The sequence below is a fragment of the Carassius gibelio genome, chromosome A4, assembly GCF_023724105.1.
Source record: "Carassius gibelio isolate Cgi1373 ecotype wild population from Czech Republic chromosome A4, carGib1.2-hapl.c, whole genome shotgun sequence".
Classification (NCBI taxonomy): domain Eukaryota; kingdom Metazoa; phylum Chordata; class Actinopteri; order Cypriniformes; family Cyprinidae; genus Carassius; species Carassius gibelio.
In genome coordinates, this window is record NC_068374.1 from 7,457,159 (window position 1) to 7,514,158 (window position 57,000).

Here is a 57,000-nt window from a genome sequence, read left to right on the forward strand (position 1 = left end):
TGAGCACGGTTTATAAACTGAGGGGACGGATTGATTTGATTTGACGGGTGATGTGCGGGGCTCCGTAATATCCTCATCCCCTGCCTCATTCCTATTTTCGCCCCCAGAAATCTGTCCCAACCACCACTGCATTTAGTTTAATCTTATTTTTTTTTCTTTAATAGCTAACTCCCTCCTCTTTCAGTCTATGCTCCATGCTCTGGCTCCATTCGTTCTTCTTCCTTGTGTTTTCTGATGGACGCTCTATTCCTTTCCATGTTTTTTCACGCTGGTTTCACTGCAAACTGCATGCAGCCAATGGGCATACGAAACGTCATCACGTACACGTAGCATTACAGCACAGTGTTCATGGGAAATGTAGGAAGTGCTGCCAGGGGGATAAATGACCGAGAACAGAGCCTCATGTTATGCATCACCAGCCAAACTGGCTAGTAAGTTTTAATTAACACCCGCCAAAATAAATTTTAACCCACATTTGGCGGGTTGGCGGGTGTTAATTTAGAACCCTGGTTGTTATTAATATGTATGCTACTGTGGAAGAGCAAGGGTTAATTTTAATAAATCAAACAGTCGAAATTTCACCATATAAAAATTAGGCTGTTAAATTTTTTACAGATGTTATTTTGATTAACATTATCTGAGCTGTAAATCATGATCGGTTTAATACTAGACATTGACCTATCCCGCTCGTGGGAGGCCAGAAAATTTAGTGGAGGGGTGTAGCATGAGGAAGAACACATTCTGACCAGGGGCGGTTCTAGACCCTTTTTAGATTTTTTTTTTTTTTGTTTGTTCAATTTGCCCACTGAACATGGATTGAAGCTCTTATTTTCGAACTCTCAAAGTGCAACAAATTAATTAATTTACTTTGAAACAGGTATGTAGAAAACTGTAAACATTTTTAGTGATACAAATTATCATTCCTTGCTGATGTGCAAAAGTCCAAAGATATCTTTATTGCTAAATCCTAGGTTAATTTTTGAATGTAAATTTTACTTTGTTCTCAAATTATTCTGGATTTAATCTAGTCATTGCCCCCCAATCACTAAACTAAAGTGTGCTTCCTAACTGTAACATGTTCTATAAAAAATTTTTACAATCTGATATGCTGTTGATTATAAAATTACAACATACAGGATATAAAATAGAACAAATAATATTGAGATAAAATTAAAACCAACAAGTGTGGCTGCTGGTTCTAAACGGATGTGACGTAGATTCAGCAGATTGTGCAGATGGCCAAATTGGCGCCGTTTAATGTTCCTGCAAAGTCTAGCACGATGTCTACCACTGGCACATACACGTTAAAAAGAGGGTCTCTGGCCGCAGTTCTCAGGGAGGACGATGTTACAGTGGACAACTTGGCCAGGATTTTCAAGGTTTGCTCTCGTAAAAATGATTTAATCCTAGAACGTACAAATAATTTTTTTAGACTAAATTCAGTATAAAAACTCTTCAGATTCTTCCGATTAAGCTTCATTTTACAATTGGTAATGTTTTGTAAGTGTTAAATATACATTTAGCCTGAATGGTAAGTTACATATCGAGCCTAAATATAAAGTTACATTAACAATGCAAAAGCACAACCTGCCTCATGGCCCATGTCAGAAATCAAACCTGCAGTCATATAAACCTGAAACATTAAGGCTGGGCGATTTTTTTTTTATTAATTAGAATTTATTGTTTTGGCAGGTTTTTATAATTAATCAAGAAAATTGAGCGTTTTTCAGTAAAACATTAGCAACCGTTAAGAGACGAATGATGCCGACCGCGCGATGGCGCAGCTGATCAACGCCTCTGGTGTCACGCATTCCTGGAGTGAATAGAACAAATAAAAGATAATTTAACTAAAACTAACTTTTAGTTTTTAAGTTGACTAGTTAAACATTTTAAAAAATATACTAATTTTGGTCAGTCATTCTAAAAAAAAAAAAAAAAAGAACAAAATCAAGATTACTGTACACTGCTCCGGTGTGTGTTCACAGTGTGTGCGCGTGTGTGTGTTCACTTCTCACTGCTGTGTGTGTGCACTTGGATGGGTTAAATGCAGAACACCAATTTTGAGTATGGGTCACCAATCTTGAAAATACGTAACGACTTTTCACTTGCATATTAAGATGCCTTCTTCAAGACACCAGAGTTTCCAGTCCTGGAAAGCTAATGACAATTTATTAGTCCAAAGTATAGCGTAATATTCTTACTCATTTGTATTCTGATCTTGTGCTGTTCTCTTGTCTCCTTTGTCTAGATTACACAGTCAAGTGTTTACTTGACCAATGACATGGGAATTGCAGTTTTCCCAGGTTCATCTGGATTCTTCAGTTGTTTGGACCTCATGAATGGTGGGAGTACCTTCCAGGTGATGGGTGATGATGCATGTGGGACACTCCCTATCCCAGTCCCATTTCACCCAAACCCTGGACAAAGTCGACCTCGTTTCAGCTTTTCCCGATCTGCCACTGCAACAGTTACACGTGCAGTTAGTCCTGCAGTTAGCAACCAAAATGTATCAAAGGTAAGTGTAAAAACGTACTTTTTAGCAGATAAAAAAATTGGTCAGCATTGACAAAATGCTGGTGCAGTGAAATGTAATTTCAAAGTAATGCAGATATAAGGGTTTAAAGTAACCACTTCTGATAGGTACAGTGTGTTTGTGTGTGTTCCCACAGAACCATTTTCCTTGGACAACTTGAGGGTGACAAACTAGTGCAGGACAAGGCATTAGTTATTCCTTTCCAGGAGAGTGAGGCCTGTTTGTCAACAATGAAAACAAAAGTAAAAGAAGCCCTTGCTTTGGGTCCTGAAACAAGCATAGTCTTAACTAATAGTCAAGGAAATTTGCTTATCGATACCCCTGGAATTAAAGGTCTGTGTTGTGGGCTGGAGTATTGGAACAAATTCATTCTGAAGTTTGCCCCAGCTCATCAATGATGGTATCATTCTGAATTCACACAATGTTTTTATTTATTTTTATCCCCACTGCCACAGGGTCTGCGTATTGGAAACAGAGCTCCAGACGTATTTTTGCAATAGCAGAGGATGTATTTGCAGAGATGGGGAGGAGGAAACGTAGGAAACTAGGGTAGGTTCATGAGTGCTCTCATCATTTTTATTTAAATTCATGCAAATAATTGAAAATCTACAGTGGATTTAAAGGGATAGTTTACCCAAAAATTAAAATATGATGTTTACATTCATGGCATCTGGGATGCCCTGGGGGTAAGCAGATAAACATCATATTTTCATTTTTGGGTGAATTATCCCTTTAAAATTGCACTCCATTTACATTCAAATGATTTTAATTGACCCCACCACCATGTTAGCAGTTTTACTAGATTTATCTTTTGTCAAAAGATATGCTGTCTTTTCTATTCAAAACCAACACTGTGTCTGGAAATAAAATGGTTTAAATAATCATAGTTTATTACTATTCTCAGTATTTACTAGGACTAGGTTTGGTGGCTCATATTCAGTAAGCATCACAAGTTCACAACATTGTCCTGTGAAGTTATTGAAAACTTTGAGATTCAGACATTACCTTAACTTTAATGTGATCAAAAACAAACAGCATACAACCTAAAATTAAGCAACGTCGAGGCATAGCAGGGCCATGGAATATAGAATGGCAGTGTATTGTTAAGATGATGACGGAAATGTACTTGCATGTATAGCACAGATATTTGCTCTCTTAAAATGATGGTTCACCCCAAAATGAAAATTGTCATTATTTACTCATCCCTGTGTTATTTTAAACCTGTGAGCGACTTTCATTTGCAAAACACAAAATAAGATATTTTAGTGACATACAAACCCATACAGGTTTGAAATAACAGGTGAGTAAATGAAGACAGAATGTTTTTTTTTGTGTGTGTGAAATATCCCTTTAAAGTACACATTGGTTACAATTAAGACCTCACATTTGAGCCTTGGTTTCTTTAAACTATTCACAGAAAAAATATTTTAAACCATTATTGTCACCTGCTAATTATATATTTTTTTTCTGTAAAAGGCAAACTTCAAGACATGAGGACTCTGGGCTCTGTGACATAAAAGACAAAATCGAGGAGGTCCTTCTAGCATCGGAGTGTTTACCGGTTGTTTCAGCCAAGCTGAGAGAGCTGTGCAAGTGTAGCGAGGGCCTTACTGAACAGCAGAGTGAGGTTCTAAGAACCTCGTTCAAGTGCTGTGTGTGCGGAGGCATGTAATCACTTGGGCATCACACAGACATGTACAATATGTAGATTAAAAGAACAACCATCTTTTTCATGTAACCACTTGCATAAAATATTCCCTTAAAGGGAACCCTGGGTATTAAGACTTGTGTGGCATTATATGAATTCTCTCTTACTGAATTATATAGTAAAAAACCCATGAATGATTTATTATTTAAAAAAAAATCCACATTGTGGATCTGCTGTTTCATTGCACAGATTTCACATGATTCCAGGTGGCGTTAGACTAGATGGAAAATGCTTCTATCCATTGCCACCTGTGAACTATTTCAGTGAGAAGGGTTTGACTGCAGACATTCACATTCTCAGACCTGCAATTCCACAAGTGGTATTACTAACAGTCTTTTTTTCTTTTTTTTTTCTTAATTTATAATTTTTCAAAATTAAATCGCTTAAAATTTTACAACAGTAGCCAGGTGGTAAAGACAAAAAAAAAAAAAAAAAAAAACAAGGGTCCTGCAATTTTCATCACCAAAGTAGAAAATCAACATTTTTAAGTCACCATTATAGCAGTCAGTGTTTACTTTAGTTGGGCTCTTGAACCTTGATATTTATTATTGTTTTTATATAACATATATTTTTTTTTTTACTTAATTATAGCAGCTAGACTTTTGCAAAAGTCATCAGGTGGTGATGATTGTTTTAACATTCATTATTTGTCCTGAGTCACCAACTGAAATCATTCAGTCTAGTCTCATAGTTATATTGTCTTTATTGATTACAATAGCCTTGTGATTCCACCGTGAACAATTCTGTATTTTCTATTAATTTTGGAAGGATTTGTGTTTCATTAAAGTGAAAAAAAAAAAAACACTGTAAATGTCAGAACTTTTGTCCACAGTATTTATATAACCAACAAAGAAAACTCAGTTATTCAGGTCACAATGATTAGGTCAAACATGATCATCACCACTGGATGTTTTTTTGCTCTTTGCTTGTCAGGCTCAAGAGCCCAACTAAGGTAAACACTGACCACTATAATGGTGTTTTTTTTTTTTTTTTTTTTAAATAAATGTTAATCGGAAAAAAATAATACAACATATGTAATTTGCACAATATGTGAAATTATGAATGGAAACGGCTCAAGGGCAACTTTTTTTTTACGATGCACCGGGAAAAAAAAAACTTGTGCAACAATTAAAAAGGCAGTTAGTTGGAAACCGCAAATTAAAGTTTTTTTATATGCATATTCTTTGTCGATAACAAAATATTGCAAAAAACTGGATGGAAACTTGATTATTGTAATTTAGTTTCTTTTTTTTCTTGTCTTCACCGATTGGCTATTGTTGTGAAATGAGAAATTTAATTAAAAAATAATAAATGCAATCAAAGAAAATAAAACAGGCCGCAAGTGACATCACTTGTGGAAGTGTAGGTGTCTAAGAGTTCAAGCCTGAAAATTCAAGTGCATGACTGCAGTTAGACCCTATTGCTTTCAATAGCTGTGGTCAACGGCATCAGAGCTTCAGCATCAGAGCTAACAGGTTTTTAGGAAGTTTTATTTATTCGTAGGCATCTTCCCATTGTTTTGTTGACATTGTATCAGTATTTTATTTTTTCGAGTCATAGTCTGATTAAAAATGGCTACAGGTAATGTCAATCACAGACATCTAGGCACCAGTAGCTCACTAGTGCAACCATTTGTCATCGACACAGTGTTCCAAAAATAATGACATTGAGTGGTTAAAACAATGTGAATTATTATTTCTTTTTTTCCTGTTTTCTACTACATATTTCAGTAAGAGACATCATGTATCACACAAGTCCTAATACCCAGGGTTCCCTTTAATCTATATAATGCAGTCTGCTGGTCATTTGAGCTAAATAAACCCCAAAAGCGTGATTAGGGCACCGATGCAGATTTATTTTGCTGTGTATAAGGTACTTTTCATACTTGAATAAATGAGAGGGTGAGAATATGTGGTATGATATCGGAGGTATTAAAATGCCTGGTGTTTGTTACCTGGATAATCAATCTGATATTTAGCATACAGTCGTGGCCAAAAGTTTTGAGAATTACATAAATATTAGTTTTCAAAATGTTTGCTGCTAAATTGCTTTTAGATCTTTGTTTCAGTTGTTTCTGTGATGTACTGAAATATAATTACAAGCACTTAATACGTTTCAAAGGCTTTTATCGACAATTACATGACATTTATGCAAAGAGTCAGTATTTGCAGTGTTGAACCTTCTTTTTCAGGACCTCTGCAATTTGACTGGGCATGCTCTCAATCAACTTCTGACTGATAGCAACCCATTCTTTCATAATCACTTCTAGGAGTTTGTCAGATTTAGTGGGTTTTTTTTTTTGTCCTCCTGCCTCTTGAGGATTGACCACAAGTTCTCAATGGGATTAAGATCTGGGGAGTTTCCAGGCCATGGACCCAAAATTTAAACATTCTGGTCCCCGAGCCACTTAGTTATCACTTTTGCCTTATGGCACGGTGCTCCATCGTGCTGGAAAATGCATTGTTCTTCACCAAACTGTTGTTGGATTGTTTGAAGAAGTTGCTGTTGGAGTGTGTTATGGTACCATTCTTTATTCATGGCTGTGTTTTTGGGCAAAATTGTGAGTGAGCCCACTCCCTTGGATGAGAAGCAACCCCACACAAGAATGGTGTCAGGATGCTTTACTGTTGGCATGACACAGGACTGATGGTAGCGCTCACCTTTTCTTCTCCGGACAAGCCTTTTTCCAGATGCCCCAAACAATCGGAGGGGGGTCCTTCGGAGAATATGACTTTGCCCCAGTCCTCAGCAGTCCATACACTATACTTTCTGCAGAAGATCAATCTGTCCCTGATGTTTTTTTTTGAGAGAAGTGGCTTCTTTGCTGCCCTTCTTGACACCAGGCCATCTTCCAAATGTCTTGGCCTCACTGTGCGTGCAGATGCGCTCACACCTGCCTGCTGCCATTCCTGAGCAAGCTCTGCACTGGTGGCACTCCGATCCCGCAACTGAATCCTCTTTAGGAGACCATCCTGTCGCTTGCTGGAATTTCTTGGACGCCCTGAAGCCTTCTTTACAAGAATTGAACCTATTTCCTTGAAGTTCTTGATGATCCTATAAATTGTTGATTTAGGTGCAGTCTTAGTAGCCACAATATCCTTGCTTGTGAAGCCATTTTTATCCAACGCAATGATGGCTGCACGCGTTTCTTTGCAGGTCACCATGGTTAACAACGGAAGAACAATGATTTCAAGCATCACCCTCCTTTTAACATGTCAAGTCTGCCATTCTAACCCAATCAGCCTGACATAATGATCTCCAGCCTTGTGCTCGTCAACATTCTCACCTGAGTTAACAAGATAATTACTGAAATGATCTCAGCAGGTCCTTTAATGACAGCAATGAAATGCAGTGGAAAGGTTTTTTGGGGATTAAGTTAATTTTCATGGCAAAGAAGGACTATGCAATTCATCTGATCACTCTTCATAACATTCTGGAGTATATGCAAATTGCTATTATAAAAACTTAAGCAGCAACTTTTCCAATTTCCAATATTTATGTAATTCTCAAAACTTTTGGCCACGACTGTACACTGAGAACATAGAGTGCCCTATCACGGCTGTAGACTGTAATGTTTTTTCTTGATTCTTGGTTCTTAATAAATGTGACTTATAGTCCAGTGCGACTTATATATGTTTTTTTTCCTCATCATAACATTTTTGGATGGATGCGACTTACTCAGGTGTGACTTATAGTCCGAAATATACGGTGTGTATATATATATATATATATATATATATATATATATATATATATATTACAATGTCTGATATCGTGCTTGCAAGTTCAGACACCTCTTTAACCCTCCATTATGGGCTGAAAGTGCTCTACCTAACTTAAAATTGTAAGTTTCCTACTTCAGTGTGTTACACACATAATTTTGTTGTCTTTGGAAAGAAGACCCTTTGGGCTTTACTTTTTATCAACCAGATTTGATAATGCTCAAAAATATAAACATTTATAGAGACTGAAGTGCCTTGAATTTTTTTTTTTTTTTACCACAGTTAAATATTTTTTTATTTTGATATGAAAATACATGAAATTATACCTGGAGCAATCTAGAAAATTAATGGGTTGAAAGTCACATGTCTCATGAGTTAAGATTTCAAATCTGAATAAGATAGCATGAAAAATGAGATATGAGACTATGTCTAGACCCCCCACCCCCCAAATATAAAAATATTTACCGATAGTATTGAAGGCTTCTACAAACTATTTAGTCATTAAACATACCACTGCATAGTTTTTTTTTTTCAATTATAAAACACTAGACAGAAACTTAGACATCATATAAGTGATTTATTTGAGCACTAGAAAAATACAATAAGAATCATTTGAGTAATAATAATAATAATAAAAAGATTTAACTTTATTTGCCAATTACAGAACATCCTGAGATTGCTAGAAATTCAGCATTTACAATGAATTACAATGAAAATAAGGGCTGATGTGCTGATGGCCACTTATACAGATGGTAATAATACAAATGTGCCATAAAGTAAATAATCCACTCTCTCTATTCATATAGACACGTTCACTTTGATAGCCGTTATCATACAGTAATAGCGAGCTGATTTGGGCTGATTTGCACTCAAATAGATGGTAATCATGCAGATACATTCACATTCAACATAAAACACACTCTCACATATATAAAAACTGTTGAAAAATAAAAGAAACAAAGAAAAAGGCAATTGCTATAAGTTCTGCGTCCATCAGCTGACGTCAGAGCGCGTCACGAGGGAGCGCCAAAATTCAAATAAACTATCTTTTGCCTATCTTTCATTCATTCTTTTTTCCAGTGGAATGTCTCATTCTGTTTGTGACACTGTACGCTGCAAAACCATGCCGTTTTTTTTACTACCAAGATGCAGTTTCTGACCATGAGTTATTCCATAACGGACGCAAACAATTCTGTCGCTGAAGAAATGAAATGTAAACAAAGGAATTATGATCCATATTACAATGTTATTGCTTGGTTGGACTAAATGTGCTCCATGAGATGTCGTTCAGTGGACCCTTACCTTTCTAACTAAACTGGGATTTACAGCTGTGGATGTGTTTATGACTCGTTGTAACGACGAATCTGGTATGTACTGCGTTTCCATTGTGCATGTTTTGATGTGTACTGCTTAGACAAATCTAGTCAAATACATTCTTTATAAGCTTTCCATTCAAAAACAGCGATCTGTCATCGATGCTTGAGGCTTAGATCTTTATAGTGATAAATAGTTTGTCAAGATTAAATTTGTTCCATTTCATTTAATCTATTCGTAAACACTGACACCTGCGAGTTGAGGGGCATTGAGGACGCCCGCGTCGGGGTGCAGGTTAACAGTTTAATGTTATTTTTAGTGATCTCCGACTGGTGAAAAGTCGAACATCATTAGTGAATAACTTACTGTATTTACGTTTAGCATTAGCCAGCACTTTTAAATTTGCCAAGATGTCAGGCGCTCTGGCTCCTGGTAAACATTTGACTATGGTGGCTGGTGTCTCTATATTCACGTTCCGTACAATAGAATCACCAATAACTAGAGCACTTTCATCAGGTTTCTCAGTGGGTGCATCACTGAGTGGGAGAACCTGTTTAATGTTTTGATCGGAACAGAAGAGCGGTGTTTTGACCCATGACTATGCTGCCTCACTGTCACCCAGTTGCCCTGATGCAGAGGCTCTGATTCCGGAACCGGACAATGTACAGGACTCCCTGAGCTAGACGCATCCAAAGCCGTATCTAGAGCCCTCACATTCTTACTGTCCTCAATTAAAGTTTGGATGCATGTCTCTAATTCTGAAATCTTCCCTGTAAGCCTTGCTATTTCTCTGCATTTATCACATGTGAATCCCTCGTTGCCAACAGAGAAAGCTAAACTGTACATGCGGCAAGCGATGCAAACAACAATAGCAGGAGAAGCCATTACTTACCGTGAATGAAGAATGATTCTGACTTACCAATGTTTTTTGATAAACTTCTGAAAAATGGCGTGTGAGATAAAAGATATGAGGCAAGAGAAAAGAAAACTGTAGTACATGCGAATAGAAGCGCGAGTGGAAATGTGAATGACAAGCTAACGAATGCTAACGCGGTGTATGCGCAAAGCATTTGCAATTTGCAAGTTTAAAGCTGTAACGGAAACAGGTCAATTTAGCTAAAAGGGAATCATTTAAGATTTTAAAGGGAATTTGAACAGGATCACTTTATTAGATAAATCTAAGACATAAACTAATCTAACACATAAACGCACGCACTCACACAAGTTGCAGGTAGATCGAAAGTTAGGGAAAGATGAGTTTAAGAGAATGGAAATGTGGAATCCCAAGTTTACAGCAATACGTTAAATTGCATAAACATGAACAGCCATCAATCACTTAATTAACCCTCGCATCGAGTTCCTCAATGAGGTTTAAATTATATTAGATACACCAGTACAAATGTCTAAAGGTACATTGCCTGTTTAAAGATGTCCCTTTGTTGTCGTTGAAAGGGGGTTTCCGATGTCGCTGATTGGCTGGAAGTTCTGTAGTCGCTGAAGTGACGTCTTGGGAAGCCCGTGGTTGGGCGTTGGCTGAAGATGCAGAGTTGGTTGGTTGGTTATCTTGCTTGGGACTTGTGGCACAGAATGTTTTAGGACTTCCTGAGGTATTCGGCTCGTGTTTCAACCACAGTCCTGATCGACTCTTTAATTTGTCTGGTTCGAGTCAGATCGGCTACAATGTGAATGGTCAGATTAGTTTGATAGATAATATCGAATATATGGTGGGAATTAAGTTTATATTTGATCACTTTAGACAACAGAGAGTGATAGTAAGATGGAGATTCAACAGAAAAGCGAAGCTACATGGAGCTACAACCACACATGGAGCACTTATACACATGATGACAACTGGATGACAGGGAAAACAGGAACTTGGAGAATACACCGGAGTGATCACTGGAAAGTGGGAGCACAGGTAAGCAGTCTATACTCAATAGAGTGGCCACATGCGCCGTTCATACGGGACACGTCCCGGCCAGGATTTTAATATTGCCTAAAATATCCAGGTTGTGTTACATTCATGAGCTATAGAGAGCAGAGCAGACCACTCCTAATACTTTCGATTCACTCTCTCGAACCTTTTTTTGATTGGTGTGCAGCAACGATTCAAGTCAAACGACAGAACAAACACATGTTGGCACCGCTTTGATCGTTCCTTGTAGTTCTCACCCTCTCACGCGCAGCCCCACAATCAGTCAATTATGAATAATACCTGCATGTTATTGGTCAAACTGCTTTGGATGTCAACTGTCTTAGGTCTTCTTTGTCGCATCTTCCTCTTTATGATGCCCCAAATGTTTTCTAAAATTGGGAGGGGGACTATATAAAATACAATTTCAGTACAAAATGTTATCCAATTATTCAATAGCTGCATGATAACCTTACTAAACATAGTCTTTCACACCACACTGAGAATATGTCCAGATCAGGGATAGGCAACGATGTCCTGCAGAGTTTACCTCAAACCTTGAAAAAACCAACACCTGCCTGTAGCACTTGTAAATTTGGAGACTTTAATTAGCTTGTTCAGGTGTGTTTGATTAGGGTTGGACCTAAAATCTGCAGGACAGTGGTACCCAGAACCAACGTTGCCTATCCCTTGTCTAGAGTGTTGAAATTAATAATCAGTTATCACCTTCAAGATATATCTTCAGTTTACCAGCAATTTCACATCAGAATTTCTCCATTTGTAGCACACTGCTAAACTCTGTTAGCCACATCTCAAATTTGTGTACAAACTTTCTTCAAAATAGTATTTTCTTTGCTATTGTCATCCCATACTGGACTGACTGCGTTTGACTGGGACTCTAGGTTTCCAAACATGGAGACCAGCCGAATTCTCAAGTGTTTCTTGAGGCTTCCTCCTGTTGAGCAAAGTTCTCTTTCCACAGAGATGGCACAGTAAAGGCTTTTCTCAGACGTGAATTTTAACATGATTCTTAAGATGTTTCCTCTCTGTGAAACTCATTTCACACTGATGACATTTAAAACTGTTCTCTCTTGAATGAAACTTAATGTGATTATTAAGGCTTTCTTTATATCTGAAACTCTATCCACACTGACCACATGCGAACGGATTCTCTCTAGTTGTGAATCCTCATGTGATTCTTTAGGTATATGTTATGTGAGAAATTCTTTCCACAGAGTTTGCAGATAAAAGGTTTCTCTCCAGTGTGAATACTCATGTGGACATTAAGGTGAATTTTCTGTGTAAAACACTTTCCACACAATTTCCAGGTGTAAGGTTTCTCTCCAGTGTGAATACTCATGTGGACATTAAGGTGATCTTTCCGTGTAAAACACTTTCCACACAGCTCACAGGTGTAAGGTTTCTCTCCAGTGTGAATTCTCATGTGGACATTAAGGGTATTTTTCTGTGTAAATCTCTTTCCACAGTGAGAGCATATGAATGGTTTCTCTTCACTGTGAATTCTCATGTGAATCTCAAGATCTTCCTTTCGTGTGAAACTCTTCTCACACAGCTCACAGGTGTAAGGTTTCTCACCAGTGTGAATTCTCATGTGGCCATTAAGGGTATTTTTCTGTTTAATTCACTGTGAATGCTTGTGAATCTTAAGCTCTCCAATTCGTGTGAAACTCTTCTCACGCAGCTCACAGGTGTAAGGTTTCTCACCAGTGTGAATTCTCATGTGGCCATTAAGGCTATTTTTATGTGTAAAACACTTTCCACACACTTTGCAAGTGTAAGGTTTCTCTCCAGTGTGAATTCTCTTGTGGACATTAAGGCCATATATCTTTGTAAATCTCTTTCCACACTGAGGGCATATGAATGGTTTCTCTTCACTGTGAATTCTCTTGTGGACATTAAGGTGCTCTTTTCGTGTAAAACACTTTCCACACAGCTCACAGGTGTAAGGTTTCTTTCCCGTGTGAATATTCATGTGGACATTAAGGGTATGTTTCCGTGTAAAACACTTTCCACACAGTTTGCAGGTATAAGGTTTCTCTCCAGTGTGAATACTCATGTGGACATTAAGGTCATTTATCTGTTTAAATCTCTTTCCACACTGAGGGCATATGATTGGTTTCTCTTCACTGTGAATTCTCTTGTGGAGATTAAGGTGCTCTTTCCGTGTAAAACACTTTCCACACATTTTGCAGGTGTAAGGTTTCTCTCCAGTGTGAATTCTCATGTGGACATTAAGGGTATGTTTCCGTGTAAAACACTTTCCACACAGTTTGCAGGTGTAAGGTTTCTCTCCAGTGTGAATTCTCATGTGGACATTAAGGTGATCTTTCCGTGTAAAACACTTTCCACACATTTTGCAAGTGTAAGGTTTCTCTCCAATATGAATTATGTTGGAATTAAGGGTTTTAGTTTGTATTTTCTGAGTCTTTTCAGTCTGTGAACATCTAATTGATTTTTCTTCAGTTTTGAAATCATGATGTTTCTCATTTTGATCTTTCTCTTCCGTTTCATTCAGTCCTTGACTCTCATCTTTCAGTGCCATCAGGTCTGAGGTAAAAAGAGACAAATACTAGTTTAATTACACAAAACAACAGACATCTAAACATTTAGACAAATGCTGTCAATCGATTAAAAAAAATATTAATTGCATATTTTCAGAAAATAAATTATTGTATATATTGTCACAACTTCACATTGAATCTCCAAATTAATGTATAGGCAACGTAAGTCATGTCAAGTCTGCTTTATTGTCAATTCTTCCACATGTACAGTACATACACTGTGGGCAGAAATATTAGGCAAATGAGTATTTTGACCACATCATCCTCTTTATGCATGTTGTCTTACTCCAAGCTGTATAGGCTCGAAAGCCTACTACCAATTAAGCATATTAGGTGATGTGCATCTCAGTAATGAGAAGGGGTGTGGTTTAATGACATCAACACCCTATATCAGGTGTGCATAATTATTAGGCAACTTCCTTTCCTTTGGCAAAATGGGTCAAAAGAAGGACTTGACAGGCTCCGAAAAGTCAAAAATAGTGAGATATCTTGCAGAGGGATGCAGCACTCTTAAAATTGCCAAGCTTCTTAAGAGTGATCATCGAACAATCAAGCGTTTCATTCAAAATAGCCAACAGGGTCGCAAGAAGCATGTGGAAAAACCAAGGCGCAAAATAACTGCCCGTGAACTGAGAAAAGTCAAGCGTACAGCTGCAAAGATGCCACTTGCCACCAGTTTTGCCATATTTCAGAGCTGCAACATCACTGGAGTGCCCAAAAGCACAAGGTGTGCAATACTCAGAGACATGGCCAAGGTAAGAAAGGCTGAAAAACGACCACCACTGAACAAGACACACATGCTGAAACGTCAAGACTGGGCAAAGAAATATCTCAAGACTGATTTTTCTAAGGTTTTATGGACTGATGAAATGAGAGTGAGTCTTGATGGGCCAGATGGATGGGCCCGTGGCTGGATCGGTAAAGGGCAGAGAGCTCCAGTCCGACTCAGACACCAGCAAGGTGGAGGTGGAGGTACTGGTTTGGGCTGCTATCATCAAAGATGAGCTTGTGGGGCCTTTTCGGGTTGAGGATGGAGTCAAGCTCAACTCCCAGTCCTACTGCCAGTTTCTGGAAGACACCTTCAAGCAGTGGTACAGGAAGAAGTCTGCATCCTTCAAGAAAAACATGATTTTCATGCAGGACAATGCTCCATCACACGCGTCCAAGTACTCCACAGCGTGGCTGGCAAGAAAGGGTCTAAAAGAAGAAAAACTAATGACTTGGCCTCCTTGTTCACCTGATCTGAACCCCATAGAGAACCTGTGGTCCATCATGAAATGTGAGATTTACAAGGAGGGAAAACAGTACACCTCTCTGAACAGTGTCTGGGAGGCTGTGGTTGCTGCTGCACGCAATGTTGCACGCAATCAAAACACTGACAGAATCCATGGATGGCAGGCTTTTGAGTGTCCGTGCAAAGAAAGGTGGTTATATTGGTCACTGATTTGTTTTTGTTTTGTTTTTGAATGTCAGAAATGTTTATTTGTGAATGTTGAGATGTTATATTGGTTTCACTGCTGAAAATAAATAATTGAAATGGGTATATATTTGTTTTTTGTTGCCTAATAATTATGCACAGTAATAGTCACCTGCACACACAGATATCCTCCTAAAATAGCTACAACTAAAAACAAACTAAAAACTACTTCCAAAAATATTCAGCTTTGATATTAATGAGTTTTTGGAATCATTGAGAACATGGTTGTTGTTCAATAATAAAATTATTCCTCAAAAATACAACTTGCCTAATAATTCTGCACTCCCTGTACATACAGAGAATTTAAATTGCATTACTATCAGACGCTCGGTGTAAACAGGTAACACTAACAGTAGAACATTAAATACAGATAAAATATAAATTAAAGCTGCAAGAAGCGATGAAAGGGCCCTCGCACCCGGGCTCAGCACCACCCGGTTGCCATAGAACAGCGAACATTGGGCCATATGCTTATAAAATGGTAAATATTTGAGCCACGTTTCCTGTTGCCAACAGTAAATGTAAATGTGTTCAGGCCAGGACTCTTTCCAAACATGCAAAGTTTTGGTCAGATTAGACATTGCATGTTTAAGTTAGTGTAAAAGAAGTAAATTCCTGTTGCCAACAGGTGGCGCTAAGACTAAATAAATATTGGCCTAAAGATCAGTTGAGACCAGGGCCCGTATTCATAAAGAATCTTAATGTAAAAATTAGCTCCTAGTGAAAAAATTCTAAGAAAATTCTTAGAAATGCGGGCGTTTACTCTTAAAATTAAAGAAGAAATCCTAGTAAAGAGAAAAGTAATTCAGAAGGGATCTTAAGGTCAAACTTGTTAGGAGCACAGAAGAGGACTTTTAAGAAGCTTAAGAGTTTCTTTAGCAGAGGAGAAAATGGCAGAAAGAAGAAGAGGCGGAAGAAATGTGTTGCAGACAATGGATGACAGTGAGTTAATAAGACGATATAGATTAGATTGTGTTTGTGACTGATCTTATTAGAGACGTGCTAACATCTCCGACACAGCCCAGAAATGCCATAGCGCCAGAAATTAAAGTAATCACTACATTACAATATTTGGCAACTGGGAAAATGCAACAATTCAATAGTGATGATTTGGGTCTGTCACAACCTTCTGTAAAGCAGCGTGATCACACTTTCAGAGCATCTTATTGTGTCGCAGTTCATTTAGTTTCCACTGGACATTCCCACCTTGCAGGCTCAAAAAACTGCATTTATGAATATAGAAGACTAGTGTTGTCAGGATACCAAAATTATTGTTTCGATACCAATACGTAGTCAAGAATTGCGATTTCGATACTTTTTCGATACTTTTCCTGAAAAGGGAAAATACACTTTCAAATATTATTGATGTGCTTTATTTTAAAACCGGGACAACATTCTAATCATATAACACACTAATAAATGAACATATGAACAGCAGATATATTAAACATTTGAACAAAATATGAAATATAAAAATGTAAAAATAAAATAGAGCAATGACATTCAAGGTAAAGAAAGAATAAATTTAGCACCATTATCTCAGTTATCATAAGAAACAGTAGAGTAATGCATTTATCTTGATTCTGAACTTTGAATAAAAACATGAACAGTGATTATATTAAACAATGTTTCTGAACTCAGAAGATTAAATGTCAAAAGATAAATAATATCAATTTAAGCAATGGCATTCAAGTAAAAAAACAAAAAAGCTAATCAAATGTAGCAGCAATATCTCAGATATTGTAACTTATTCTGTCAGTTGTGCAACCTTTTCTTTCAGAGGAGAAAACTCAGCCAGTGAGCTTTAATGAACATCATCTTTTTCTACCAGTCATGGACCGGCGGCCACAGTATCACTTGTGCTCGCAGATGCAGTCTAGTGATGCGGGTCCCGCTTTTATGAAATTATTTGGCCCGCCCCAAGCCCACAAATAAAGTAACATTTCTTTACCCACCCGGACCCGCGCATCGGGGACATCACGGAAGATACGTTGCTACTAGACTTTCTTGTTCACTGAAGTTCCCATAGACAGTAAAAGTTCCTCCCTCCACAGCAGCGCGCGAGCTCGGCGCTATTAGCAGCACATGCGCAGCTCGTGAACAGCTCTGTGAACTGCTTCATACTGTCAAAGAGTTACTCAAGATGTGACGGAGCATGTGATTTGTTGAATGTAGTGAACGAATCCGCCCTTCACTGAACAAGATCGAGGGACCTTCTCATTCGTGAACGAGCTGAATGATCTGATACATCTCGTTTATGAATGAAATGAGTGAGCCAAGCATGTAAATCTCGATCAGCAATCAGCAGATACAAAGCAAGTTATAGGTGCTGTGCAGATACGCTTTTTTCGTTTTCATATTTAGCATACAGAACATAACTCGGTTTAATCCCAGATTAATGTGAATATTATATATGAACTGTCTGACCAAACAATTAAAATGTCAATTATGCAAGAAAACCTCGTGCTTTGTTCATTTGAACAACTTATCTAAACTATTTAATGTGATTATGCACACATTTTAGTAAAGTCAAATCAGTTTTGTAAAGCAACTAATGCAGACATCTCGCTGTAGTGCTTTTTTGCTGCTTGCGTGAAAAGAAAACACAGACGTCCATAGGGAGGCACTGGAAGCGTGCGTTGCATACACCAACATGAAATACGTCTCTTTCAAATCTGGAACTCAGTCATTCTTTGAAGTATCAATACTAATAAATGTAGGTATCGTGACGTTTTTAATTTACGAGAATCGCGATACTTTTGAAGCATCGGTGCACCGTGCAACACTATAGCAAACTAATAGGTGCGCACAAGCAGAAGGAATGAACCGTTAATAGTTTGTGTTATACGCTCCCAGCTTCTTGTCCCTTGCTGTGACACCTGGCCCAAATTTTCCTTTAAGAATGGCCTTGTGTTCATCCACTAACTGGGCTAACAGTAAACACTGTTCCTCTGTCCAGTTTGGCTTTCTCGCCCTTCTTGGTTTTGATTCCATGTTTGATACATTAAAACCAACATTCAAACCGCCACTTAAATAGGACAGCAATCACTGTAATTGGAAAGAGTCGAGCAATTTTTATCATTCTAAGCCAATCAAATATCTTATAGGAAATTAAAAGCATGGTAAATAAAAAAGGATATACACACATATAATGTGTGTGTGTATGTGTGTGTGTGTGTGAGAGAGAGAGAACGGTCAAATAGGATAAATTACGCATGTAAATTCAAAGTGAGAATTAGAATAGACCCTATACTTAAAATCAATCTTTTTCATTGGTTGGACAACCAACCAATCACAGTCTTCAAAAGATTGTATCATACATAGCAACGGGGTCAACCCCGCCTCCTCATTAAGATGAAAGTTTTTGTCTTTTCCTTACTCAGAGTTGCTCTCAGATCGATCCCTAATCGCTCTTAAGATAAGACTCCAACGTAAAAGGTTTTAAACTAAATTAAGAGTTTTCTGAGAGGATTCTTAGAATCTTTATGAGTACAGGCCCAGAAATCTTATCAAACGTGAAGTTTAGGGCAGATCAGAAATTTTATGTTATACATGTTATAAGTTTATCTTATAATTTTAAGTTATATAGGAGGAGTTACACCGCACTCACGATCACCAAGGTGCCAGACAAACAAGACTGAAAATCTCAAATAATAAACTGTCTGCACACTTGAATAATTAAAGCATATCTAATCACCAAGCATTCAGTCAAACGACCTGAGGATTAGGTTATTTAAAATAACAACATTTCCTGTTGCCAGCGGGTGGCGCTATAATTAATTTAATATTAGCCTTTAGATGTGTTCAGGCCAGGACTCTAATCAAACGTTTGAGGCAGATTGGACATTGTATGGACAAGTTATAGTAATGTTCTAGTTTCACTGCATTAATAGCATGTTTTAACACTTAGTTAAGTGTTGCTAGCTTTTATCATACTTCTAAAATGTTGCCAGCCTATTACACACTTGTTGATGCTTTTTATTATGTTGCTAGAAGTCCATAAATGTAAACCATGTCACTTCCTGTTACCAGCAGGTGGCGCTATGACTATAACTGAATTTGGGCATGATGATGTGTTCAGGACAGGACTCTTGTCAAATATGTGAAGTTTGGGGCAGATTGGACATTGCTTGCCTTAGATACAGCAACTTTCTTTATCACTGCATTAGTAGCATGCTTTAGCACTTAGCTAAGTGTTGCTAGCATGTTTTATTATGTTTCTAGCATGTTGCCAGCCTATTTAGCACTTGCTGACACTTTTTAATATGTTCCTAGGAGTCCAAAAAAGTGTTAACCATGTCACTTCTTGTTGCCAGTAGGTGGCGCTATAGCTATAACCGAATACGGGTTATGTTGATGTGTTCAGGACAGGACTCTTGTCAAACATGTGAAGCTTGGGGCAGATTAGACATTGCTTGCCTGAGTTACAGCAACTTCCTGTTTCACAACAAAACAACAACATTTGTCAGGCCGCCAGAGAGACACCCCTTGATGAAAACTCAAAATCTTCACAATTTAACATCACAAAGGTCTTATGATGATCCTCACTTCACCAATTAATCAAATCACAGTCACGAGCTGAGACATTGTGATTTTGCTAATCGTTAAGCCTGCGATGTGGACATGATATTACTCTGTTCCAGAGCTGTCAGCCTTGAGTGACAGTCTTGCTAACCAATAGAGTGAGCGCACCTCCGTTCTCCCCAATCAGCTCTGCTCTAACCAACTGTTTAAACGCCCACCATTAAAAGAAGAGAGTGAGTGTTTGTGTGTGATTATGGCATCTGCAGGGTCGATAACTTAATGTAATATGAGATTACTTGGCTTCTAACAGATAGACACCAAACAAAAAGTAATGTTAATTTACAAGAGCTGTGTCACAACAATTATCAAGAGCTCCCTTATTGGTTCTGCTTTCAGTACTTAAAAATTAGGGCTGCAACAAACAATTATTTTGATAGTCAATTATTCTAACGATTGTAGCCGATCTGACTCGAACCAGACAATTAAAGAGTCAATCAGGGCTGTGGTTGAAACATGAGCCAAATTCCTCAGAAGGCAACAGGAAGTCATAAAACATTCTGTGCCAAAAATCCCAAGCAAGATAACCAACCAACCAACGCTTTCACAGAACAGCTTTCAACATTAACACCACTAGAACAATTATTGAAAATTTTAACTCGGAGAAGAGATTGTCAAATTTGACGTTCGCAATTGATAGGCAACGCCGGACATCACGTGGAAACGCAAGAGAGTACTAGACAAGATCCTTTGACTTCCCCCACCTAGCAGAACCAGACTGAAATTTCTAGGGGAGGGCCTTTGAACCTCTGGTCTCCACAGAAATCTTGGTCAAAAGATAATGACACAGAAACTGTCTTTTCTACATATATATGGACTTATAAATGAATATAAGTATATCGCTTCACTCCATATTCATTTATATGTAATTCACACATTTGACTATCATGTTATAATCACTTATTGTGTATGTCTTTTAATAACTATGGGATAGCTTCAAGATTCATAATCCTGTTTGGTATGTGTGTGATTGAATCTGCTTGCTTGAAACAGTCATGACCATCAGTTATTTGTCAAATGTATCATATTCTTGTTAGGAATCATGTCCAAAATTAGACCCTCCAAGAGCGGGAAAATTTGGACCATGTGCTTGATAAGATAACATATGATTTATGATACCCCTGAGCCAAGACAATATCTGATTGGTCAAGACAACATTTGAGGTGTGGCCAACAGGCCAGTTTAAATACTTAGGACACCATAAAATCTTGCATTTAGTTTTTAGCTATGCGTTTAGCTTCTGCTATTAGTCATGCCTGCTTTTAGTTTGCTTTTAGCTTTTGCTTCTTAGCTCTAGCTTTTAGCCATGATGTTTGTCATCATTGTTCTTTGAGCGCGGTTCTAGCGTGCTTCGGCCTGCACGCCTGATGCTACTTAGCCACAATGAGAAGAAACACCACCTAGTCTCGTCAAACTTTACTTCTTTTCTTTTCCATTTGAGAGTTTTGTGTTCTGAGTTAAGTTTTGTAACCGAGTTCAACTTCAACCAGCCACACAACTCTGCATCTTCAGCCAACGCCCAACCACGGGCTTCCCAAGACGTCACTTCAGCGATTACTGGACTTCCAGCCAATCAGCGACATCGGAAACCCCCTTTCAACAACAACAAAGGGACACCTTTACACAGGCAATGTACCTTTAGACATTTGTACTGGTGTATCTAATATAATTTTTACCTCATTGAGGAACTCAATGCGAGGGTTAATTAAGTGATTGATGGCTGTTCATGTTTATGCAATTTAACGTATTGCTGTAAACTTGGGATTCCACATTTCCATTCTCTTAAACTCATCTTTCCCTAACTTTCGATCTACCTGCAACTTGTGTGAATGTGTGAGTGTGTGTGTGCTTATGTGTTAGATTAGTTTATATTAGGGCCGGGACTCGATTAAAAAAATTAATCTAATTAATTAGAGGCTTTGTAATTAATCGCATTTTAATCGCATATTAATATTTGACCTGAGAACAGTGAGAAGTAATTTTTTTCACATGGATTTATAGTATACCATTGAATAATGACTGAATACATAAGCTTAAGCAACAAAATATTGTTTATTTTTTTTCAACAAAGTCTAGCAGACCAGTGCAATTTTTGCCATTAAGTGTAGCAATAGCATATTTAGAAACAATTTAGAAATAGTACATTTCAGAAACTCGTGAAATAGGTGCTGGAACCTTCTTTAAAGTGTTTTTTAAGTAAAACTCAATACTGTCAATTACATTCAGAACATTGGAAACCCTGACTATTAGAAAACATCTCTCTGTTGCTTCAAAGGCCATAACATACTAAGTCCAACTCTCAATAACCTTGGCCAAAACAATAAAGAGTTCAACATAAACTGCCAGTTGCACCAACAAAATAATACACAGTTCAACATAAAGTGTAAAGTCCACGCTAGCTGCTATATGTTTTGAGTTGAGGTGATACTTGAGGCTCGATCTTTCTTTTACTGTCTATGGGCTCGATGTGCTGCAGTCATATGCGAACGCTAGTTGGTGCTCCAGTATAATCGGTCCGCCGAAACTCATCCAGTGAGAAACGTTCCCGGTGCAAAAATAAGTTATTAAAAATGCGGGAATTTTTTTTCTGTAATTAATTAATCTTAGTTAACGCGTTATTTTTTGTGTAATTAATTAATCTCAATTAATGCGTTAAAGTCCCGGCCCTAGTTTATATGTCTTAGATTTATCTTAGACAGTTAAAATACTGTGTGGCGAGTGGGGCGGGGCCGAGAGGCGTGGGAACGAGGAGTGAGGCCAGGTGTAGTGATTGGAGATGAGCTACACCTGCGCCCCACCGCCAGTATCGAGTCCCACGTAGGAGATGGAAGGATATAAAACTGGAGCAACTTTAGTGAAGGACGAGAGAGGACCAGGCCTGGGATATTATTTTATGTTTGCTTTTTATTTGTGCGCGTCAGTCGCCGTGAGGGGCTGACGCGCTGTTTTGTATTTATTTTGAATATTAAAATTATGTTTTGATTGTGCGCCGGTTCCCGCCTCCTTCTTCCCGATGAATATGGAGATGTGAATATCGTTACATACTGTTTTACATAAATAAATAAAAGATAGTCTAATCATTTCAGCTTTGGGAAATAATATTATGTAAATACAATTATTATATAATTAATTTATACAAATAGATATATTTGACAAAATGAGATGACAGAGAAACCATTTAATTACTACATGAAAATCAACGGAAGGACACATCATTCTGCATAACATCTCCTTTCGTAAGTGTGTAACAAGGATAAGAGACAAAATCAAGTTAAGTGATTAGATGTTTTCATAAACCATTTTATTCACAATATACACTACCACTCAAACATGTTTGAACAGTAACATTGTCTTTAAAGAAGTATCTTCTGCTCATCAAGCCTGCATGTATTTGATCCAAAGTACAGCAAAAACAGTAACTATTTATTTTAAAAAACTTTTTTATTTTAATATATTTTAAAATGTAATTTATTCCTGTGAAGGCTGAATTTTTAGCATCATTACTCCAGTCACATGATCCTTCAGAAATCATTTCATTCTAATATACTGATTTGCTGCTCCAAAAGACATAATTATTATCATTATCATTATTATTGAAACAGCTGAATATAATTTGTTCAGGTGTCTTTGATGTTCTATTCATCAAAGACACCTGAAAAAAATATATTCAGCTGTTTCAATTATAATAATAATGATAATAATCATAAGCAGCAAATCAGTTCAGAAGATCAGAATTTATCTGAAATATAAATCTCTTGTAGCATTATAAATGTCTGTCAATTTAAAGCATCCTTGCTAAATAGAAGTATTAATTTCTACAATAACTACCCGACCCCAATAAAAAAATTAAAATAAAAATTATATTGACAAGCCTTTTAATGGTATTGCATATAATGTTACAAAAGGTTTTTATTTCAGATAAATTCTGATCTATTTTATTACATTGCTGTTTGCTTTGATTTTGGATTAGATTGGTGTTCTTGTTGTTAGATTAGTTTTGGAGTATTTCACAACCCTAGTAATTTTGTTTTTAGATTAGGGTAATTTAGTTCATGGCGTCGCATACGCCAAAGATCACACATTTTTCTTTTTAGTTTAGAAGATAGTTACATTTACATTACATTAAAAAAACATACAAATGAAAATAGCAAATAGAAGCAATTCAGACCTATATAAGGGTAACAGTATTCAAGTGCTGTAACAAGCCTTAAAAAAGCTCATTGAAGACTACTTTTGCCGCAGCATCCTGGATCAGTTGCAGAGTCTCAATAGTACATGCCGGAAGGCCTGCTAAGAAAGAAATACAATAGTCCAGTCTGGAGAAAACAAGAGCTGTGTGGGCTGCTCTGATAGGAAGGGTCTTATCTTCCTAATGTTGTATAAAGCAAATCTGCAGGACCCAGTCGTTGTAGTAATATGATCTGTGAAGCTTAGTTGATGATCAGTCACAACTCTAAGGTTCCTGTCTGTCCTAGAAGGAGCAATGGTGGACGATCCTAGCTCTATACAGGGTTCCCACTCTTTCATGAACACCAGATTCAAGGACTTTCAAGGACTTTTTAAAGCACCATTTTTTTTTTTTTAAATCAATCACCTTTGAAATTCACAACCCTAGCACATCAAGAAAGTCCTTACTGTACTTACCATTTCACTTGAACTTAATATTTACATAAAGAAATGTCAGAGTAATAATGATGTTTTGAATGTGTAGGTTTTATAAAATTAAACCGTTTTAGACAGTCGTGTTTAAAGGACTTGAAATCCATTCAATTCAATACTTGTAATATTCAAATGCAGTTTCTGAAATATTGATAAAAAAATGCATTACACTGGTTTTTAAAGAGTTTTTAAATTAAGAAATAATTTGTCTCAGCTTTTTTTAAATAAAAAGTTGTTAAATGTTTTAATAACAGTAAAACCTGTTAACATTAAACATTTGCACATTCACTCAATAGAGACGTGCAGGGGCATAGCCATCTTTTCAGAAGTGAGGGGGACAGAAATCACACACACACACACACACACACACACACACACACACACACACACACATATATACATTTATACACAAACATATATATATATATATATATATATATATATATATATATATATATATACATACACATATACACATACATACATACATACATTATATATATATATATATATATATATATTACACACACACACACACATAACATTGCAATATAATATAAAACATTACAATGTAACATTTCTGTAATCAATATAGCCTAACAGTCTACAGTTTTTTAATAACATTTTTAATGTTTTGAAAGAAGTCTCTTCTGCTCAACAAGGCTGCATTTATTTGATCAAAGTACAGCAAAAGCAATTGTGAAATATTTTTACTATTTAAAATAACTTTTTTCTATTTGAACTTATTGTAAATTGTAATTTATTCCTGTGATCAAAGCTGAATTTTCAGCATCATTACTCCAGTCTTCAGTGTCTCATCCTTCAGAAATCAGTTTAATATGATGATTTGCTGATGATCAATATTTTAAAACAGATGAGTACATTTTTCAGTATTCTTTGATGAATAGAAGGATCCAAAATTCAGCATTTATGTTTTTAGCAGCAAATCCGAATATCAGAATTATTTCTGAAGGATCATGTGACTGGAGTACTGATGCTAAAAATTCAACTTTAAAATCTCAAATTACATTTAGAAATATATTCAAATAGAAAAGTTATTTTAAATAGGCTAGTAAAATTTTTCTAAATTGTAGTTTTACTGTACTTTGGATCAAATAAATGCAGGCCTGGTGAACAGAAGAGATTATATACTGTAATAAATGCAATTAGTACTGCATTGTTCATATACTTTATTTATCACCTGCTGGAGATGACTTGAAAAAAACATATATTGTCGCAATTGTGTTCGTGTTTCCAAAAGTGTCTGTTTTTCTGTGAAAACAACTGTTTTCATACAGCAATAGCTGGATTGTCCATATTAGGAGTTTCCTGGTATGACTTTCTGAGCAAGGGCACCCTCCTTCTTCGAGTGTGAATGAAACACACACTTCATGAGAGTTTAGCGCTCCTTGATGTTCATCTTGCCTTCTGGGTCCGAATGAAATATCATGTCATGCGCAGACGGTCCTGTCTCTGAGTTTAAATCTATATTTATTCACACCAGCTCTTGAAAACATCTAGAACGCAGGAGGTAGGGTACAACGGGGCTAAAGACACACCTTAAGAAAAACTGCGCTATTCACTGCACCTAAAATATGTTATATTACAAAATAATACATACAAAATAATACATACAAAATAATAAATACAAAAATATTTTTGTATTGACTATTATCGGAGCAACTGATTTAGTGTAAAAAATTATTAATTCAAGTTATTTGTTTTGTTTAAAAATCCTATAAATGTATGAGGTGGCAAGAGGGGCCTTTTACCCCACACATGGGGGAAGAGGCACCCCAGCATGGGGTAAAAGGCCCACACAGCCCCATACGTAATACTTAAAGGGTTAGTTCACCCAAAAATGAAAATTATGTCATTAATGACTCACCCTCATGTCATTCCAAACCCGTGACACCTCCGTTCATCTTCTGCACAGTTTAAGATATTTTAGATTTAGTCCGAGAACTCTCAGTCCCTCCGTTGAAACGGTGTTTACTGTCCAGTGATGTCCGGTTCGTGAACTAATGATTAGATTGAACCAGTTCACCAAATCAAATTTAATCGTTTAAACCGGTTCACGTCTCCAATAAGTATTAATCCACAAATGACTTAAGCTGTTAACTTTTTTAATGTGGCTGACACTCCCTCTGAGTTCAAACAAACCAATATCCCGGAGTAATTCATGCACTCAAACAGTACACTGACTGAACTGCTGTGAAGAGAGAACTGAAGATGAACACCGAGCCGAGCCAGATAACGAACAATAGACTGACTCGTTGTCGAGTCAAGAACCGTTTCTGTCAGGCGCGTCCGATTCGTGAACCGAGGAGCTGATGATACTGCGCATGTGTGATTCAGCGTGAAGCAGACCGACACACAGCCCAGGTAAACCGAAGGTTTGAATCAAGGGCAATCATCGCAAATGACGTCATTACTTCGAGCACAAAAGAACCGGTGAACCGTTTTCTTCAACCGGTTTATTGAATCGAACTGTCCGGAAGAACCAGTTCGCGGAAAATAACCGAACTTCCAATCAATACTGGTGATCTGAAAACCGATGCAACCGGATTTTGACTAGAGAACGAATCAATCTTTCGTTCATTATCTGGCTCGGCTCTGTGTTCATCTTCAGTTCTCTCTTCACTCTCTTCATTACTCCGGGATATTGGTTTGTTTTAACTCAAAGGGAGTATCAGCCACATTAAAAAAAAGTTAACAGCTTAAGTCATTTGTGGATTAATGCGTATTGGAGACGCGAACTGTTTAAAACGATTCAGTTCGATTTGGTGAACTGTTTCAAGAAGATCCGGTTACATCGAATGATTCGTTCACAAACCGGATATCACAAACTGCTTTGTTTTGAACTCTCTCACAACAGACACGGAAGAGAAGACAATGCTGAATAAAGTCATAGTTTGTGCTATTTTTGGACCAAAATGTATTTTCGATGCTTCAAAATATTCTAACGGACCCTCTGATGTCACATGGACTACTTTGATGATGTTTTTCTTACCTTCTGGACATGGACAGTAGACCGTACACACAGCTTCAATGGAGGGACTGAGAGCTCTCGGACTAAATCTAAAATATCTTAAATTGTGTTCTGAAGATAAAAGGAGGTCTTACGGGTTTGGAACGACATGAGGGCGAGTTATTAATGACATAATGGGGTGGTGTTGGCACAGTGGATAAGACACATGCCTGTGGTGTGGGAGACCCGGGCTCCAGAGGCGTGTGACCTCTGACATATATACAGCAATTGTAAGTCGCTTTGGATAAAAGCGTCAGCTAAATGTAATGTCAATGTCACAAATAATTTTTGGGAGAACTAACCCTAAAAATTCATTTATTTATTTATTTATTTAATGTTTAAGTTAATACTTGTTCAAAACAATCACTTTAGCAGAGTTTGTACTATTTTCTGCACATTTTAAAAATAAAAATATTTTTTTGTTCAGTCTATGCATTTAAGCGTTTTGTGGCATATCGCCAAAAAGAACTTAAATTGCACTTTCAGTTTTGATCGTACAGGTAAGAGCAATACATCAATGGAATCTGTAAAGGGTCTACTTTTATTTGTATACACACATAAGAAAACTTTGTGCATTTATAAAATAAAGAAAACAAACATAGTGTGCTGTCTGCAGCCTTGGTCTGCGTGATCTTCATTTAGAAATGCATCATTAAAATGAACTGAAACTCAACAAATACTCCACAAGGAGATATGAGAGATATTTCTAGAGAAATACTTTTAAACTAAGCAAGTCTTATTGACAACAAATATTAAGTAATAAAGTAATCCATATGAAACCAACACGATGTCCAGTCTTTCACGTCTCCCTTCACTAACTCTTACGCGACCACGCCCACATGCTATAGATATATAATCATCCATGTGAAGCGCGCGGCGCGTACACATTATTAATATCATGTTTTTAAATATAATGGTTTCATTCTAAACATGGTGATTATCTCCAAGGACACCCAACATAATATGGTATTAAGCAACTGAATCTAACCATCTCATGTCAGCAAATGGAAAAATCAGCAGTCTATTAATTATCACGTTAATCATGGAGCCTTTAGTCGCTACAGCGGGGGCGCATTTTACACCAAATACCATAAATTGACATATTCTTTCGTTATTTAAAAACCGTTGCTTTAATTATCATAAACAAAACTGAAAATCATAAAGAAGACCTATTGTCTCAAAATATATGCATTGATTTTTTTTAGCTATTCTCATTTGCTACTTAAATTTACAACATTTAAAAAAACTAGGGCCGGGACTCGATTAAAAAAAATAATCTAATTAATTAGAGGCTTTGTAATTAATTAATCTAAATTAATCGCATTTTAATCGCATATAAATATTTGACCTGAGAACAGTGAGAAGTATTTTTTTGTTCACATGTATTTATAGTATACCATTGAATAATGACTGAATACATAAGCAACAAAATATTGTTTATTTTTGTTCAACCAAGTCTAGCAGACCAGTGCAATTTTTGCCATGAAGTGTAGCAATAGCATATTTAGAAATAGTAAATTTCAGAAATTCAGGAAGCTTATAGGTGCTGGAACCTTCTGTAAAGTGTTTTTTTTAAACTAAAACACAATACTGTCAATTACATTCAGAACATTGGAAACCCTGACTATTAGAAAACATCTCTCTGTTGCTTCAGAGGCCATAACATACTAAGTCCAACTCTCAATAACCTTGGCCAAAACAATAAAGAGTTCAACATAAACTGTTGCACCAACAAAATAATACATAGTTCAACATAAAGTGTAAAGTCCACGCTAGCTGCTATATGTTTTGCGTTGAGGTGATACTTGAGGCTCCATGTGCTGCGGTGATATGCGAACGCTAGTTGGTGCTCCAGTATAATCGGTCCGCACAGTTGCCAACTCTCGCGAGACAAATAAGCAAAGCGAATGGATCTTCAAAAACAAGCCCAATATTATTTGATTATTTATTTTCCGCATCATAATTTATTAACAATAAATGAGCCTGCAACATATTAAACTAAAACCACTGCTTTATTAGAAAAGGATAAACTGATTAGGAAAAAAAGGATAAATAAAAAAAAATCAGGGAACTGCAACAAAGCGGAGAGAACGCACTTTCCTCATCTCCGATCACCTGTGAGGCTGAATCGGATTGGAGAGAAGGAAAAGGACAAAAAGACAAGAAGGGAAAGACAAGAGCATTAAGGGGAGCTGTAACATATTTAGCTTAATAAAATAAAATTCTCCACTTCGTTGGAGGCATTGTTTGTAGAAATTGAAATACGTGTTTTCTGTAGATCATAGAGCGCGCCGCCCGCACGTTGAAAGTGATTTTACTCCAATGAGGGGATAAGGGGGCGGATTCAGCGGAATGTTTTGACGAATGTTACGCCACAGCACTTATATGATTGCACTGATTTGGCTATATCTGTAAGCAGACAGTGTTAATCAATGTATCAGTATCAATGTACACCAAAGATGTAAAGAAAACGAAGTTGCTTGTCAGACTTTCCTAACAAGCAACCATATATTCTTTAATAAGCCCAAAAAACCGCAACCCGCGCTGTTTTAACGCGACTTAAAAAAAAAAAAAAAAAAAAAGCACAAAGTCGCGTATTATAAGCGGACATGGCAACTATGTCGGTCCGCCGAAACTCATCCAGTGAGAAACGTTCCGCGGTGCAAAAATAAGTTATTAAAAATGCGGGAATTTTTTTCTGTAATTAATTAATCATAGTTAATGCGTTATTTTTTGTCTAATTAATTCATCTCAGTTAACGCGTTAAAGTCCCGGCCCTAAAAAAAAAAAAAATATTAGATCAAGCAAGCACAGAATCAACTTTGTGGTGCTGCGCACGATCGCGTCAGAGATCAAACAGATAACCTCCCCTGTTTAGTTCTGTTTTTGACAGAAGCACATATTGGACAATTAAAAAAATAGCACAAACAAAACTGATTTCAAATTTAATTCAAGCACTTTCAAGGACCTATGTTAGTTTTAAAGTACTTTCCAGGCCTTGAATCCATATGTCTGAAATTCAAGCACTTTCAAATACTTTCAAGAAGGGTGGGAACCCTGTGTATAGAGAAGTTGTGATGAAGTGCTGGGTTGGCAAAGACCACAACTCATTCTGTCTTCACAAGGTTGAGTTTAACCCTCTGGAGTCGATTAACGCAGATACACTTTATGAGGCATTTTCTCCTGATAACCACGAAAAGAACTTAAATTACACTTTCAGTTTTGATCGTACAGATAAGATCAATAGATCAATTAAATCTGTAAAGGGTCTAATTTTTTTTTGGATACAGACATAATAACAACAGAACTTTGTGCATTTATAAAATAAAGATAACAAACAAGGTGTGCTGTCTGCAGCCTTTGTCTGCGCTGATCTTCATTTAGACACGTGTCATTAAAATGAACTGTAACTGTAACGTGAATACTCAACGAAGAGACGTGAGAGAGATATCTATAGAAAGCTTGACATGTCTGCTTTTAAACTAAACAAGTGCCACCGAAAACAAATATTCTGTGTTAAAGTAATCCATAGGAAAACAACGCGATGTCTGTTTTTCGCGTCTGCCTTTATTATCTTCTAATGTGACCACGCCCCCGCGCTATTCAGATTCAGACTGAAACGCGCGGCTTGAATACGCCCACACAGAAGAAAAAGCAGCCAGACTGTTCTTCAAGTTTTTTTATTTTACTGTTTGTTTCGGGATGAGAGGAATAAGACATAAATCACCCCAAAAAAGATGTGATGTGGTTGAGGATTTGGATTTCCTCAGAAAAAAAGAATGAAGCACTTTATTCAGCAGAGATCATAAACATGAGTAAGTTTCTTTTTAAATATTTATATACTTGTATTAGTTTTCACATAACGTGTAAAACATTTTACTAGTTAGACTTTTTCCAAACTTTAAATCCTGACTAAATGTATAATCAAGTGAAACATTATGAAATTTCAATAACAATATACAATACAGTCAGACCCTGTTTTTCAATTCAACCTATCACTACTTATAAGATGAATGAAATTGGCGAATTAATTGAACAATTGTGCCAACACACACACAAATTAAAAGACTCATCACGGGGAGCTTTGGTGGATTCCTGCTTGTCCTGTAGATGATCTGCTCACACGCTTTAATTTAGCAAACAAGCAGATAGGTTTCTTCGATTAGAAGCGTTCAGCTTTTCCACCATGTAAACATTACGACCATTACTTATTCATAGAAAATAGAGAAAACCCATTCCAAAAATGCACCCCAGCGCACGGAACATTTTTCCGTCGTTAAAATAGCAAAAGTGGATTTGGAAACGCCCTGAGTGCACCTGTGCCGTGCACTTTACACTTTGCATTTAAATTGTTACAATAGGGCCCTATTAAAAGAGCTAATTCTGTTTTTAATAGTTTCTATAATCTGTTCCCTATTAGGGATGCACCGACCATGATTTTTCATGGCCGATTCCGATACCGATTTTTTACAAGCAAACTGGCCAATTCCGATACCGATTTTTTTTTAAATCTTTTAAGCAACAAACAAGAAAGAAGGAAAGTGTGCATAAACAAGATATTTGGTATTTAATAGGCCAAACTTGCTTTTGGCTATTGAAAACAATAACTGTAATCATCTGAAATTAACTATGGAAGCATATGGGTAGCATTATTCAATTTGGGATGTAATATGCAAAATGACAATGCAATATGTAAAATGGCAATGCATTTCTGTATTTACATTTACATTTTCCAATACATTTGTGCAACGTTTGGTGCAAAATGAAAATGAAAATTAAATTACATAATTTTCATTTGCCATTTCCTACACCAGTTTTAATATGTAAAATGAATATTAATTTTAACGCTTTATAAGTTGCAAAATTAAAATGAAAATGTATTACAGAAATGATTAGATATGTCTAACATGTTAAAGCAAAAACTGTGGCAAAATGATCATTTAAATGCTATTTTTCTTAAATGCATTAACACTCACAGTCAAGACATTTACCGATTGCATTTTCATTCGGTGTCCCGCAATGAATGTAGCAAAACTCAATGTACACATTGAAAATGCATTCCGAGCCGATCACATCTCCGCCCCCTCCCGCCCTGTCAATCACTGCGTGAACAAGGCGGGGCTTACAGAAGGTCAAGAGACTCAAGTGAGAGAAAATGGACAAGACAGTTGGCCCGTGTACGTTTTGATCATTTTGGTTTATGGCTTCAATATTTCATTCGGACTTGTGGGCGGAGCTGAAACGCTGCTTTCATCTGATTGGTCGAATCGGATCGGTTTTCATCTGACAGCCTTCAGCTGAAATGTCTGAAACTACACTCACTGTTAATTAGCATAATATTTGAATCAGATGTAGCTGGGCACATAATTCGTGCTGCTGAGACCTGCAAACTATTTCTAGGTTGTAGTATTGTATGAATATTGTCCCACTGATAAAAACAGTGCAAATAGTTCTGTCCCTTTGGATAACAGTAAAGTGGAAATAAATATAGTTAAATTTATGAAATAAAATTAAATAAGATTTTTTGGGAAGGTAAGTCTGGACAGTTATACAAGCAACACCAGTCGGACGAGTCTAAAGATATGAGCTGAATTGGGTGAAACATTAAAGTTCTAGTCTGTGTCAATTACTCTCATAATAAATAATAATAATAATGTTAACTGTATTTTTCGGTATAAGTTGCATCAGTCCAAAAATACGTCATGACGAGGAAAAAAACATATATAAGTCGCACTGGACTATATGTCACATTTATTCAAGACCAAGAGAAAACATTACCGTCTACAGCCGCGAGAGGGCGCTCTGGGGTAGGCTACAGGAGCACTGAGCAGCATAGAGCTAATTTTACTATTTTTATTTAGAAATGTAACTATATACATTTTTACAATTATTTATTAATGTCACACACACACACACACACACACACACATACCTAGTGCCTTATGACTTAAAAGATGAGAGTGGTAAATGTTACAGACATGGAACTGTTCAGTCTATTATTGATTTTAATTTCCACTTCACTGTTATCCAAAGGGACATAACTATTTGCACTGTATTTATCAGTGGGACAATAATCATACAATACTACAACCTAGAAATAATTTGCAGGTCTCAGCAGCACGAATTATGTGCCCAGCTACATCTGATTCAAATATTATGCTAATTAACAGTGAGCGTAGTTTCAGACATTTCAGTGCTTCACTCGCACTGACTCTTATTCTGCCTGAAAGAATGAGAAGACCGAGCTGAAGGCTGTCAAATGAAGACCGATCCGATTCGACCAATCAGATGAAAGCAGCGTTTCAGCTCCGCCCACAAGTCCGAATGAAATATTGAAGCCATAAACCGAAATGATCAAAATATACACGGACCAACTGTCTTGTCCATGTTGTCTCACTTGATTGAATCCTATTCTTGAGACTTGAGTCTCTTGACCTTCTGTAAGCCCCGCTTTGTTCACACAATGATTGACGTGGCGCGAGGGCGGGGACACGTGATCGGCTCGGAATGCATTTTAAATGTGTACATTGAGTTTTGCTACATTCATTGTGGGACACCGAATGAAAATGCAATCGGTAAGTGTCTTGACTGTGAGTGTTAATGCATTTAAGAAAAACAGCATTTAAATGATCATTTTGCCACAGTTTTTGCTTTAACATGTTAGACATATCTAATCATTTCTGTAATACATTTTCATTTTAATTTTGCAACTTATAAAGCGTTAAAATTAATATTCATTTTACATATTAAAACTGGTGTAGGAAATGGCAAATGAAAATTATGTAATTTAATTTTCATTTTCACTTTGCACCAAACGTTGCACAAATGTATTGGAAAATGTAAATGTAAATACAGAAATGCATTGCCATTTTACATATTGCATTGTCATTTTGCATATTACATCCCAAATTGAATAATGCTACCCATATGCTTCCATAATTAACAGCAGTAACTGCACAGTAAACAGCCTACATTCAATACAAACACAGATGGTACAGACATCAACATTTAGCTTTTGTTTTTGAATTGGGTTGAAACTACAAAGAACTGGCCTTAAATTAAAAGATTAAGTGTAACCATGTGACATTAAAGGCAATAACTGCATAGTTCTACAATCCAAACAACACACATTCAATAACATGTTTCTTAATCAGCATTCAGTATTTTAGTTTTTAAATTTGCTTTTAAACAAAAAAAAAAGGTCTTTACCAGTGAGACTAAATAAAAGTATGCTATATAAATACATTTTCCAAAATGTTAAAATCAAATAATGTTTGTGCGAATAAAACAAAGATGCAAAGTGTTTCATTCATCCAATTTAAAAAAAAAAAAATTGGGGTAATGATTCACATCTATATTTTTTTACTTGAGCCAATGAAAAATAAATAACTTATTGTCTCAAGTAAAAAAAAATAGATGTGTATCTTTACCCTAAAATGTTTTAATTGGATGAATGAAACACTTTTTGTCAGTCTGCTACAGCAGGTGATTTTTAAATCAAACAAAGTCTATGTAATTTTAAGGTAAAATTAAAATAATCACCCTAATGCAGAACTGACGTTTATTTCTGGCTTTTCAAACGTGTATGCAAGTTCTAAAAAAGAAAGAAAAAAAAAACATTTCAGTTTTGTCACAGTTTAGTCCGTTTCGTTTCTCATCCAACACGTGAGAAGTTGATCTGAACATCTCTTCATGGTCTACTCGTGTTCAGGGCGTGGACCGGTACGCTCGGGCAGCTTCGGTGTGCAGGAAAGGGACTCTTATTTGTGCGCCAGTACACCAACAGCTGTTCGCTTCCTGCCATCTGTGCCTCAGACATGTAGCTCTGCACTTCCAGTACTGATCGGCTGCCCGTGTCCTGTGCACGGATTTCGAAATACTTCCACACAAATTACATAGTGAACGATTACAATGTAGTCTGTGCACACGAGCGCACTTCCGGAAAAATCAGCCGGAAAAAATACCAAAAACCGGTTCCGATTTATGGCCGGTCAACCGGTGCATCCCTATTCCCTATCATAAAAATAAGTGCCGATGATCAGGGGTAGAAAAATTATTACATAGCTGTGTAATTAAAAATACCTATAACTAAAAATATGACATTATATATTGACATTATCACATTTAATATGCAAGTAGGGCTGTGTGATTAATCAGGGTATCTGCACATTTTTGATCAACAAATCTAATGACTTTTAAGACCTTTTTAAGACCTTCAAGAATTAAAATTAAGACCATTACCACGGCAAAAATATATATATAAAAGGACACTCGACAAAGCTGTTCAGGTTAACAAAGCACATTTGCATTTGAGCAACAGTGCAAATAATCAGTGCATATTTGTCCTTGCCACAACTAAATGTTTTTGCACATTCCGAGTCAGGGAACATTGCCCTGAAGACGGTGCTCACGTCTTCATTGGACGTATAGGAGTGATGTCGGCTAATCGTGTGCAAAACCCACAGCATTTCGGCCTTCAGTGTAGTGGTTGGGGAGAATGTACCGAAGGCATTACTTGTACTGGGACCCAAAGACACCAACGCGGGTGTAACGTTAGCCTTTGAAGTAGATACCGATGCTGCAAACAACTGAATGGGGACAGTTGTTGCCTGACTGTCGGCATAGCGCTTGTGCTTCTCCCCTTTCATATGTGCTCCAAGGGCTCTGCAGCCCATTGTTCCCAATTGTATCGTCTTTTTGCAAAGTCTGCACCGCACTTCGTATTCCAACATTTTTTGTAACCAGCCGCGATATTTCTCATCATCGAGCCAGTTATCATTAAACCTACACTTCCCCATCTTGGCTTGCGTCTGTCACGCTCATAGCTGAAACACTTCTTCGTCTGTTTCTATGACAGGCCTACGGGGAAAACACTGCCCCCTAAATGAAGTATGATGCCTGTGCTATAGGCACACGCTACTTACTTTTTGCTGTCTTTAGACAGGGACGTGCGCTGGTGAAATTACGTTAGCATGGAAAATAGTTTTTTCTGATATCTTTCTTTCATTCTGCCCAGATGAAATTTAATGCCACTTTTCAAAAATTTGCAAAATTTAATACATTTTAAGACCTTAAAAAACGTATATTTTAAGACGTTTTAATACTTTTTAAGGATCCGCGGAGACCCTGTTAATCGAAATCGAAATAAAAACACAATTTGAGTGTGCACGATTTCTAAATCGCTTTATAGCACGATGTTCCACAGTCCTGACCTCCCGCAGTATGTTATCTGAACCAATCAGGATGCAGCGCTCCTAGCGCGAGAACAGAGCAGACTGGGCATATGCCTAACTCCAGGTTCACACACACCGTGATGCGTAGCCATTTTTTTGAGCCCATGTTAATGGATCAGAGCGGTCACACTGCACGCAGTAAAAAGATGAGAAAAGAAAAGGTTATAGATAGAAAGGTGCGAAAAGATGTAATATCTTGCGCATGAGCACAGAGAGAGTTGTGAGTGCACAGGACACAGGTTGAGCGAGAGGAGACACGTTGTGAAGCAGTGTGTATCTGATCCTTACACAGTCTATTGTCTGAGCACGTGTGTCTGGTTTTGTTAACAAAGGAAATCTGTGTGTGAGTGGATAGATTCGGGCTCGTGCATTATTTTATGTGCTTTCACGTTACAATAATGCGCTCTCGTTGCTGCTTCTGAATCACGTACACATAACTTACTGTAAAAGCACTGCAGATGGAGTACGTGTGAACCTTGGGCAATAAATATATTGGTAGGGCTGTGCAAAAATCTCATTAGTAAAGACGCTCCTGTAATATCTCCAGCACGTGCGTTCAGATCAGGGCTGCCAGGTTTTCACAACAAATCCTGTCCTGTTAAAATATAAGTTTTTTTAGCAGGGTTGCTTTGGTAAAATTAGCATTTTAGGGGCTAAATATCACGTTATTGGGGTTGCTTCAAAACGCGGACATGAAAAACAACCGCAGACTTGGCAACACTGGTTCAGGTGGAGTGGCAGTTACTACACAGAGCCGTAGTCTACCGACAACTAACACAAAATCGCTTTCAAAATCGACAAAGAATCGCCTTGTGTAGATTGTCAGTGAATTACAGCTCGGTGTAGTAAATGCCAACCAGTTTTGAGAAGCAACTGGGCAGGATTTGTTGTGAAAACCTGGCAACCCTGATCTGAACACACGTGCTGGAGATATACTCCTAATTACAGGAGCTTCTTTACTGATGAGATGTGCATGAAAATCGCATTCATTTTTTGCACAGCCCTATATATATATTGGGCAAAAGATATAACACCTGAGGCACCGCTACAGTGAGCTTTATGACCGATGCATGGCAAAAAAAAAAAAAAAAACATCTCCCTGAACACGGGTTTAATTTTATTTTTTTATTATAATATTTTGCCATATGTCTAGATTTTGTTTGACATCTTTACTTAGTGATTATTTTGACTCGAGTCTGTTCTAGAGACACATTACAACTTTTTGATAAAGCTCTCATTGGTTTACTTTTGGAAATATGTTTCAAATTTCTACTGATTGCATTTATGACTGTAAAGTATGTCTGTGTCAAAATAGTAATACATTTTTTTTTTTTTTTGCATATCACACAGCCCTATATGCAAGTAAACTGTTATAGATGCAATTTTATGAAATTCTAGATCCTTAGGAAAGCTTGCATTTCTACAGTATTAGTCTCTAATAATTTTGATTGCAGTTGTATCTTTAAGCTGGCAGTTATCAACATCTCATCAAAAATCATGTTAGAGGACCACAAGACTTCGACCCAGCAGAACTGGTTTCTTACAGACATTTAGGTCTAAAACATTAGAAACACTTTCCACTACACTAGGTTCAGTTTTGTAATCGCAGTTTTGTATTACACAAGCCAAAAAACAACAACAAATCTCCATTCATCTTGATCTTGATGGAGGGATTCACCATCACATCATTTTTCACAATTAGGAAACTAACTGTTGCTTTCACAGAAATAGTTTTTCGGTTAATAATATAATAGCCTTCTATTAAGACTACTTTTATTAATAACTGGAAATATCAACACTAGAGTTTAATGTGTTCTGTAGAGCTGGACATTTTAATAATGATCAACTGAGTTCAGCTTTGAGAATAAAAACCAACCTGTTTGTTCCTCAGTCTCTTCATGTTTGACTCTGAATGTGTCTTCAATCTTCACGTCTTCACTCTCCTCTTTAATAAACTCCATCTTTATAAAAGCGTCCCGTGGACCTCAGTTTATCTGTGATTAAGATGAGAATAATTAACAGAAATAATCAGCTCTAGTTCAGTAGTCAGCACACTGCTAAGGGAGTCAGAGTTCACGGACTTTAAATGTATGACATTAAAAACAACATTAGCAATCAAATTAATAAAAGGACAGAATTTGGTTTACATGTTTATTAAGATGTATATTTAGTATTGAATGATGTGTAGATTATATGTAATAGATTTCTCTTTCAGGAAAACATTTTCAGTTGGTTAGTAAAAGTTATCATTAAACAGGTTTGTGTTTGTTTTCATCGCATTTACTCTGTTTTAAACAGCAGATGACGTCAGTGCGCGATGATTCGTTAGAATCACTGAATCATTTTGCGATTCAATTGATTCATTGCTGTTTTCTCCAACACTACTAACCAGTATCCGAGGTCTTGTTTAAAATGAACTGATTCACTATATAGGGAGCGAAATGAGACGCACTCTTACTTCTGTTCGGGAGCACTTTACAAGCATTAACCATCATTAATAACACTAGTTAAAGCATAACAATGTGACACGGGTTAAGACATGTTTTCACAGTGTAATAATATACGACTCTAAATGAGTTTAGTCGATTGAAACACTTTAAACTATTAACATCACAAACCTTTCTTCAGCCGAATCACAGACGCGTGAGAGCGCGCAGCCTTATGACGTCACACCGCCAGAGCAAAATAAAAGTCTTTTTTTTTCTAAAAACATATAATTTTACATTTAAAAACAAATGTAATACAGTACTGGAGCAATCCAAAAGACAGCAAAAATATTTAACTGTTTAATCAACTGAATTATCATGTCAATATCATCTTGTTCAATCTCAGTTTCTCCTCAGAATATAACAGGCAATAAATCAAATGTAATCTTTATTTAGTTAAAGTGCATTATATTAAAAGGTTATTTCTTAAATATATACATGCATGTGTTTGTATTTATATCCATTTACATTTAGTTGTTTAGCAGACACTTTTATCCAAAGCGACTCACAAATGAGGACAATGGAAGCAATCAAATGTAACAAAACAGCAATGATATATAAGTGCTATAACAAGTCTCAGTTAGCTTAAACGCAGTTCACGTAGCAAGTTTTTTTTAAATTATATAATAAAAAGAAAACAGGTAGAATAGAGAAAGCTAGTGTTAGATGCCTTTTTGCTTTTGTTTATTGTATAATAAATAAAAGGAAAATAGATAGAATGCAAAAAGAATAGAACAGTTAGTGTTATTTATTTATTCGGAGAAAACAAGTAAATTAATAGCGTTTAAGTCTAAATGGGGCACTTTTTTAAAGAATAGAATTAGAATAGTGAGTGTTAAAGACAGAGATGGGTTTTAAGCCGAATCTTGAAGATGGCGAAGGACTGAGTTGGGAGGTCATTCCACCAGGAGGGAACTTTTAATTTAGAAGTCTGTAAAAGTGATTTTGTGCTTCTTCTATCTTCAATCTTCAATCAAGATCTGTATACTACTCATCAATATATATATATAGAGAGAGAGAGAGAGAGATTATAGTTCTAATGCTCACAAAGTTTGCGTTTATTTGATCAAAATACAGTGTAATAGTAATTTACAGTTATAGTGTAATTTAAAATACCTGTTTTCTATTTTATATATATATATATATATAGACCAAAAGATTGGACACACCTTCGAATTCAAAGAGTTTTCTTTATTTTCATGACTATGAAAATTGTAGATTCACACTGAAGGCATCAAAACTATGAATTAACACATGTGGAATTATATACATAACAAAAAAGTGTGAAACAACTGAAAATATGTCATATTCTAGGTTCTTCTTTTGCTTTGATTACTGCTTTGCACGCTCTTGGCTTCTCTTGATGAGCTTCAAGAGGTCGTCACCTGAAATGGTCTTCACTTCACATGTGTGCCCTGTCAGGTTTAATAAGTGTGATTTCTTCCCTTATAAATGGGGTTGGGACGATCAGTTGTGTTGTGGCAGATGTCCTGTTGAGAGCTTTGTTGTTGAATATAAGGAACGGCGAGCTGAGGCTAGGAAGGTTATAAAGTGTGTGAAGAGAGAGAGTTGGCAGAAGTTCTGTGGCACTCTTGGTTCTGAGACTACTGTTAAACAGGTTTGTAATAGGATTCATCGTATGGCGGGAATTAATAGAGGTTTTTCTATTCCTGTTTTGGTAGAAGGGTGTAGAGAAGTGGTTAGTAACCAGGATAAGGCTGATCTGTTGGTTAGGAGTTTCCAGCGAGTGCACAGTGATCATAATGTTGGTAGTGATGGTTTGATTAGGAGGGAGCTAATGCTTAAGCAGGAAGGGTATAAACTTAACAAAAATCATGACAATAGTGATGTAATTTGTTCTTTTCTTACATGAATTAAGAAGGGCAATAAGACGAGGGAGGCACACTACTCCTGGGAGAGATGAATTGGGATATGAGATCTTTCAGCATATGGATGACTTCGCATTGGAGGAGGTATTGGCATTGATTTAAAAGAGGAAATAATCACCTATATTAACAGACATGCAAAAATGTGCCGTACAAAAAAAAAAAAAACCCCACTGGTGGACTGTTACATACATTTGTTATAAAAAAGGTATTGCTCTTATACGAAACATCACTTGTACTAATGTGTTTGTAAAATGTGTTGTATACAATGCTGGACACTGAAGATAAATATAAACTAGTAACCCTTGATATTCTGAAATGTGTAATGCTATTTAAATGATAGTTTTAATATTAACAATATTAGTAAAAGTTAAGGTTTCTCCTAAAATAAAACTGCAGACATCTTAAGACAAAGATCTGGATGAGACATATAAGAGAATCAGGTTGTGTATCCTGAGCGTAGAGTAAACTCTGTCAGAGCTATAGTCTTGAGCAGCACATCCACGTGAAGCACAACTGAACCTCAGACAACAAGGGTTCGAATCCCTGCTGAAGGTACTTTCTTACCCCGGTTCAGTTCTCACCTGTTCAATTGTTTCCTCTTCTCCTGCTGTCCTCACCATTAAAGGTGAAAAAAAAAACATTGCAATAAAAACAGCAAGCTCTGTTTTGCAGTAAAACGTGTCTCAGAGTCTTGCAAGACTATAAAGAGATTTACCATGTTTCTCGCCCATTGTCATTGTGGATTCCTTTCTTTCTGAACTTTCTCATGTCTCTGTGTCTACTTTTATTTCTCCTAAGGATTTTTAGAAGAAACATCTGAGACACTATTGAGGCTAAAAAGAGAAATACATGAGAATCACAACTACTTCTCCTGAGGTTAAGAGCAACCACATTTTCTCAAATACTTCACGTCTCATTTGTGTCTACTTCCACTTCTAAGGACTTTTAGGAGAAACATCAGAAATGGTGTGTATACTAATATGAGAGATATTCGAGAATCTCACTGAAGTCTCCAGAGTTAAGGAAAAGCAACCACTGAGCAATACATTAAATAATCACATGTGTACCATTAATTTTTAAATATTACAGTTATTACCAATACTGGTATATAGCAACGCCTCTAATTAACATGATTATGATTTTTTTAAAGATACTGAATGAATTACATATTTATATATATATATTAATATGGTAAGGTGATCAGATTTCTGAAATTGAAACCTTTTCTATTTCAGTGGTCAGATTATAAATAATTTAAAAAAGTATTAATATTTTTTATTATTTTTTAATGGGGACAAACATTAGTTTTATTTATTTTGTAATTTTTGTAATTAATTATAATTATATAAATTGTATAAATTATAATCATAATCTAAGACAAAAATTACTGTTATAAACTAGATATTGGATAATTCAACAGCAAAAGGTACAAGAATCATGTGACATCAGAGGGTCCGTTAGAATATGTTGAAGCATCGAAAATACATTTTGGTCCAAAAATAGCAAAAACGAGGACTTTATTCAGCATTGTCTTCTCTTCCATGTCTGTTGTGAGAGAGAGTTCAAATCAAAGCAGTCTGGATATCTGGTTCGCGAACGAATCATTCAGTTCACCAAATCGAACTGAATCGTTTTAAACAGTTCTTGAAGGTGCAAAAATGCCAGGCTTGGCAAGTGGATTTTAATCCACAAGTAAAGTTTAATCGCTGTCAGAGATGTGCACTTTTGCAAAAGTGTCTCAAATTTGAATGTATTGTAAAAGGGAAAGTGTCCCTAGCAGGTACTTTCAGTGAAGATGTCAGTTTGTCCAACAGTGTGTTGAAACAATATTTGGAAGAAGAGAAACTTCTGCACTTACTTGCAGACAATCAAGATGAGCACGGAAAATGCAAAATCAAAATACAAAACAACATTGTTGTTTCTCTGGAGAAAACTGCAATCGATTCATCTACTATTCCGGTAGAAGCACCCAGTGCAGGCTCTGTACAGGAAGAAGTTGCTTCAGTTTCTATATTGAGAGAAGTAACTCAAGATTCAAAGATGGGTGAAGTACCTCCAATTGCTAAGAAGCATGAGGTGTCAGTTGGAGCTGTTGGTGGACCAAGTGTTCGATACAGATACAGTGGATGAAGAGGTTGCAGTTGCAACACAGATTGAGGAAGAGCTAACAGGTATCACATGAGAAATGTAAGTGGATATTTATTGAATGTTAATTTTTAGAAGTTTAAGTGAATTCTTTTGTCAATATTTGCAGTTTTGCATTTATTTTGTGTATAATTTAAAGTTATGCCTAACTGTATTTGTTTTCTTATATTTAGGAAAGTAATAAGGAGTGAGGAAGTACAGCAGTATCCGTCTAAGAAGTTTCTGTGGGGAAAAACTAGCGGCAATATTTTAGTTATGTTTAAAAAGAAGTAGATCAAGGAGTAGTTTAGGAATGGAATGAGGAGTGAGGAAGTATTTAAAGCGGCCTCATTGAAAGAAATTGTAGTTATGCATTTCTAGGGAAAATGTAGCTGCAATATTTTTGTAGTGCTTAAAAAGTATATAAAAAGAACAGTTCACGTCAAAAATTAAAATTGTCATTTACTTACCCTCATATTGTTCCAAACTTGTACAAGTTTGCCTTTCGTTTTGATGTTTAAAAGTTAAGAAAAGTGTACTTTTTGTTTAAAAAAAAGGTTATGTTCTTTGAAATGTTGGATTTTGTTTGTAATAAAACCATTCTCAACTTGTTTATAATGGTTAAAGGGGGGGTGAAATGCTATTTCATGCATACTGAGTTTTTTACACTGTTAAAGAGTTGGATTCCCATGCTAAACATGGACAAAGTTTCAAAAATTAAGTTTTGAAGTATTCCAAAAATACTCCTTCCGGTTTGTCACAAGTTTCGGAAAGTTTTTTTCGAGTATGGCTCTGTGTGACGTTAGATGGAGTGGAATTTCCTTATATGGGTCATAAGGCACTTCTGCCGGAAGAGCGCACGCTCCCATATAGCAGAGCAGAGAGAGCACAACAGACTTCACTGATCAGAGCGAGAGCGTCGCGAAATGTCACAAAAGGAGTGTGTTTTTGGTTGCCAGGGCAAGACAACCCTGCACAGATTACCAAAAGAGAAACAGCATTAAGGGACCAGTGGATGGAGTTTATTTTTACAGAGCATCAACGGAGTTGTGCAAGTGTTTTTGTTTGTTCCCTGCATTTCGAAGATGCTTGTTTTACAAACAAGGCCCAGTTTGACGCCGGATTTGCACATCATTTATTTCTTAAGTATAATGCAGTCCCAACGAAAAAGTGTCACGATCGTGTGTTGGAACCGCAGGCGGTGAGTAAAACTGCTTCAAATATCTCTGCCTCCTTGTTAGTGCGTCCCCTCCCATCGTAGAGACCTGGGTTCGAGCCCTGCTCGGAGCGAGTCGTTGCTGCTGCTGCTCTCGTTCAGTTTCAGCCTCGGGATCTGATTCTGGATCATAAATAAACGGCTGAATCTGACTGATAGCCATGGTTTGTTTTGGATGATGGTTTTTCCTCACGTTAATGTCAGAACCGTTAAATATGTTTTTCAATGGCTCTGGGTAATGTCACAGCTTCCACATGCTCTCAACGCAAAAGCCTACTGGCGCTCGTGATTCTTTAGCTCCGCCCACACGTCACGCCTCCAGGTGCTCGTGTTTTTCCGGGAAAAATCGGTACTGACTATCTTTCTCTTATGAATATAATAAAACTAAAGACTTTTTGGAGATATGAAGGATGCAGTACTACTCTATAGGTACTCAAGATTAACAGGATATTGAGTGAAAATGAGCATTTCACCCCCCCCCCCCCTTTAAAAATGCAAAAAAAATGTTTTATTAGGGGTTAGAAAATGTCATTACCTTATTACAAACATTACACCCGGATTGTCCAATAATTATTATTGTAATACAATGCACCAACATCTCTGTGTGTGTGTGTGTGTGTGTGTGTGTGTGATTATGGAGTTAACATGTAAAATGTGGCATTCTTTTGTGGAGATTACTAGTGAAAATCCAAAAACCCTAAGTCTGCAATAGGCACACTGTTCTCTACAGCCTTGTAATTCATTGTATTTTAGAAAAATATCATCATTTCCAATTCAGTGTAAAAACAGTAGCCTAAGTTTGGCTTCACAATGAAGATTTATTAGAACAGTAAATAACAGGATAGTATCAGCATCTAATAAAAACAAATATATAAAACAAAATAAAAAATAAAGATTAAAATAAAATGTATTGCACTTTCTAATGACAGTATCATCTCTTTTTGAAGGAAACAGCTGCTTTAAACTTCAAATATTTTTCACAAATATGAGAACATTAGTTAAAGAATTAAACAAGTATTGCACTGTTATCTGACTTTTTTCACAGAATAACTTTCTAATGATTGTTTAATCTCTTTTTCCTCTGCATAAGTTTAAGGAAACAAGGACAACCCTAAATGCTTTTCTTACCTAGTATTTTTGTCTCGTTTCCAGTCCATATATCTTAAAAAAAAAATCTTACATCAAGATGCATTTAAAAAGTGTCAAAAAATAATATTAAGATTTTTGAACTGGAAACAAGTAAGATACCAAGTAATAAAAACATTTTTTTTTTCAGTGATAGTGTTTACTTATTCACACACTATAGTACAACAGCAGCTTACTTGTGTCTTTCACAGTGAGAGCATTAGTCTCTTCACAACTGGGTCTTGGCTCCGTTTCTGACAATAAATTAAATTATTTACATTTATTTCTCACCACAAATATCCCATTTTTACAAAGCTTTCAAATCAAGTCAAGTCAGTTTCATTAATGTATTGCTGAATCATCAGGTATCCTTAATTATCTCAGGGCATTTTTCATTGAGAATGGCTCTTCATTACTATTAGTTAGCCAATCTGGGCCTGTATAAACATTCACACAATAAGGAATCAGATTATATTATGATACAAATCTGTTGATACAAATATTATGACACAAATCTTACAACAAACATCACCAATCACCCTAAAACTTCAGAATGCTTAATATTTTAGCTATACAATATATAGCTAAACAAATAGCCCTAAATCAAATGTATAGTAGGCTACCTTTTTTTAATTTACACTGGAAATTTTTTTAATAAAATTAGTGAAAATAATTTATTCTTAAATAGCCTACATAACCTGTGAAACAATTTAATGTTCATTTAAACTTAGATTGTAAAATGATGCAAAACAAATTCAAACTAGCGTAGTCTTAATGTGATAGGCTACATTTACTAACTGGTTTTCAACCAATCAGAAACAAGCAGTTGAATACGCCCATCTCAATTTGAAAAATACGAATATAAAACCCTCTATTTTCAAATATAGCTACAGCAGAAGTAAAATAAAACTTCTTCAGAAATTTCAAGAAAAATGGAAAAGATGACAGACGTCAGCGAGAATGACCCAATAGTGGGGTAGTTTCATGGAGTCTCTCCGATAAAAACCTCCAGAAAAAATATGCGTTATTTCAATGCTACTGTCCAAACAGCAAGACAGGAATACCACCAAGCCGTATTTTTCACTCCGGAAAAATACAACAGCATTGTTACAGCTCAAAAGAACAAGACTCCCGTCAAACTGAACAATGCAAGAAAAACAATTGGTGAGTACAACATACTTGAAAAATATTTTATAGGCCTATAGGGCTGCTTTATTTATATATTGTTTTTATCAGTGTGATATTGTATTCTATAAACTATTACACATTTATACAAAACAGTACAAATGTAATTGTTTAACTAAATATAGTCATACACAAGTTATAAGAAATGCATATTTTTTAAAGCTATAAAAATTTCCTTAAAACCACTTAAGCACTCGTCAAAATAATAAAAAGTTATCATTCCCACTTTTTTTGTCTTGGTTGTTAAGCATTAAATAGATTTTAAACAAATGTAGAAGCACAAGAGTACACTATGTGGGCAGAGTGGGCAGATAGAGCGCGAACTCCGATATCTTTCGCGCATCCGTCTACTTGTCTAGGGATAGTGTTTTAAATTAATGTGGAGAATAAATTTAATTAGAATTAATACGTTGAAAAATAAATCGGGTGCATCATTCGGTCTTAAGTGAAAAAGAAATAAAATCCGTAAAATTATTCATTACATTAATTCCTAAAGATTGGTATTGACTTCGAGACTTAGTATTTTGCTTAGACTTAGTCCTCTTTTAATTTTTTTTTCAACAAATATTGCCTATAGCCAATTATTTATTCAGGATTAGGCTATACTTCAAATCTAGCCTATATTTCACACTGCTATTAAACCACAGATAAATATATAAAGTGGACTAGGCTACCTGTTTTCTTATTGTTTCCATATGAACTGAAGTATCTACATATTCTGCATTTCAGGTTTCAAAGATGATTATGACATACAGTGCACGAGAGAAACATCTATAGACGTCACAACTGGAGTCGACTTCACATACAGACCCCCTCAGGACACACAGCTAAACGTAGCTGAAATAATAAACATGACAAATCACCAATCGGTAAGTATATTGACATTGTGTATATTGACTAGACTGACCAAAGTGCTTTACAAAACTACAGTAAAAGAAAATAACAACAGAACACATAAAACAAGTCAAAGTAAAGCTATTAGCTTTCCCAAATGTTAAAATATTTTTAAAATATTTAAAACTTTTTCCCCAAGTCAAAAGATGTTTAAAACATTTAAATAAAAAATTTAAACAATAAATAAAAAGTTAAAACATTAGCTTTGCTTAAATTATGTTATGTAAATCATTTTATGTAAAATATATATATATATATATATATATATATATATATATATATATATATATATATATATATATATTATTAACCATTTAATCTTCTTTACAGATAATAAGTACTTCTTTAACTCCTAGCAACAGTTTGCAACATTGATGGGGCAAGCACCATGGTCACCGTTCGGGACTCCGAAAGTGAAGTCAAGTCCTGCCAAATAGGAGACCAAACGGGGACAATTCAACTCTCCTTGTGGGATGGTCAAATTGACCTTGTACAATTGGGTAAAACGTACATGTTCACAAATTTGTCAACCAGATAATTTAATGGCAAAACCACATTGACAACCACCCGGAACACCACCATAATGCACAGCAGCACAACGATCACATTGGCCAACACATCAAACACTAACGATTTTGAAACTCTAACAAACACACTAACACAAACAGTTGAAGGCAGCACAATCACAATTAAAAAACTGTGTCCCAAGTGTCACAATACACAGCAGTCAATCAACATTAAAGAGAATTTCCACAGGTGCACCACATTACAAAGTGTAATGAAGCACTGATCTTTACAATGGGAGAGGATGAGCTGTCACTAGCCATCCCAAATACTGTCCTGACAAAGTTTATACACAAAGAAAAAGACATGACCTTTCTTGATGCACAGGACATAGAGGAGTATCTTCTCACTTGTGGGCCTGTGAGTGTTAATTACACAAATGATAACCATATAGTGGAAATCAAGAAAGCAATTTGTGAAACTGAACTCACCTCAGAAGAGACACCTGAGCTTGAGCAAGAACTTTGCTCAATAACAGAAGCAGTCTCATTTCCTTTGACATCCATAAAAACAAACCCAGGAGAAAAAAGGCCTGCTGCACCTGAAACCATAGATCCACGACAAACACGACCCCTTGACTAACCATGACATATCATATCATGACATAACCTATCCCTTTAAGCTTTACACAATATAGACAACAACAAAAAGTCTAATTCATGATCATGTTTTTATTTTTCTTTCATAAGTACAATTAGAATAGGTTTCTTATGTTATTGAAAACTCTAAAAGCTTTTTTTGGAATTGTTAAACTTCACATTTATTGATACTGTAAAAAACAATCAAACTTTTGTTCATTCAATGTAATTGTTACACTTTCATTTCATGTTCCTATACAAACTTTTGTTCAGTGATTTATAGTATATTGTTGTAACTTATTTAAAGATTTTTTCCATTTCCAATTTTACCCTGCAATAAAACAATATTAAATTCAATTTCTAAAACTGTGTAAAACTCCTTACAATCATACATGTGTTCTTCAAGGTTCAAAAAGGGTCTTTTTCTGAAGAACACAGGGTTCAACAGCAATATTCAATGTAGGCCTAACTATTTAACCTTAGATCAATCCTTCACGTTGTCTGCACAACTGTTTACTACATTTAGTAAATAAAATCAGCTCACAAATTTGACTAAAAGACAAATATTTTATTTACCATTTTGCATTATAGTGTTAAATTCTTTATGTCCATGAGGTTACTTTCACATTAATAAAAATGAACATCCAGACAATATGTGCAGTATAACTCAAAAGAACACCACCAGCGGCCATTAACATAACGAAGGACAAGAAATTCAAGACACAGATTGGGTAATTATTCTAAACAACACAACAGATAAGTAATACACAATGATCTGTACACAACAACTCGGTAAAGTTGTACTTATAACATGCAGTAGACATCACGATAGACCTGATCTATCCACATCCCAAACGGTAAATGCTGGTAAGGATCAAGTTATAATGAAACAATAATTACAGACAGGTGATCTTAATTTATACTCTACAGTTTAAAAGAGCGCTGTGTGCGTGCTTTCGTATGCTCGTGCACTTCAACTTGTTTTGACGATATATTTCAAGACCAAATGGCCTCACTTATATTGTTACAAACTGAAAACCGCCTAATTAACACATTCATCAGTAGGCTTATTATCAGGAAAAAATATTATTTGTTAAAATATAGTGCTCATGTTTGTGATAAATTTAGGGTAAAATCTTGGGTAAGAAATATCATTACCTGATATAAAATAAATGGAAATCTATTAATATTCTCAATAATACTCTTGACGTGAATTTAGTCATCAGAAAAGTATCCTTGTTAGATGAATGTGTAAATATGTGCTGTGTGCTGGCGATAGATTTTACAAAGCACTAAAGGCTATATATGTCTGTGTGCAGGGCTGGACTGGTAATCTGTCATGCCGGGCAAATGCCCGGTGGCCCGACGTGCTTTTTGGGTCGATATTTTTTTTTAACGGCCCATAAAACTCATTGATCGGCGGCCCATTCGTTTTGTTTCGTTTATTTGACAGCGCTGGGTTAGTGCCGGTGTAATGCATTGGTCAAACGAAAGTAAGCGTTTTTTTCCCCACTGACAGACCGGCCCATGAAACGCGTAGATCAGCGGCCCATTGCTTATTTTCTTGATTGACACTGGGTTGGTCCAATCACATCTTAAACACCTCCCCCTTTGGTCTTTGAGTGAGCGTGCAGTGTCAAACTGTGTACGTATCTGTCAAAATAATCTGAGAACACAAGAAATGTGCAGAGAAATAGCATGAAACATAGATACAGGCCTTTCAAGCAGACGCTGTAAAATGTGTCAAAATATGTTTTCTGCAGCAGCAGGACCTTCATCAGAAGGAGAGGTTTAATGAGACGCGTTTTTATCCATGTTTTCCACCAAAATAAAAGCTTGATGCAGTGTCCGTCGAAATAAAAGATCATGTGCTTATCTCTTTCAAGTTTAGAAAATAGTACAAAACTAATTAAGAAAGTTTTCTTTATTTTTCACTGCATTTGTTTAACAATATGGCTAATAGACTACTATCATCAGATTAATATTATAACTATTATTATGTAGTTGTGTAATATAGACAGAGACTGTTACTAAAAGAGTTTTTTTTTTCTTTGTTTAATTAGCACAATTAATATGGGTTGGATTAATATGGATTATATGGGTTAATATGCATGCCCCCAAATCCCCCTACATCCCTCTAGAGGGACAGAGGTCCACCCACCACAGTTTTACCAAAGATCCTGTGGGAAACACTGTTAATGCTACGCCAATGCAGCTTATAGCTTTTATTTTTGGATGCATCACTGTGGAGTATAGTTCGATTGTATTAATAAATTACAATTTTGTATTTATTTCATCTGTTAAAGGTGCAGTGTGTGTTTTCTAGCGGCATCTAGTGGTGAGATTTGCGAATTGCAACCGGTCAATCGAATGAGAAGCTACGGTGGCCGACGTAGGATCGGAAGATGTCATCGTCTGAGTCAGCAGAGAGTAAAGCAATGAGGTTTCTCTATATATTACATTTTATATTAAATTATATTTACTTAATTATTCAGTAAAACCACATGTTATTGCGATTGCTATTTTTAATTGTTTATCATTGTGTTAGTCTTTTATTCACTGACTTTATCATAGCTTGTTTCCATGCTAGTTAGTATAAGATAAGTGCTAGGTAAGGTGAATAAATAGCTAATGTTACGATGTCCGAGGCGTCGTTCAGACAGCATGTTTTTCTCCACGTTTGCAGAGTCAGGGACAACCAGAGTATTCTGCTGCGTCTTTTTCTGCTGCTTCTCATTCAAGTTAATGACGAAACGCGCTCTGTATCGCTGTTTGTTCGCTGTCGCCTGCGGTAGAAACATGACGTCACAATATGTCGACCTTCATAGAAGGGGGTGGCCGCGGTTATGTATATATAAATGACTCATTCTAAGTTAATAAAAACATAACGGTTCATTAAGTAAGGTATTTATACATCACTGAAAACATAGTTATGGATCTTATATTGCATTTCTGTCAAAAGATCCTCAGAAATATCACACATTGCACCTTTAACTTTCACTCGTTCCTACTCACTCATTATATGGCATTACTGGTTTTAATGAATAAGAGTTGAACAAAAACATATTCAAGGGCATTCAAAGATGGGTGGTGTTCAGGGTTCTAAATTAACACCCGCCAACCTGCCAAATGCGGGTTAAAATTCATTTTGGCGGGTGTTAATTAAAACTTACTAGCCAGTTTGGCTGGTGATGCATGACATGAGGCTCTGTTCTCGGTCATTTATCCCCCTGGCACTGTGCTGTAATGCTACATGATGACGTTTCATATGCTCATTGTCTGCACGCAGTTTGCAGTGAAACCAGCGCGAAAAAACATGGAAAGGAATAGAGCTTCCATCAGAAAACACAAGGAAGAAGAACGAATGGAGCCAGAGCATGGAGCATAGACTGAAAGAGGAGGGAGTTAGCTATTAAAGAAAAAAATTAAGATTAAACTAAATGCGGCGGTGAAATAAGGGTAAAAAGCTAAACAAAACATAATTTGCCAGTTATGTTTTCATTCCTTTTCTCTCTAACTGAATGCAATGTTATTTTTGGCCTCATTATTTAATAATAACATTAACAGTGAAACATGCATCTAACTCAGGCAGGTGGGGTGGATGGAGCTTAGTATAATAAAATCACAAAAATAAGTCTTCATGCATATTAAGAAAGAATTGTACACAAGCATTTACAAAACTGTCAAAGTTTATTTAAAAATAAAGCAATTCATGAATTATTTTCTTGTACTCATTTATTTAGCCTACAAATTAAAATTATAAAATAACTATTTTTATCATTATTATTATACAGGTTATGCTTAATAATAATCTTTTATCCAAAACAATTTACAACCGAGGAAAAAATGACTCCAGAGTTAGTCACAATGCCAGGTTTATTGTACAATATTAATCAAGTGCTATTATAAGATTATTCCTTTATTATTATTAAACCTATTCCACATAATAATATTCAATATTAATTTTAATCAAGTGCTATTATAAGATTATTCCTTTATTATTATTAAACCTATTCCACATAATAATATTCAATAAAGTTGTATGTTAACAAGAGCTTGCTGCATGAATCCGTGAGTAGCTACGGTTTACAGATCTGTGGGAACGGATTGGGAAAGCATGCGCATGGATTATGAATTCGTGGGTACAGATTCAAAAACCGAGGGTACGGTTTACAAAATCTGTGTGCACGGATTGGAAATTCATGGGCACGATTTGTTAAACCGAGGGAACAGTTTATGAATTCGTGAGTACGGTTTATAAACTGAGGGGACGGATTGCAAAACCGTCGCCACGGATTTATTTTTTTTCTCCTACAGGTGACGTGCGGGGCTCCATAGGATATCGACAGATATGGCACTCATCATTTGTTATTTTTACCGGGAAAAAAAATGGCTAGTGGAAATTCTGATTGGCTGGTAACTTTAGAAAGTTACCAGCCACATTGGCTGGTGATCAAAAAAGTTAATTTAGAACCCTGGTGGTGTTTATGATCATATGTAGTGGGCCAGTCTACGCCAAAATGCCACGGCCAATTCTCTGTCCCAAGCCTGTGTGTGTGAATGTATGTGTATGTGTGTGAGAGAGAGAGATTGAGAGAGAGGAAAAGAGAGACAGAATCTGTAATACTAAACATACACACACACTGGGTTCTGGGATCTCTTTAGCAAAAGGCCTTTTCCAGCCATGCAATATTCTACTTCAAACATCTGTTCATCTGTTTCACCGTTTATTTCACTCGATCTGCTTCCAGTCATTATCATGACGGTTGTGAATCCACCATATTCTTTGTAAATACTATTGTTGTATCACAGAATGTGGTTTTAAGACTTTATAGACAAAAATGTAGTTAATAGACCTAAAATATGGGACTCCTATCATAAACATAGTGCCTTTTTTATTTTATACAATTAGTAGAAATCTTCTGACATTAAGCTCAGAGCCATCAGCTGTTCTTCAGCTGTTCCTCACAGAGAACAGTTACATCAACCAGTTCAGGAAATTAGGATTAAACAAGATTTACGTTTGATATACAATATAATTTAATGCATTTGTTGGTCTATATTGTATAATTTATAATTTGAGTACATTTTCAATATACTGTATTTATTTTGGACTGATTGTTGGGATAAGTTAAATAATGATTTGAGAGTCAGTGGTAATATTATTCCCCATATTTGACAGACAAGGTTTAAGCCATATTATTAGTCTAATTCTGCTCACTAATATTGTTCTTTTCAAAATGTTTGTTGTGTGTGTAAGCATATTTAATTGAGTTAACAAGAAAAATATTAACACAATAATTTTTAAAATGAGATGAGCCGGTACTCTGCTACCACCTGCTGGTATAAATATTTACTAATACAGTTCTCTTTTTCACATTTAGACTTTATAAAATAACTATTCTAACATTTACTATCACTTTTTGTCAAACTTCATCACGTCATTTCCATTCAAATAATTACTTTGGACAACATATGCCACATATAAACCTCAAAATACTAAAGAACGAATTTGCAGAAAATATTATTAGTCATCATATATTTAAAAAACTGAATCTACAAGAAATTATGTATGTCTCTATGTCTGTGTATGTGTGTGTGAATTGTGTTTTTTTTAGTTTGATTTGGACGGCTATAATAGGGTCAGATCAAAATGTGGCCTTGACCAAGTGGCCCCAAAAGCCTTTATCTCTTCAGTGAATGCTCAGAGCTTCTTCAAAACAAGTCATAACATGTGAAATATCACTCTAAACAAACATGAACATTTTCAGACAGATTCAGGCAAAATTTGCCTCTAAAACAGCTAAAAAAGTGAAAATGATATGAATAACATGGCATATAAGCCAATAAGTGGTATTTTACTGCCCCCTGCTGTTTAAAATAGTCCTTTTGTCATATTGTTCTAAAATTTATATTTACACTTTATAAAAATCACTATTTTAACATTTACAATTACATTTAGTCAAAATCCATCTGTTAAAGTATTAGTACTGACAGTTGATCACATCATATATTTCAAATGTCTGTATCTACAACATAATGTGTGTGTGTAGTCTTAGGTTTCTGAATAAATTCTGAATCATCTGATTTATAGCTTACAAAGACTTTGTGAAATGTTTATAGACCATTCAAATATATTTTCATAATGACATATCCCAATAGCATTGAAAAAACAACAACATTTGTCTTTGATGAAGTCTACTCACTTATGATTTTGCATTCATTAGACACTAAAAACCGCTTATATAACAATAAGACACTAAAAAATCACTTATATGACAATTACTATTGTAGCACAATCATATTTTGTCAAAGTTTATCACTTCATTTGTACTGATACTTCACCTAATTGCTAGCAATGTGGTAAATCATTGTAAATCACGCTGAAAACATAAATCATAATGAATAATACTAGAATGTGGTGTATCAAGGTAAATCATACTAGAATTGTGGTACATCATTCTAGAACATTTGCCCTGTAACGCTGCCTGGATCATAATCATACACTGTTGGCTTGTTGGTCAGAGGAGAACTGGCCCCGTACTGAGCATGGGTTCTCCCAAGGTTTTTTTTCTCCATTCTGTCACCTGATGGAGTTTTGGTTCCTTGCCACTGTTGCCTTGGCTTTGGCTTGCTTTCTTGGGGACATTTAATATTCAACGATATTATTGATCTGCCTAATTAGGGTGGACAATGATGCAATTTTCTTCTAGAAACAAACTTTGTTGTGTTATTTTCATTTGATCAATGTGAAGCTGCTTTGATACAATCTGTATTGTAAAAAGCACTATATAAATAAAGGTGACTTGACTTGACTAGAACATGGTATATCATGGTAAACTATGCTAGAACAGGGTAAATCATAGTAAGCCATGATAAATCATGATTAACTATGGTAAATCATGTTAGAATGTGGTAGATCATGGTAAATCATGCTAGAACATGGTAAACTATGCTAGAACAGGATAAATCATGGTAAACTATAATAAATCATGGTAAACTATGATAAACTATGGTAAACCATGCTAGAATCACAGTAAACAATGGTAAATCATACTAGAATGTAGTATATCATAGTAAATCCTGCTAGAATATGGCAAATCATGCTAGAATCATAGTAAATAATACTAGAATGTGGTAAATTGTTGTGGGAGGAGCCTATTTTACTAAAACTCAATAAGTAAATAAGATATCTTCACCAAACTCAGTACACATGCGTATGGGTTAAATTTGAGGTCACAGTAAACAATTTTATGGAGATCTGACCATAGGTGATGCTATAACTGTTAAAAAGCTTTAAAACTATATATATCCCATGGTAAACTGCCTGTATTGGCTGTAAATGGTCTTTTCCATCTATTATGTCAGTGGTTACATGCTTGCTATATAAATCTTAATAACTTTTGATGCTTTTGTGCTTAACCCTTTAGGTGCCAGAGGTTTTTTCCTAAAACCTTCGATTTTGACATTTTAAGATATAGCCTTTTGAAATTAAGATTTATAAAAGATAGAGAATTTCTGTCAATTATAAAAATACTAAGGATGACCCAATGCTTATGTAGGGATTTTATTTTCCCATCTAATTTGCATATTATGACGTCATATGGGATGGCCATCTTGAATTATATAATTTTCATGAAAAGTCACGTTTAAATAATAAAATGCAGCACTTCTTTCCCCCCCAAAATGTCCCTCATCTTCTGTGTGCTATATTGCACAATACTGAATGCTCAGGTAAATAGTAAGTAGTAAACAAACTGTGTAAATCATTGCTACAAACCAAATGCATGTAGCGGTTGGGATTTTCAGTTTACTACATGCAGCAGGCACTCTGATTCCATGTATGGGGTACATATATATTATTCATATGACACACAAACACAAGTAGACAAGACCTGTTTAGTTCAAAAGCTCTGACCCGTGTCACATCGCCTCTGCTTCTGCTACGAGCAGCGCGGCCAGATCTGCCTCGCGCACGCGCCGAGTGTGCACAGCTCGGACTACTGTCAGTGCCTCCTAACTGCTCTATGAATACTTCGACCTCGTCTAACATACCCAGTGGCATTAGACAAAGTCTCCACTACAATACCGCCGCCGCGATTGCGGAGAGGTGTGGTCAGAAGACAAATATACATGTCTAGCGCGGAAAAAAATCTCCCGCCTCGTCCCCGCAACAATAACACGCCT

The 57,000-nt window shown here is 36.1% G+C and overlaps 1 protein-coding gene across 1 annotated transcript; it reads right to left on the reverse strand.

The window, feature by feature from the left end:
* Nucleotides 1-8,525: 8,525 nt before the first annotated feature.
* LOC127968143 (gastrula zinc finger protein XlCGF8.2DB-like) lies at nucleotides 8,526-39,416 on the reverse strand. Its single transcript, XM_052569065.1, has 3 exons — nucleotides 39,371-39,416; nucleotides 38,629-38,746; nucleotides 8,526-13,757 (listed from the first exon to the last, which is right to left on the reverse strand). Exons 2-3 carry the CDS (start codon nucleotides 38,711-38,713, stop codon nucleotides 12,832-12,834), a joined length of 1,011 nt encoding a protein of 336 aa, XP_052425025.1. The 5' UTR covers nucleotides 38,714-38,746; nucleotides 39,371-39,416; the 3' UTR covers nucleotides 8,526-12,831.
* Nucleotides 39,417-57,000: the final 17,584 nt, after the last annotated feature.

What these genes read in the sequence shown, in the direction of transcription:
- LOC127968143 (XM_052569065.1), bottom strand. Translation starts at nt 38,713, where the DNA reads ATGGAGTTTATTAAAGAGGAGAGTGAAGACGTGAAGATTGAAGACACA. An exon ending in AGAGACTGAGGAACAAACAG is followed by an intron (nt 13,758 to 38,628) that starts GTTGGTTTTTAT and finishes TTTTTACCTCAG; the next exon opens with ACCTGATGGCACTGAAAGAT.